A 72,089-nucleotide genomic window follows, 5' to 3' on the forward strand; every position below is an offset into this window, starting at 1 on the left:
CATGAGATGTGATATCCAAATCCTTCCCCTTCCAAACCTTAGACCCTTCCTTTATCATGAGATGGGAATATCCAACTCCTTCCCATTCCAATCCTGAGACCATTCCGATAGCAGAGATGTGATATCTCAATGCTTATACCAAACCTGAGATCCTTCCTATAACATGAGATGTGATATCCAACTCCTTCCCATTCCAATCCTGAGACACTTCCTATAGCATGAGATGTGATATCTCACTGCTTATACCAAACCTGAGACCGTTCCTATAGCATGAGATGTGATATCCAACTCCTTCCCATTCTAATCCTGAGACCCTTCCTATAGCATGAGATGTGATATCTCAATGCTTCTCATATCAAACTTGAGACCCTCCCTATAGCATGAGATGTGATATCCAAGTCCTTCCCATTCCAATCCTGAGACACTTCCTATAGCATGAGATGTAATATCTCAATGCTTCTAATACCAAACCTGAGACTCTTCCTATAACATGAGATGGGATATCCAACTCCTTCCCATTCCAATCCTGAGACCCTTTCGATTGCAGAGATGTGATATCTCAATGCTTATACCAAACCTGAGACCCTTCCTACGGCATGAGATGTCATATACAACTCCTTCCCATTCCAATCCTGAGACCCTTCCTATAGCATGAGATGTGATATCTCAATGCTTATACCTAACCTGAGACCCTTCCTATAGCATGAGATGTGATATCCAACTCCTTCCCATTCCAATCCTGAGACCCTTCCTATAGCATGAGATGTGATGGCTCAATGCCTCTAATACCAAACCTGAGATCCTTCCTCTAACATGAAATGTGATATCCAACTCCTTCCCTTTCCAAACCTGGGAGCCTATCTATAGCATGAGATGTGATATCCAAGTCCTTCCCATTCCAATACTTAGACCCTTCCTACAGCATGCAATATGATATCTCAATGATTCTAATAACAAACCTGAGACCCGTCCTATAACATGAGATGGGATATCCAACTCCTTCCCATTCCAATCCTGAGACACTTCCGATAGCAGAGATATGATATCTCAATGCTTATACCAAACCTGAGACCCTTCCTATAACATGAGATGTGATATCCAACTCCTTCCCGTTCCAAACCTGAGACCCTTCCTTTAGCATGAGATGTGATATCCAGCTCCTTCCCATTCCAATCCTGAGACATTTCCGATAGCATGAGATGTGATATCTCAATGATTCTACCAAACCTGAGACCCTTCCTTTAGCATGAGATGTGATATCCAACTCCATCCCATTCCAATCCTGAGACCCTTCTTATAGCATGAGATGTGATATCTCAATACTTCTAATACCAAACCTGAGATCCTTCCGATAACATGAGATGTGATATCCAAATCCTTCCCCTTCCAAACCTGAGACCCTCCCTTTAGCATGAGATGTGATATCCAACTCCTTCCCATTCCAATCCTGAGACCCTTCTGATAGCATGAGATGTGATATCTCAATGCTTCTAATACCAAACCTGAGATCCTTCCGATAGCATGAGATGTGATATCTCAATGCTTCTAATACCAAACCTGAGATCCTTCCTATAACATGAGATGTGATATCCAAATCCTTCCCCTTCCAAACCTGAGACCCTCCCTTTAGCATGAGATGTGAAATCCAACTCCTTCCCATTCCAATCCTGAGACCCTTCTGATAGCATGAGATGTGATATCTCAATGCCTCTAAAACGAATCCTGAGACCCTTCCTATAACATGAGATGTGATATCCAACTCCTTCCCATTTCAACCTGAGACCCTTCCTATAGCATGAGATGGGATATCCAACTCCTTCCAAATCCAATTCTGATACCCTTCCGATAGCATGAGATGTGATATCCCAATGCTTCTACCAAACCTGAGACCCTTCCTTTAGCATGAGATGTGATATCCAACTCCATCCCATTCCAATCCTGAGACCCTTCTTATAGCATGAGATGTGATATCTCAATGCTTCTAATACCAAGCCTGAGATCCTTCCTATAACATGTGATGTGATATCCAAATCCTTCCCCTTCCAAACCTGAGACCCTCCCTTTAGCATGAGATGTGAAATCCAACTCCTTCCCATTCCAATCCTGAGACTCTTATGATAGCATGAGATGTGATATCTCAATGCCTCTAATACCAAACCTGAGATACTTCCGATAGCATGAGATGTGATATTTCAATGCTTCTAATACCAAACCTGAGATCCTTCCTATAACATGAGATGTGATATCCAAATCCTTCCCCTTCCAAACCTGAGACCCTCCCTTTAGCATGAGATGTGATATCCAACTCCTTCCCATTCCAATCCTGAGACCCTTCTGATAGCATGAGATGTGATATCTCAATGCCTCTAATACCAAACCTGAGATCCTACCTCTAACATGAAATGTGATATCCAACTCCTTCCCTTTCCAAACCTGAGACCCTGCCTATAGCATGAGATGTGATATCCAAGTCCTTCCCATTCCAATCCTGAGACCCTTCCTATAGCATGTGATGTGATATCTCAATGCTTATACCAAACCTGAGACCCTTCCTATGGCATGAGATTTCATATACAACTCCTTCCCATTCCAATCCTGAGAGCCTTCCTATAGCATGAGATGTGATATGTCAATGCTTATACCAAACCTGAGACCCTTCCTATAGCATGAGATGTGATATCCAACTTCTTCCCATTCCAATCCCGAGACCCTTCCTATAACATGAGATTTGATGTCTCAATGCTTCTAATACCAAACCTGAGATCTTTCCTATAACATGAGATGTGATATCCAACTCCTTCCCATTCCAATTCTGAGACCCTTCCTATAGCATGAGATGTGATATCTCAATGCTTATACCAAACCTGAGACCCTTCCTATAGCTTGAGATGTGATATCCAACTCCTTCCCATTCCAATCCTGAGACCCTTCCTATAGCATGAGATGTGATATCTCAATGCTTCTAATACCAAACCTGAGACCCTTCCTATAGCTTGAGATGTGATATCCAACTCCTTCCCCTTCCAAACCTGAGAGCCTTCCCATAGCATGAGATATGATATCCAAGTCCTTCCCATTCCAATCCTGAGACCCTTCCTATAACATGAGATGTGATATCCAACTCCTTCCCATTCCAACCTGAGACCCTTCCTATAGCATGATGGGATATCCAACTCCTTCCAAATCCAATACTGATACCCTTCCGATAGCATGAGATGTGATATCCCAATGCTTCTACCAAACCTGAGACCCATACTATGGCATGAGATGTGATATCAAACTTCTTCCCATTCCAATCCTGAGACCCTTCCTATAGCTTGAGATGTGTTATCCAACTCCTTCCCATTTCAATTCTGAGACCCTTCCTATACCATGAGACTTGATATCTCAATGCTTCTAATACCAAACCCGAGACCCGTCCTATAACATGAGATGTGATATCCAAATCCTTCCCCTTCCAAACCTTAGACCCTTCCTATATCATGAGATGTGATATCCAACTCCTTCCCATTCCAATGTGAGACTATTCCGATATCATGAGATTTGTTATCTCAATGCTTCTAATATCAAACTTGAGACCCTCCCTTATAGCATGAGATGTGACATCCAAGTCCTTCCCATTCCAATCCTGAGACCCTTCCGATAGCAGAGATGTGATATCTCAATGCTTATACCAAACCTGAGACCCTTCCTATGGCCTGAGATGTCATATACAACTCCTTCCCATTCCAATCCTGAGACCCTTCCTATAGCATGAGATGTGATATCTCAATGCTTATACCAAATCTGAGACCCTTCCTATAGCATGAGATGTGATATCCAACTCCTTCCCATTCCAAACCTGAGACCCTTCCTATAGCATGAGATGTGATATCTCAATGCCTCTTATACCAAACCTGAGATCCTTCCTCTAACATGAAATGTGATATCCAACTCCTTCCCCTTCCAAACCTGAGAGCCTTCCTATAGCATGAGATATGATATCCAAGTCCTTCCCATTCCAATCCTGAGAATCTTCATATAACATGAGATGTGATATCCAACTCCTTCCCATTCCAACCTGAGACCCTTCCTATAGCATGAGATGGGATATCCAACTCCTTCCAAATCCAATACTGATACCCTTCCGATAGCATGAGATGTGATATCCCAATGCTTCTACCAAACCTGAGACCCATACTATGGCATGAGATGTGATATCAAACTCCTTCCCATTCCAATCCTGAGACCCTTACTATAGCTTGAGATGTGATATCCAACTCCTTCCCATTCCAATTCTGAGACCCTTCCTATACCATGAGACTTGATATCTCAATGCTTCTAATACCAAACCTGAGACCCTTCCTATAACATGAGATGTGATATCCAAATCCTTCCCCTTCCAAACCTTAGACCCTTCCTTTATCATGAGATGTGATATCCAACTCCTTCCCATTCCAATCCTGAGACCCTTCCGATATCATGAGATGTCATATCTCAATGCTTCTAATATCAAACTTCAGACCCTCCCTATAGCATGAGATGTGATATCCAAGTCCTTCCCATTCCAATCCTGAGACCCTTCCTATAGCATGAGAAGTGATATCTCAATGCTTCTAATACCAAACCTGAGACCCGTCCTATAACATGAGATGTGATATCCAAATCCTTCCCCTTCCAAACCTTAGACCCTTCCTTTATCATGAGATGGGAATATCCAACTCCTTCCCATTCCAATCCTGAGACCATTCCGATAGCAGAGATGTGATATCTCAATGCTTATACCAAACCTGAGATCCTTCCTATAACATGAGATGTGATATCCAACTCCTTCCCATTCCAATCCTGAGACACTTCCTATAGCATGAGATGTGATATCTCACTGCTTATACCAAACCTGAGACCCTTCCGATAGCATGAGATGTGATATCCAACTCCTTCCCATTCTAATCCTGAGACCCTTCCTATAGCATGAGATGTGATATCTCAATGCTTCTAATATCAAACTTGAGACCCTCCCTATAGCATGAGATGTGATATCCAAGTCCTTCCCATTCCAATCCTGAGACACTTCCTATAGCATGAGATGTAATATCTCAATGCTTCTAATACCAAACCTGAGACTCTTCCTATAACATGAGATGGGATATCCAACTCCTTCCCATTCCAATCCTGAGACCCTTTCGATTGCAGAGATGTGATATCTCAATGCTTATACCAAACCTGAGACCCTTCCTACGGCATGAGATGTCATATACAACTCCTTCCCATTCCAATCCTGAGACCCTTCCTATAGCATGAGATGTGATATCTCAATGCTTATACCTAACCTGAGACCCTTCCTATAGCATGAGATGTGATATCCAACTCCTTCCCATTCCAATCCTGAGACCCTTCCTATAGCATGAGATGTGATGGCTCAATGCCTCTAATACCAAACCTGAGATCCTTCCTCTAACATGAAATGTGATATCCAACTCCTTCCCTTTCCAAACCTGGGAGCCTATCTATAGCATGAGATGTGATATCCAAGTCCTTCCCATTCCAATACTTAGACCCTTCCTACAGCATGCAATATGATATCTCAATGATTCTAATAACAAACCTGAGACCCGTCCTATAACATGAGATGGGATATCCAACTCCTTCCCATTCCAATCCTGAGACACTTCCGATAGCAGAGATATGATATCTCAATGCTTATACCAAACCTGAGACCCTTCCTATAACATGAGATGTGATATCCAACTCCTTCCCGTTCCAAACCTGAGACCCTTCCTTTAGCATGAGATGTGATATCCAGCTCCTTCCCATTCCAATCCTGAGACATTTCCGATAGCATGAGATGTGATATCTCAATGATTCTACAAAACCTGAGACCCTTCCTTTAGCATGAGATGTGATATCCAACTCCATCCCATTCCAATCCTGAGACCCTTCTTATAGCATGAGATGTGATATCTCAATACTTCTAATACCAAACCTGAGATCCTTCCGATAACATGAGATGTGATATCCAAATCCTTCCCCTTCCAAACCTGAGACCCTCCCTTTAGCATGAGATGTGATATCCAACTCCTTCCCATTCCAATCCTGAGACCCTTCTGATAGCATGAGATGTGATATCTCAATGCTTCTAATACCAAACCTGAGATCCTTCCGATAGCATGAGATGTGATATCTCAATGCTTCTAATACCAAACCTGAGATCCTTCCTATAACATGAGATGTGATATCCAAATCCTTCCCCTTCCAAACCTGAGACCCTCCCTTTAGCATGAGATGTGAAATCCAACTCCTTCCCATTCCAATCCTGAGACCCTTCTGATAGCATGAGATGTGATATCTCAATGCCTCTAAAACGAATCCTGAGACCATTCCTATAACATGAGATGTGATATCCAACTCCTTCCCATTTCAACCTGAGACCCTTCCTATAGCATGAGATGGGATATCCAACTCCTTCCAAATCCAATTCTGATACCCTTCCGATAGCATGAGATGTGATATCCCAATGCTTCTACCAAACCTGAGACCCTTCCTTTAGCATGAGATGTGATATCCAACTCCATCCCATTCCAATCCTGAGACCCTTCTTATAGCATGAGATGTGATATCTCAATGCTTCTAATACCAAGCCTGAGATCCTTCCTATAACATGTGATGTGATATCCAAATCCTTCCCCTTCCAAACCTGAGACCCTCCCTTTAGCATGAGATGTGAAATCCAACTCCTTCCCATTCCAATCCTGAGACTCTTATGATAGCATGAGATGTGATATCTCAATGCCTCTAATACCAAACCTGAGATACTTCCGATAGCATGAGATGTGATATCTCAATGCTTCTAATACCAAACCTGAGATCCTTCCTATAACATGAGATGTGATATCCAAATCCTTCCCCTTCCAAACCTGAGACCCTCCCTTTAGCATGAGATGTGATATCCAACTCCTTCCCATTCCAATCCTGAGACCCTTCTGATAGCATGAGATGTGATATCTCAATGCCTCTAATACCAAACCTGAGATCCTACCTCTAACATGAAATGTGATATCCAACTCCTTCCCTTTCCAAACCTGAGACCCTGCCTATAGCATGAGATGTGATATCCAAGTCCTTCCCATTCCAATCCTGAGACCCTTCCTATAGCATGTGATGTGATATCTCAATGCTTATACCAAACCTGAGACCCTTCCTATGGCATGAGATTTCATATACAACTCCTTCCCATTCCAATCCTGAGAGCCTTCCTATAGCATGAGATGTGATATGTCAATGCTTATACCAAACCTGAGACCCTTCCTATAGCATGAGATGTGATATCCAACTTCTTCCCATTCCAATCCCGAGACCCTTCCTATAACATGAGATTTGATGTCTCAATGCTTCTAATACCAAACCTGAGATCTTTCCTATAACATGAGATGTGATATCCAACTCCTTCCCATTCCAATTCTGAGACCCTTCCTATAGCATGAGATGTGATATCTCAATGCTTATACCAAACCTGAGACCCTTCCTATAGCTTGAGATGTGATATCCAACTCCTTCCCATTCCAATCCTGAGACCCTTCCTATAGCATGAGATGTGATATCTCAATGCTTCTAATACCAAACCTGAGACCCTTCCTATAGCTTGAGATGTGATATCCAACTCCTTCCCCTTCCAAACCTGAGAGCCTTCCCATAGCATGAGATATGATATCCAAGTCCTTCCCATTCCAATCCTGAGACCCTTCCTATAACATGAGATGTGATATCCAACTCCTTCCCATTCCAACCTGAGACCCTTCCTATAGCATGATGGGATATCCAACTCCTTCCAAATCCAATACTGATACCCTTCCGATAGCATGAGATGTGATATCCCAATGCTTCTACCAAACCTGAGACCCATACTATGGCATGAGATGTGATATCAAACTTCTTCCCATTCCAATCCTGAGACCCTTCCTATAGCTTGAGATGTGTTATCCAACTCCTTCCCATTTCAATTCTGAGACCCTTCCTATACCATGAGACTTGATATCTCAATGCTTCTAATACCAAACCCGAGACCCGTCCTATAACATGAGATGTGATATCCAAATCCTTCCCCTTCCAAACCTTAGACCCTTCCTATATCATGAGATGTGATATCCAACTCCTTCCCATTCCAATGTGAGACTATTCCGATATCATGAGATTTGTTATCTCAATGCTTCTAATATCAAACTTGAGACCCTCCCTTATAGCATGAGATGTGACATCCAAGTCCTTCCCATTCCAATCCTGAGACCCTTCCGATAGCAGAGATGTGATATCTCAATGCTTATACCAAACCTGAGACCCTTCCTATGGCCTGAGATGTCATATACAACTCCTTCCCATTCCAATCCTGAGACCCTTCCTATAGCATGAGATGTGATATCTCAATGCTTATACCAAATCTGAGACCCTTCCTATAGCATGAGATGTGATATCCAACTCCTTCCCATTCCAATCCTGAGACCCTTCCTATAGCATGAGAAGTGATATCTCCATGCGTATACCAAACCTGAGACCCTTCCTATAGCATGAGATGTGATATCCAAATCCGTCCCATTCCAATCCTGAGACCCTTCCTATAGCATGAGATGTGATATCTCAATGCTTATACCAAACCTGAAAGCCTACCTATAGCATGAGATGTGATGTCCAAGTCCATCCCATTCCAATCCTTAGACCCTTCCTACAGCATGCGATGTGATCTCTCAATGATTCTAATACCAAACCAGAGACCCGTCCTATAACATGAGATGGGATATCCAACTCCTTCCCATTCCAATCCTGAGCCACTTCCGATAGCAGAGATGTGATATCTCAATGCTTATACCAAACCTGAGACCCTTCCTATAACATGAGATGTGATATCCAAATCATTCCCATTCCAATCCTGAGACCCTTCCGATAGCATGAGATGTGATATCTCAATGCTTCTAATACCAAACCTGAGATCCTTCCTATAGCATATGTGATATCCAACTCCTTCCCATTCCAAACATGAGACCCTTCCTATAGCAAGAATGTAATATCCAACTCCTACTCATTCCAATCCTGAGACCATTCCTATAGCATGAGATGTGATATATCAATGCTTCTAATACCAAACCTGAGATCCTTCCTATGACATGAGATGTGATATCCAAATCCTTCCCATTCCAATCCTGAGACCCTTCCGATAGCATGAGATGTGATATCTCAATGCTTCTAATACCAAATCTGAGATCCTTCCTATAGCATGAGATGTGATATCCAACTTCTTCCCATTCCAATCCTGAGACCCTTCCTATAGCATGAGATGTGATAACTCAATGCTTATACCAAACCTGAGACCCTTCCTATAGCATGAGATGTGATATCCAACTTCTTCCCATTCCAATCCTGAGACCCTTCTTATAACATGAGATGTGATGTCTCAATGCTTCTAATACCAAACCTGAGATCTTTCCTATAACATGAGATGTGATATCCAACTCCTTCCCATTCCAATTCTGAGACCCTTCCTATAGCATGAGATATGATATCCAAGTCCTTCCCATTCCAATCCTGAGACCCTTCCTATAACATGAGATGTGATATCCAACTCCTTCCCATTCCAACCTGAGACCCTTCCTATAGCATGAGATGGGATATCCAACTCCTTCCAAATCCAATACTGATACCCTTCCGATAGCATGAGATGTGATATCCCAAAGCTTCTACCAAACCTGAGACCCATACTATGGCATGAGATGTGATATCAAACTCCTTCCCCTTCCAAACCTGAGACCCTCCCTTTAGCATGAGATGTGATATCCAACTCCTTCCCATTCCAATCCTGAGACCCTTCTGATAGCATGAGATGTGATATCTCAATGCCTCTAATACCAAACCTGAGATCCTACCTCTAACATGAAATGTGATATCCAACTCCTTCCCTTTACAAACCTGAGACCCTGCCTATAGCATGAGATGTGATATCCAAGTCCTTCCCATTCCAATCCTGAGACCCTTCCTATAGCATGTGATGTGATATCTCAATGCTTATACCAAACCTGAGACCCTTCCTATGGCATGAGATGTCATATACAACTCCTTCCCATTCCAATCCTGAGACCCTTCCTATAGTATGAGATGTGATATCTCAATGCTTATACCAAACCTGAGACCCTTCCTATAGCATGAGATGTGATATCCAACTTATTCCCATTCCAATCCTGAGACCCTTCCTATAACATGAGATTTGATGTCTCAATGCTTCTAATACCAAACCTGAGATCTTTCCTATAACATGAGATGTGATATCCAACTCCTTCCTATTCCAATTCTGAGACCCTTCCTATAGCATGAGATATGATATCCAAGTCCTTCCCATTCCAATCCTGAAACCCTTCCTATAACATGAGATGTGATATCCAACTCCTTCCCATTCCAACCTGAGACCCTTCCTATAGCATGAGATGGGATATCCAACTCCTTCCAAATCCAATACTGATACCCTTCCGATAGCATGAGATGTGATATCCCAATGCTTCTACCAAACCTGAGACCCATACTATGGCATGAGATGTGATATCAAACTCCTTCCCCTTCCAAACCTGAGACCCTCCCTTTAGCATGAGATGTGATATCCAACTCCTTCCCATTCCAATCCTGAGACCCTTCTGATAGCATGAGATGTGATATCTCAATGCCTCTAATACCAAAACTGAGATCCTACCTCTAACATGAAATGTGATATCCAACTCCTTCCCTTTCCAAACCTGAGACCCTGCCTATAGCATGAGATGTGATATCCAAATCCTTCCCATTCCAATCCTGAGACCCTTCCTATAGCATGTGATGTGATATCTCAATGCTTATACCAAACCTGAGACCCTTCCTATGGCATGAGACGTCATATACAACTCCTTCCCATTCCAATCCTGAGACCCTTCCTATAGCATGAGATGTGATATCCAACTTCTTCCCATTCCAATCCTGAGACCCTTCCTATAACATGAGATTTGATGTCTCAATGCTTCTAATACCAAACCTGAGATCTTTCCTATAACATGAGATGTGATATCCAACTCCTTCCCATTCCAATTCTGACACCCTTCCTATAGCATGAGATGTGATATCTCAATGCTTATACCAAACCTGAGACCCTTCCTATAGCTTGAGATGTGATATCCAACTCCTTCCCATTCCAATCCTGAGACCCTTCCTATAGCATGAGATGTGATATCTCAATGCTTCTAATACCAAACCTGAGACCCTTCCTATAGCTTGAGATGTGATATCCAACTCCTTCCCCTTCCAAACCTGAGAGCCTTCCCAGAGCATGAGATATGATATCCAAGTCCTTCCCATTCCAATCCTGAGACCCTTCCTATAACATGAGATGTGATATCCAACTCCTTCCCATTCCAACCTGAGACCCTTCCTATAGCATGATGGGATATCCAACTCCTTCCAAATCCAATACTGATACCCTTCCGATAGCATGAGATGTGATATCCCAATGCTTCTACCAAACATGAGACCCATACTATGGCATGAGATGTGATATCAAACTTCTTCCCATTCCAATCCTGAGACCCTTGCTATAGCTTGAGATGTGTTATCCAACTCCTTCCCATTCCAATTCTGAGACCCTTCCTATACCATGAGACTTGATATCTCAATGCTTCTAATACCAAACCTGAGACCCGTCCTATAACATGAGATGTGATATCCAAATCCTTCCCCTTCCAAACCTGAGACCCTTCATATATCATGAGATGTGATATCCAACTCCTTCCCATTCCAATCCTGAGACCCTTCCGATATCATGAGATTTGTTATCTCAATGCTTCTAATATCAAACTTGAGACCCTCCCTATAGCATGAGATTTGACATCCAAGTCCTTCCCATTCCAATCCTGAGACCCTTCCGATAGCAGAGATGTGATATCTCAATGCTTATACCAAACCTGAGACCCTTCCTATGGCCTGAGATGTCATATACAACTCCTTCCCATTCCAATCCTGAGACCCTTCCTATAGCATGAGATGTGATATCTCAATGCTTATACCAAATCTGAGACCCTTCCTATAGCATGAGATGTGTTATCCAACTCCTTCTCATTCCAATCCTGAGACCCTTCCTATAGCATGAGAAGTGATATCTCCATGCGTATACCAAACCTGAGACCCTTCCTATAGCATGAGATGTGATATCCAAATCCGTCCCATTCCAATCTTGAGACCCTTCCTATAGCATGAGATGTGATATCTCAATGCTTATACCAAACCTGAGAGCCTACCTATAGCATGAGATGTGATGTCCAAGTCCATCCCATTCCAATCCTTAGACCCTTCCTACAGCATGCGATGTGATATCTCAATGATTCTAATACCAAACCAGAGACCCGTCCTATAACATGAGATGGGCTATCCAACTCCTTCCCATTCCAATCCGGAGCCACTTCCGATAGCAGAGATGTGATATCTCAATGCTTATACCAAACCTGAGACCCTTCCTATAACATGAGATGTGATATCCAAATCATTCCCATTCCAATCCTGAGACCCTTCCGATAGCATGAGATGTGACATCTCAATGCTTCTAATACCAAACCTGAGATCCTTCCTATAGCATATGTGATATCCAACTCCTTCCCATTCCAAACATGAGACCCTTCCTATAGCAAGAATGTAATATCCAACTCCTACCCATTCCAATCCTGAGACCATTCCTATAGCATGAGATGTGATATCTCAATGCTTATACCAAACCTGAGACTCTTCCTATAGCATGAGATGTGATATCCAACTCCTTCCCCTTCCAAACCTGAGAGCCTTCCTATAGCATGAGATATGATATCCAAGTCCTTCCCATTCCAATCCTGAGACCCTTCCTATAACATGAGATGTGATATCCAACTCCTTTCCCTTCCAAACCTGAGAGCCTTCCTATAGCATGAGATATGATATCCAAGGCCTTCCCATTCCAATCCTGAGACCCTTCCTATAACATGAGATGGGATATCCAACTCCTTCCAAATCCAATACTGATACCCTTCCGATAGCATGAGATGTGATATCCCAATGCTTCTACCAAACCTGAGACCCATACTATGGCATGAGATGTGATATCCAACTCCTTCCCATTCCAATCCTGAGACACTTCCTATAGCATGAGATGTGATATCTCACTGCTTATACCAAACCTGAGACCCTTCCTATAGCATGAGATGTGATATCTCAATGCCTCTTATACCAAACCTGAGATCCTTCCTCTAACATGAAATGTGATATCCAACTCCTTCCCCTTCCAAACCTGAGAGCCTTCCTATAGCATGAGATATGATATCCAAGTCCTTCCCATTCCAATCCTGAGACCCTTCCTATAACATGAGATGTGATATCCAACTCCTTCCCATTCCAACCTGAGACCCTTCCTATAGCATGAGATGGGATATCCAACTCCTTCCAAATCCAATACTGATACCCTTCCGATAGCATGAGATGTGATATCCCAATGCTTCTACCAAACCTGAGACCCATACTATGGCATGAGATGTGATATCAAACTCCTTCCCATTCCAATCCTGAGACCCTTACTATAGCTTGAGTTGTGATATCCAACTCCTTCCCATTCCAATTCTGAGACCCTTCCTATACCATGAGACTTGATATCTCAATGCTTCTAATACCAAACCTGAGACCCGTCCTATAACATGAGATGTGATATCCAAATCCTTCCCCTTCCAAACCTTAGACCCTTCCTTTATCATGAGATGTGATATCCAACTCCTTCCCATTCCAATCCTGAGACCCTTCCGATATCATGAGATGTCATATCTCAATGCGTCTAATATCAAACTTCAGACCCTCCCTATAGCATGAGATGTGATATCCAAGTCCTTCCCATTCCAATCCTGAGACCCTTCCTATAGCATGAGAAGTGATATCTCAATGCTTCTAATACCAAACCTGAGACCCGTCCTATAACATGAGATGTGATATCCAACTCCTTCCCATTCCAACCTGAGACCCTTCCTATAGCATGATGGGATATCCAACTCCTTCCAAATCCAATACTGATACCCTTCCGATAGTATGAGATGTGATATCCCAATGCTTCTACCAAACATGAGACCCATACTATGGCATGAGATGTGATATCAAACTTCTTCCCATTCCAATCCTGAGACCCTTGCTATAGCTTGAGATGTGTTATCCAACTCCTTCCCATTCCAATTCTGAGACCCTTCCTATACCATGAGACTTGATATCTCAATGCTTCTAATACCAAACCTGAGACCCGTCCTATAACATGAGATGTGATATCCAAATCCTTCCCCTTCCAAACCTGAGACCCTTCATATATCATGAGATGTGATATCCAACTCCTTCCCATTTCAATCCTGAGACCCTTCCGATATCATGAGATTTGTTATCTCAATGCTTCTAATATCAAACTTGAGACCCTCCCTATCGCATGAGATTTGACATCCAAGTCCTTCCCATTCCAATCCTGAGACCCTTCCGATAGCAGAGATGTGATATCTCAATGCTTATACCAAACCTGAGACCCTTCCTATGGCCTGAGATGTCATATACAACTCCTTCCCATTCCAATCCTGAGACCCTTCCTATAGCATGAGATGTGATATCTCAATGCTTATACCAAATCTGAGACCCTTCCTATAGCATGAGATGTGATATCCAACTCCTTCTCATTCCAATCCTGAGACCCTTCCTATAGCATGAGAAGTGATATCTCCATGCGTATACCAAACCTGTGACCCTTCCTATAGCATGAGGTGTGATATCCAAATCCGTCCCATTCCAATCTTGAGACCCTTCCTATAGCATGAGATGTGATATCTCAATGCTTATACCAAACCTGAGAGCCTACCTATAGCATGAGATGTGATGTCCAAGTCCATCCCATTCCAATCCTTAGACCCTTCCTACAGCATGCGATGTGATATCTCAATGATTCTAATACCAAACCAGAGACCCGTCCTATAACATGAGATGGGATATCCAACTCCTTCCAATTCCAATCCTGAGCCACTTCCGATAGCAGAGATGTGATATCTCAATGCTTATACCAAACCTGAGACCCTTCCTATAACATGAGATGTGATAGCCAAATCATTCCCATTCCAATCCTGAGACCCTTCCGATAGCATGAGATGTGACATCTCAATGCTTCTAATACCAAACCTGAGATCCTTCCTATAGCATATGAGATATCCAACTCCTTCCCATTCCAAACATGAGACCCTTCCTATAGCAAGAATGTAATATCCAACTCCTACCCATTCCAATCCTGAGACCATTCCTATAGCATGAGATGTGATATCTCAATGCTTATACCAAACCTGAGACTCTTCCTATAGCATGAGATGTGATATCCAACTCCTTCCCCTTCCAAACCTGAGAGCCTTCCTATAGCATGAGATATGATATCCAAGTCCTTCCCATTCCAATCCTGAGACCCTTCCTATAACATGAGATGTGATATCCAACTCCTTTCCCTTCCAAACCTGAGACCCTTCCTATAGCATGAGATATGATATCCAAGGCCTTCCCATTCCAATCCTGAGACCCTTCCTATAACATGAGATGGGATATCCAACTCCTTCCAAATCCAATACTGATACCCTTCCGATAGCATGAGATGTGATATCCCAATGCTTCTACCAAACCTGAGACCCATACAAGGCATGAGATGTGATATCCAACTCCTTCCCATTCCAATCCTGAGACACTTCCTATAGCATGAGATGTGATATCTCACTGCTTATACCAAACCTGAGACCCTTCCTATAGCATGAGATGTGATATCTCAATGCCTCTTATACCAAACCTGAGATCCTTCCTCTACCATGAAATGTGATATCCAACTCCTTCCCCTTCCAAACCTGAGAGCCTTCCTATAGCATGAGATATGATATCCAAGTCCTTCCCATTCCAATCCTGAGACCCTTCCTATAACATGAGATGTGATATCCAACTCCTTCCCATTCCAACCTGAGACCCTTCCTATAGCATGAGATGGGATATCCAACTCCTTCCAAATCCAATACTGATACCCTTCCGATAGCATGAGATGTGATATCCCAATGCTTCTACCAAACCTGAGACCCATACTATGGCATGAGATGTGATATCAAACTCCTTCCCATTCCAATCCTGAGACCCTTACTATAGCTTGAGATGTGATATCCAACTCCTTCCCATTCCAATTCTGAGACCCTTCCTATACCATGAGACTTGATATCTCAATGCTTCTAATACCAAACCTGAGACCCGTCCTATAACATGAGATGTGATATCCAAATCCTTCCCCTTCCAAACCTTAGACCCTTCCTTTATCATGAGATGTGATATCCAACTCCTTCCCATTCCAATCCTGAGACCCTTCCGATATCATGAGATGTCATATCTCAATGCTTCTAATATCAAACTTCAGACCCTCCCTACAGCATGAGATGTGATATCCAAGTCCTTCCCATTCCAATCCTGAGACCCTTCCTATAGCATGAGAAGTGATATCTCAATGCTTCTAATACCAAACCTGAGACCCGTCCTATAACATGAGATGTGATATCCAAATCCTTCCCCTTCCAAACCTTAGACCCTTCCTTTATCATGAGATGGGAATATCCAACTCCTTCCCATTCCAATCCTGAGACCATTCCGATAGCAGAGATGTGATATCTCAATGCTTATACCAAACCTGAGATCCTTCCTATAACATGAGATGTGATATCCAACTCCTTCCCATTCCAATCCTGAGACACTTCCTATAGCATGAGATGTGATATCTCACTGCTTATACCAAACCTGAGACCCTTCCTATAGCATGAGATGTGATATCCAACTCCTTCCCATTCTAATCCTGAGACCCTTCCTATAGCATGAGATGTGATATCTCAAAGCTTCTAATATCAAACTTGAGACCCTCCCTATAGCATGAGATGTGATATCCAAGTCCCACCCATTCCAATCCTGAGACACTTCCTATAGCATGAGATGTAATATCTCAATGCTTCTAATACCAAACCTGAGACTCTTCCTATAACATGAGATGGGATATCCAACTCCTTCCCATTCCAATCCTGAGACCCTTTCGATTGCAGAGATGTGATATCTCAATGCTTATACCAAACCTGAGACCCTTCCTACGGCATGAGATGTCATATACAACTCCTTCCCATTCCAATCCTGAGACCCTTCCTATAGCATGAGATGTGATATCTCAATGCTTATACCTAACCTGAGACCCTTCCTATAGCATGAGATGTGATATCCAACTCCTTCCCATTCCAATCCTGAGACCCTTCCTATAGCATGAGATGTGATGTCTCAATGCCTCTAAAACCAAACCTGAGATCCTTCCTCTAACATGAAATGTGATATCCAACTCCTTCCCTTTCCAAACCTGGGAGCCTATCTATAGCATGAGATGTGATATCCAAGTCCTTCCCATTCCAATACTTAGACCCTTCCTACAGCATGCAATATGATATCTCAATGATTCTAATAACAAACCTGAGACCCGTCCTATAACATGAGATGGGATATCCAACTCCTTCCCATTCCAATCCTGAGACACTTCCGATAGCAGAGATATGATATCTCAATGCTTATACCAAACCTGAGACCCTTCCTATAACATGAGATGTGATATCCAACTCCTTCCCGTTCCAAACCTGAGACCCTTCCTTTAGCATGAGATGTGATATCCAGCTCCTTTCCATTCCAATCCTGAGACATTTCCGATAGCATGAGATGTGATATCTTAATGATTCTACCAAACCTGAGACCCTTCCTTTAGCATGAGATGTGATATCCAACTCCATCCCATTCCAATCCTGAGACCCTTCTTATAGCATGAGATGTGATATCTCAATACTTCTAATACCAAACCTGAGATCCTTCCGATAACATGAGATGTGATATCCAAATCCTTCCCCTTCCAAACCTGAGACCCTCCCTTTAGCATGAGATGTGATATCTCAATGATTCTACCAAACCTGAGACCCTTCCTTTAGCATGAGATGTGATATCCAACTCCATCCCATTCCAATCCTGAGACCCTTCTTATAGCATGAGATGTGATATCTCAATACTTCTAATACCAAACCTGAGATCCTTCCGATAACATGAGATGTGATATCCAAATCCTTCCCATTCCAATCCTGAGACCCTTCTGATAGCAAGAGATGTGATATCTCAATGCTTCTAATACCAAACCTGAGATCCTTCCGATAGCATGAGATGTGATATCTCAATGCTTCTAATACCAAACCTGAGATCCTTCCTATAACATGAGATGTGATATCCAAATCCTTCCCCTTCCAAACCTGAGACCCTCCCTTTAGCATGAGATGTGAAATCCAACTCCTTCCCATTCCAATCCTGAGACCCTTCTGATAGCATGAGATGTGATATCTCAATGCCTCTAAAACGAATCCTGAGACCCTTCCTATAACATGAGATGTGATATCCAACTCCTTCCCATTTCAACCTGAGACCCTTCCTATAGCATGAGATGGGATATCCAACTCCTTCCAAATCCAATTCTGATACCCTTCCGATAGCATGAGATGTGATATCCCAATGCTTCTAACAAACCTGAGACCCTTCCTTTAGCATGAGATGTGATATCCAACTCCATCCCATTCCAATCCTGAGACCCTTCCTATAGCATGAGATGTGATATCTCAATGCTTCTAATACCAAACCTGAGACCCTTCCTATAGCTTGAGATGTGATATCCAACTCCTTCCCCTTCCAAACCTGAGAGCCTTCCCATAGCATGAGATATGATATCCGAGTCCTTCCCATTCCAATCCTGAGACCCTTCCTATAACATGAGATGTGATATCCAACTCCTTCCCATTCCAACCTGAGACCCTTCCTATAGCATGATGGGATATCCAACTCCTTCCAAATCCAATACTGATACCCTTCCGATAGCATGAGATGTGATATCCCAATGCTTCTACCAAACCTGAGACCCATACTATGGCATGAGATGTGATATCAAACTTCTTCCCATTCCAATCCTGAGACCCTTCCTATAGCTTGAGATGTGTTATCAAACTCCTTCCCATTTCAATTCTGAGACCCTTCCTATACCATGAGACTTGATATCTCAATGCTTCTAATACCAAACCCGAGACCCGTCCTATAACATGAGATGTGATATCCAAATCCTTCCCCTTCCAAACCTTAGACCCTTCCTATATCATGAGATGTGATATCCAACTCCTTCCCATTCCAATCCTGAGACACTTCCTATAGCATGAGATGTGATATCTCACTGCTTATACCAAACCTGAGACCCTTCCTATAGCATGAGATGTGATATCCAACTCCTTCCCATTCTAATCCTGAGACCCTTCCTATAGCATGAGATGTGATATCTCAAAGCTTCTAATATCAAACTTGAGACCCTCCCTATAGCATGAGATGTGATATCCAAGTCCTTCCCATTCCAATCCTGAGACACTTCCTATAGCATGAGATGTAATATCTCAATGCTTCTAATACCAAACCTGAGACTCTTCCTATAACATGAGATGGGATATCCAACTCCTTCCCATTCCAATCCTGAGACCCTTTCGATTGCAGAGATGTGATATCTCAATGCTTATACCAAACCTGAGACCCTTCCTACGGCATGAGATGTCATATACAACTCCTTCCCATTCCAATCCTGAGACCCTTCCTATAGCATGAGATGTGATATCTCAATGCTTATACCTAACCTGAGACCCTTCCTATAGCATGAGATGTGATATCCAACTCCTTCCCATTCCAATCCTGAGACCCTTCCTATAGCATGAGATGTGATGTCTCATTGCCTCTAATACCAAACCTGAGATCCTTCCTCTAACATGAAATGTGATATCCAACTCCTTCCCTTTCCAAACCTGGGAGCCTATCTATAGCATGAGATGTGATATCCAAGTCCTTCCCATTCCAATACTTAGACCCTTCCTACAGCATGCAATATGATATCTCAATGATTCTAATAACAAACCTGAGACCCGTCCTATAACATGAGATGGGATATCCAACTCCTTCCCATTCCAATCCTGAGACACTTCCGATAGCAGAGATATGATATCTCAATGCTTATACCAAACCTGAGACCCTTCCTATAACATGAGATGTGATATCCAACTCCTTCCCGTTCCAAACCTGAGACCCTTCCTTTAGCATGAGATGTGATATCCAGCTCCTTCCCATTCCAATCCTGAGACATTTCCGATAGCATATGATGTGATATCTCAATGATTCTACCAAACCTGAGACCCTTCCTTTAGCATGAGATGTGATATCCAACTCCATCCCATTCCAATCCTGAGACCCTTCTTATAGCATGAGATGTGATATCTCAATACTTCTAATACCAAACCTGAGATCCTTCCGATAACATGAGATGTGATATCCAAATCCTTCCCCTTCCAAACCTGAGACCCTCCCTTTAGCATGAGATGTGATAGCCAACTCCTTCCCATTCCAATCCTGAGACCCTTCTGATAGCAAGAGATGTGATATCTCAATGCTTCTAATACCAAACCTGAGATCCTTCCGATAGCATGAGATGTGATATCTCAATGCTTCTAATACCAAACCTGAGATCCTTCCTATAACATGAGATGTGATATCCAAATCCTTCCCCTTCCAAACCTGAGACCCTCCCTTTAGCATGAGATGTGAAATCCAACTCCTTCCCATTCCAATCCTGAGACCCTTCTGATAGCATGAGATGTGATATCTCAATGCCTCTAAAACGAATCCTGAGACCCTTCCTATAACATGAGATGTGATATCCAACTCCTTCCCATTTCAACCTGAGACCCTTCCTATAGCATGAGATGGGATATCCAACTCCTTCCAAATCCAATTCTGATACCCTTCCGATAGCATGAGATGTGATATCCCAATGCTTCTAACAAACCTGAGACCCTTCCTTTAGCATGAGATGTGATATCCAACTCCATCCCATTCCAATCCTGAGACCCTTCCTATAGCATGAGATGTGATATCTCAATGCTTCTAATACCAAACCTGAGACCCTTCCTATAGCTTGAGATGTGATATCCAACTCCTTCCCCTTCCAAACCTGAGAGCCTTCCCATAGCATGAGATATGATATCCAAGTCCTTCCCATTCCAATCCTGAGACCCTTCCTATAACATGAGATGTGATATCCAACTCCTTCCCATTCCAACCTGAGACCCTTCCTATAGCATGATGGGATATCCAACTCCTTCCAAATCCAATACTGATACCCTTCCGATAGCATGAGATGTGATATCCCAATGCTTCTACCAAACCTGAGACCCATACTATGGCATGAGATGTGATATCAAACTTCTTCCCATTCCAATCCTGAGATCCTTCCTTTAGCTTGAGATGTGTTATCAAACTCCTTCCCATTTCAATTCTGAGACCCTTCCTATACCATGAGACTTGATATCTCAATGCTTCTAATACCAAACCCGAGACCCGTCCTATAACATGAGATGTGATATCCAAATCCTTCCCCTTCCAAACCTTAGACCCTTCCTATATCATGAGATGTGATATCCAACTCCTTCCCATTCCAATGTGAGACTATTCCGATATCATGAGATTTGTTATCTCAATGCTTCTAATATCAAACTTGAGACCCTCCCTTATAGCATGAGATGTGACATCCAAGTCCTTCCCATTCCAATCCTGAGACCCTTCCGATAGCAGAGATGTGATATCTCAATGCTTATACCAAACCTGAGACCCTTCCTATGGCCTGAGATGTCATATACAACTCCTTCCCATTCCAATCCTGAGACCCTTCCTATAGCATGAGATGTGATATCTCAATGCTTATACCAAATCTGAGACCCTTCCTATAGCATGAGATGTGATATCCAACTCCTTCCCATTCCAATCCTGAGACCCTTCCTATAGCATGAGAAGTGATATCTCCATGCGTATACCAAACCTGAGACCCTTCCTATAGCATGAGATGTGATATCCAAATCCGTCCCATTCCAATCCTGAGACCCTTCCTATAGCATGAGATGTGATATCTCAATGCTTATACCAAACCTGAAAGCCTACCTATAGCATGAGATGTGATGTCCAAGTCCATCCCATTCCAATCCTTAGACCCTTCCTACAGCATGCGATGTGATCTCTCAATGATTCTAATACCAAACCAGAGACCCGTCCTATAACATGAGATGGGATATCCAACTCCTTCCCATTCCAATCCTGAGCCACTTCCGATAGCAGAGATGTGATATCTCAATGCTTATACCAAACCTGAGACCCTTCCCATAACATGAGATGTGATATCCAAATCATTCCCATTCCAATCCTGAGACCCTTCCGATAGCATGAGATGTGATATCTCAATGCTTCTAATACCAAACCTGAGATCCTTCCTATAGCATATGTGATATCCAACTCCTTCCCATTCCAAACATGAGACCCTTCCTATAGCAAGAATGTAATATCCAACTCCTACTCATTCCAATCCTGAGACCATTCCTATAGCATGAGATGTGATATATCAATGCTTCTAATACCAAACCTGAGATCCTTCCTATGACATGAGATGTGATATCCAAATCCTTCCCATTCCAATCCTGAGACCCTTCCGATAGCATGAGATGTGATATCTCAATGCTTCTAATACCAAATCTGAGATCCTTCCTATAGCATGAGATGGAATATCCAACTTCTTCCCATTCCAATCCTGAGACCCTTCCTATAGCATCAGATGTGATATCTCAATGCTTATACCAAACCTGAGACCCTTCCTATAGCATGAGATGTGATATCCAACTTCTTCCCATTCCAATCCTGAGACCCTTCCTATAACATGAGATGTGATGTCTCAATGCTTCTAATACCAAACCTGAGATCTTTCCTATAACATGAGATGTGATATCCAACTCCTTCCCATTCCAATTCTGAGACCCTTCCTATAGCATGAGATATGATATCCAAGTCCTTCCCATTCCAATCCTGAGACCCTTCCTATAACATGAGATGTGATATCCAACTCCTTCCCATTCCAACCTGAGACCCTTCCTATAGCATGAGATGGGATATCCAACTCCTTCCAAATCCAATACTGATACCCTTCCGATAGCATGAGATGTGATATCCCAAAGCTTCTACCAAACCTGAGACCCATACTATGGCATGAGATGTGATATCAAACTCCTTCCCCTTCCAAACCTGAGACCCTCCCTTTAGCATGAGATGTGATATCCAACTCCTTCCCATTCCAATCCTGAGACCCTTCTGATAGCATGAGATGTGATATCTCAATGCCTCTAATACCAAACCTGAGATCCTACCTCTAACATGAAATGTGATATCCAACTCCTTCCCTTTACAAACCTGAGACCCTGCCTATAGCATGAGATGTGATATCCAAGTCCTTCCCATTCCAATCCTGAGACCCTTCCTATAGCATGTGATGTGATATCTCAATGCTTATACCAAACCTGAGACCCTTCCTATGGCATGAGATGTCATATACAACTCCTTCCCATTCCAATCCTGAGACCCTTCCTATAGTATGAGATGTGATATCTCAATGCTTATACCAAACCTGAGACCCTTCCTATAGCATGAGATGTGATATCCAACTTATTCCCATTCCAATCCTGAGACCCTTCCTATAACATGAGATTTGATGTCTCAATGCTTCTAATACCAAACCTGAGATCTTTCCTATAACATGAGATGTGATATCCAACTCCTTCCTATTCCAATTCTGAGACCCTTCCTATAGCATGAGATATGATATCCAAGTCCTTCCCATTCCAATCCTGAAACCCTTCCTATAACATGAGATGTGATATCCAACTCCTTCCCATTCCAACCTGAGACCCTTCCTATAGCATGAGATGGGATATCCAACTCCTTCCAAATCCAATACTGATACCCTTCCGATAGCATGAGATGTGATATCCCAATGCTTCTACCAAACCTGAGACCCATACTATGGCATGAGATGTGATATCAAACTTCTTCCCCTTCCAAACCTGAGACCCTCCCTTTAGCATGAGATGTGATATCCAACTCCTTCCCATTCCAATCCTGAGACCCTTCTGATAGCATGAGATGCGATATCTCAATGCCTCTAATACCAAAACAGAGATCCTACCTCTAACATGAAATGTGATATCCAACTCCTTCCCTTTCCAAACCTGAGACCCTGCCTATAGCATGAGATGTGATATCCAAGTCCTTCCCATTCCAATCCTGAGACCCTTCCTATAGCATGTGATGTGATATCTCAATGCTTATACCAAACCTGAGACCCTTCCTATGGCATGAGACGTCATATACAACTCCTTCCCATTCCAATCCTGAGACCCTTCCTATAGCATGAGATGTGATATCCAACTTCTTCCCATTCCAATCCTGAGACCCTTCCTATAACATGAGATTTGATGTCTCAATGCTTCTAATACCAAACCTGAGATCTTTCCTATAACATGAGATGTGATATCCAACTCCTTCCCATTCCAATTCTGACACCCTTCCTATAGCATGAGATGTGATATCTCAATGCTTATACCAAACCTGAGACCCTTCCTATAGCTTGAGATGTGATATCCAACTCCTTCCCATTCCAATCCTGAGACCCTTCCTATAGCATGAGATGTGATATCTCAATGCTTCTAATACCAAACCTGAGACCCTTCCTATAGCTTGAGATGTGATATCCAACTCCTTCCCCTTCCAAACCTGAGAGCCTTCCCATAGCATGAGATATGATATCCAAGTCCTTCCCATTCCAATCCTGAGACCCTTCCTATAGCATGATGGGATATCCAACTCCTTCCAAATCCAATACTGATACCCTTCCGATAGCATGAGATGTGATATCCCAATGCTTCTACCAAACATGAGACCCATACTATGGCATGAGATGTGATATCAAACTTCTTCCCATTCCAATCCTGAGACCCTTGCTATAGCTTGAGATGTGTTATCCAACTCCTTCCCATTCCAATTCTGAGACCCTTCCTATACCATGAGACTTGATATCTCAATGCTTCTAATACCAAACCTGAGACCCGTCCTATAACATGAGATGTGATATCCAAATCCTTCCCCTTCCAAACCTGAGACCCTTCATATATCATGAGATGTGATATCCAACTCCTTCCCATTCCAATCCTGAGACCCTTCCGATATCATGAGATTTGTTATCTCAATGCTTCTAATATCAAACTTGAGACCCTCCCTATAGCATGAGATTTGACATCCAAGTCCTTCCCATTCCAATCCTGAGACCCTTCCGATAGCAGAGATGTGATATCTCAATGCCTATACCAAACCTGAGACCCTTCCTATGGCCTGAGATGTCATATACAACTCCTTCCCATTCCAATCCTGAGACCCTTCCTATAGCATGAGATGTGATATCTCAATGCTTATACCAAATCTGAGACCCTTCCTATAGCATGAGATGTGATATCCAACTCCTTCTCATTCCAATCCTGAGACCCTTCCTATAGCATGAGAAGTGATATCTCCATGCGTATACCAAACCTGAGACCCTTCCTATAGCATGAGATGTGATATCCAAATCCGTCCCATTCCAATCTTGAGACCCTTCCTATAGCATGAGATGTGATATCTCAATGCTTATACCAAACCTGAGAGCCTACCTATAGCATGAGATGTGATGTCCAAGTCCATCCCATTCCAATCCTTAGACCCTTCCTACAGCATGCGATGTGATATCTCAATGATTCTAATACCAAACCAGAGACCCGTCCTATAACATGAGATGGGATATCCAACTCCTTCCCATTCCAATCCTGAGCCACTTCCGATAGCAGAGATGTGATATCTCAATGCTTATACCAAACCTGAGACCCTTCCTATAACATGAGATGTGATATCCAAATCATTCCCATTCCAATCCTGAGACCCTTCCGATAGCATGAGATGTGACATCTCAATGCTTCTAATACCAAACCTGAGATCCTTCCTATAGCATATGTGATATCCAACTCCTTCCCATTCCAAACATGAGACCCTTCCTATAGCAAGAATGTAATATCCAACTCCTACCCATTCCAATCCTGAGACCATTCCTATAGCATGAGATGTGATATCTCAATGCTTATACCAAACCTGAGACTCTTCCTATAGCATGAGATGTGATATCCAACTCCTTCCCCTTCCAAACCTGAGAGCCTTCCTATAGCATGAGATATGATATCCAAGTCCTTCCCATTCCAATCCTGAGACCCTTCCTATAACATGAGATGTGATATCCAACTCCTTTCCCTTCCAAACCTGAGAGCCTTCCTATAGCATGAGATATGATATCCAAGGCCTTCCCATTCCAAACCTGAGACCCTTCCTATAACATGAGATGGGATATCCAACTCCTTCCAAATCCAATACTGATACCCTTCCGATAGCATGAGATGTGATATCCCAATGCTTCTACCAAACCTGAGACCCACACTATGGCATGAGATGTGATATCCAACTCCTTCCCATTCCAATCCTGAGACACTTCCTATAGCATGAGATGTGATATCTCACTGCTTATACCAAACCTGAGACCCTTCCTATAGCATGAGATGTGATATCTCAATGCCTCTTATACCAAACCTGAGATCCTTCCTCTAACATGAAATGTGATATCCAACTCCTTCCCCTTCCAAACCTGAGAGCCTTCCTATAGCATGAGATATGATATCCAAGTCCTTCCCATTCCAATCCTGAGACCCTTCCTATAACATGAGATGTGATATCCAACTCCTTCCCATTCCAACCTGAGACCCTTCCTATAGCATGAGATGGGATATCCAACTCCTTCCAAATCCAATACTGATACCCTTCCGATAGCATGAGATGTGATATCCCAATGCTTCTACCAAACCTGAGACCCATACTATGGCAGGAGATGTGATATCAAACTCCTTCCCATTCCAATCCTGAGACCCTTACTATAGCTTGAGTTGTGATATCCAACTCCTTCCCATTCCAATTCTGAGACCCTTCCTATACCATGAGACTTGATATCTCAATGCTTCTAATACCAAACCTGAGACCCGTCCTATAACATGAGATGTGATATCCAAATCCTTCCCCTTCCAAACCTTAGACCCTTCCTTTATCATGAGATGTGATATCCAACTCCTTCCCATTCCAATCCTGAGACCCTTCCGATATCATGAGATGTCATATCTCAATGCTTCTAATATCAAACTTCAGACCCTCCCTATAGCATGAGATGTGATATCCAAGTCCTTCCCATTCCAATCCTGAGACCCTTCCTATAGCATGAGAAGTGATATCTCAATGCTTCTAATACCAAACCTGAGACCCGTCCTATAACATGAGATGTGATATCCAAATCCTTCCCCTTCCAAACCTTAGACCCTTCCTTTATCATGAGATTGGAATATCCAACTCCTTCCCATTCCAATCCTGAGACCATTCCGATAGCAGAGATGTGATATCTCAATGCTTATACCAAACCTGAGATCCTTCCTATAACATGAGATGTGATATCCAACTCCTTCCCATTCCAATCCTGAGACACTTCCTATAGCATGAGATGTGATATCTCACTGCTTATACCAAACCTGAGACCCTTCCTATAGCATGAGATGTGATATCCAACTCCTTCCCATTCTAATCCTGAGACCCTTCCTATAGCATGAGATGTGATATCTCAATGCTTCTAATATCAAACTTGAGACCCTCCCTATAGCATGAGATGTGATATCCAAGTCCTTCCCATTCCAATCCTGAGACACTTCCTATAGCATGAGATGTAATATCTCAATGCTTCTAATACCAAACCTGAGACTCTTCCTATAACATGAGATGGGATATCCAACTCCTTCCGATTCCAATCCTGAGACCCTTTCGATTGCAGAGATGTGATATCTCAATGCTTATACCAAACCTGAGACCCTTCCTACGGCATGAGATGTCATATACAACTCCTTCCCATTCCAATCCTGAGACCCTTCCTATAGCATGAGATGTGATATCTCAATGCTTATACCTAACCTGAGACCCTTCCTATAGCATGAGATGTGATATCCAACTCCTTCCCATTCCAATCCTGAGACCCTTCCTATAGCATGAGATGTGATGTCTCAATGCCTCTAATACCAAACCTGAGATCCTTCCTCTAACATGAAATGTGATATCCAACTCCTTCCCTTTCCTCCAAACCTGAGAGCCTATCTATAGCATGAGATGTGATATCCAAGTCCTTCCCATTCCAATACTTAGACCCTTCCTACAGCATGCAATATGATATCTCAATGATTCTAATAACAAACCTGAGACCCATCCTATAACATGAGATGGGATATCCAACTCCTTCCCATTCCAATCCTGAGACACTTCCGATAGCAGAGATATGATATCTCAATGCTTATACCAAACATGAGACCCTTCCTATAACATGAGATGTGATATCCAACTCCTTCCCGTTCCAAACCTGAGACCCTTCCTTTAGCATGAGATGTGATATCCAACTCCTTCCCATTCCAATCCTGAGACCCTTCCTATAGCATGAGATGTGATATCTCAATGCTTCTAATACCAAACCTGAGACCCTTCCTATAGCTTGAGATGTGATATCCAACTCCTTCCCCTTCCAAACCTGAGAGCCTTCCCATAGCATGAGATATGATATCCAAGTCCTTCCCATTCCAATCCTGAGACCCTTCCTATAACATGAGAAGTGATATCCAACTCCTTCCCATTCCAACCTGAGACCCTTCCTATAGCATGATGGGATATCCAACTCCTTCCAAATCCAATACTGATACCCTTCCGATAGCATGAGATGTGATATCCCAATGCTTCTACCAAACATGAGACCCATACTTTGGCATGAGATGTGATATCAAACTTCTTCCCATTCCAATCCTGAGACCCTTGCTATAGCTTGAGATGTGTTATCCAACTCCTTCCCATTCCAATTCTGAGACCCTTCCTATACCATGAGACTTGATATCTCAATGCTTCTAATACCAAACCTGATACCCGTCCTATAACATGAGATGTGATATCCAAATCCTTCCCCTTCCAAACCTGAGACCCTTCATATATCATGAGATGTGATATCCAACTCCTTCCCATTCCAATCCTGAGACCCTTCCGATATCATGAGATTTGTTATCTCAATGCTTCTAATATCAAACTTGAGACCCTCCCTATAGCATGAGATTTGACATCCAAGTCCTTCCCATTCCAATCCTGAGACCCTTCCGATAGCAGAGATGTAATATCTCAATGCTTATACCAAACCTGAGACCCTTCCTATGGCCTGAGATGTCATATACAACTCCTTCCCATTCCAATCCTGAGACCCTTCCTATAGCATGAGATGTGATATCTCAATGCTTATACCAAATCTGAGACCCTTCCTATAGCATGAGATGTGATATCCAACTCCTTCTCATTCCAATCCTGAGACCCTTCCTATAGCATGAGAAGTGATATCTCCATGCGTATACCAAACCTGAGACCCTTCCTATAGCATGATATGTGATATCCAAATCCGTCCCATTCCAATCTTGAGACCCTTCCTATAGCATGAGATGTGATATCTCAATGCTTATACCAAACCTGAGAGCCTACCTATAGCATGAGATGTGAAGTCCAAGTCCATCCCATTCCAATCCTTAGACCCTTCCTACAGCATGCGATGTGATATCTCAATGATTCTAATACCAAACCAGAGACCCGTCCTATAACATGAGATGGGATATCCAACTCCTTCCCATTCCAATCCTGAGCCACTTCCGATAGCAGAGATGTGATATCTCAATGCTTATACCAAACCTGAGACCCTTCCTATAACATGAGATGTGATATCCAAATCATTCCCATTCCAATCCTGAGACCCTTCCGATAGCATGAGATGTGACATCTCAATGCTTCTAATACCAAACCTGAGATCCTTCCTATAGCATATGAGATATCCAACTCCTTCCCATTCCAAACATGAGACCCTTCCTATAGCAAGAATGTAATATCCAACTCCTACCCATTCCAATCCTGAGACCATTCCTATAGCATGAGATGTGATATCTCAATGCTTATACCAAACCTGAGACTCTTCCTATAGCATGAGATGTGATATCCAACTCCTTCCCCTTCCAAACCTGAGAGCCTTCCTATAGCATGAGATATGATATCCAAGTCCTTCCCATTCCAATCCTGAGACCCTTCCTATAACATGAGATGTGATATCCAACTCCTTTCCCTTCCAAACCTGAGAGCCTTCCTATAGCATGAGATATGATATCCAAGGCCTTCCCATTCCAATCCTGAGACCCTTCCTATAGCATGAGAAGTGATATCTCAATGCTTCTAATACCAAACCTGAGACCCTTCCTATAACATGAGATGGGAATATCCAACTCCTTTCCATTCCAATCCTGAGACCATTCCGATAGCAGAGATGTGATATCTCAATGCTTATACCACACCTGAGATCCTTCCTATAACATGAGATGTGATATCCAACTCCTTCCCATTCCAATCCTGAGACACTTCCTATAGCATGAGATGTGATATCTCACTGCTTATACCAAACCTGAGACCCTTCCTATAGCATGAGATGTGATATCCAACTCCTTCCCATTCTAATCCTGAGACCCTTCCTATAGCATGAGATGTGATATCTCAATGCTTCTAATAACAAACTTGAGACCCTCGCTATAGCATGAGAAGTGATATCCAAGTCCTTCCCATTCCAATCCTGAGACACTTCCTATAGCATGAGATGTAATATCTCAATGCTTCTAATACCAAACCTGAGACTCTTCCTATAACATGAGATGGGATATCCAACTCCTTCCCATTCCAATCCTGAGACCCTTTCAATTGCAGAGATGTGATATCTCAATGCTTATACCAAACCTGAGACCCTTCCTACGGCATGAGATGTCATATACAACTCCTTCCCATTCCAATCCTGAGACCCTTCCTATAGCATGAGATGTGATATCTCAATGCTTATACCTAACCTGAGACCCTTCCTATAGCATGAGATGTGATATCCAACTCCTTCCCATTCCAATCCTAAAACCCTTCCTATAGCATGAGATGTGATGTCTCAATGCCTCTAATACCAAACCTGAGATCCTTCCTCTAACATGAAATGTGATATCCAACTCCTTCCCTTTCCAAACCTGAGAGCCTATCTATAGCATGAGATGTGATATCCAAGTCCTTCCCATTCCAATACTTAGACCCTTCCTACAGCATGCAATATGATATCTCAATGATTCTAATAACAAACCTGAGACCCGTCCTATAACATGAGATGGGATATCCAACTCCTTCCCATTCCAATCCTGAGACACTTCCGATAGCAGAGATATGATATTTCAATGCTTATACCAAACCTGAGACCCTTCCTATAACATGAGATGTGATATCCAACTCCTTCCCGTTCCAAACCTGAGACCCTTCCTTTAGCATGAGATGTGATATCCAGCTCCTTCCCATTCCAATCCTGAGACATTTCCGATAGCATGAGATGTGATATCTCAATGATTCTACCAAACCTGAGACTTTTCCTTTAGCATGAGATGTGATATCTCAATGCTTCTAATATCAAACTTGAGACCCTCCCTATAGCATGAGATGTGACATCCAAGTCCTTCCCATTAAAATCCTGAGATCCTTCCGATAGCAGAGATGTGATATCTCAATGCTTATACCAAACCTGAGACCCTTCCTATGGCCTGAGATGTCATATACAACTCCTTCCCATTCCAATCCTGAGACCCTTCCTATAGCATGAGATGTGATATCTCAATACTTCTAATACCAAACCTGAGATCCTTCCGATAACATGAGATGTGATATCCAAATCCTTCCCCTTCCAAACCTGAGACCCTCCCTTTAGCATGAGATGTGATATCCAACTCCTTCCCATTCCAATCCTGAGACCCTTCTGATAGCATGAGATGTGATATCTCAATGCTTCTAATACCAAACCTGAGATCCTTCCGATAGCATGAGATGTGATATCTCAATGCTTCTAATATCAAACTTGAGACCCTCCCTATAGCATGAGATGTGACATCCAAGTCCTTCCCATTAAAATCCTGAGACCCTTCCGATAGCAGAGATGTGATATCTCAATGCTTATACCAAACCTGAGACCCTTCCTATGGCCTGAGATGTCATATACAACTCCTTCCCATTCCAATCCTGAGACCCTTCCTATAGCATGAGATGTGATATCTCAATGCTTATACCAAATCTGAGACCCTTCCTATAGCATGAGATGTGATATCCAACTCCTTCCCATTCCAATCCTGAGACCCTTCCTATAGCATGAGATGTGACGTCTCAATGCTTCTAATACCAAACCTGAGATCCTTCCTATAACATGAGATGTGATATCCAACTCCTTCCCATTCCAATCCTGAGACCCTTCCTGTAGCATGAGAAGTGCTATCTCCATGGTTATACCAAACCTGAGACCCTTCCTGTAGCATGAGATGTGATATCCAAATCCTTCCCATTCCAATCCTGAGACCCTTCCTATAGCATGAGATGTGATATCTCAATGCTTATACCAAACCTGAGAGCCTACCTATAGCATGAGATGTGATATCCAAGTCCATCCCATTCCAATCCTTAGACCCTTCCTACAGCATGCGATGTGATATCTCAATGATTCTAATACCAAACCAGAGACCCGTCCTATAACATGAGATGGGATATCCAACTCCTTCCCATTCCAATCCTGAGCCACTTCCGATAGCAGAGATGTGATATCTCAATGCTTATACCAAACCTGAGACCCTTCCTATAACATAAGATGTGATATCCAACTCCTTCCCGTTCCAAACCTGAGACACTTCCTATAGCATATGTGATATCCAACTCCTTCCCATTCCAAACATGAGACCCTTCGTATAGCAAGAATTTAATATCCAACTCCTACCCATTCCAATCCTGAGACCATTCCTATAGCATGAGATGTGATATATCAATGCTTCTAATACCAAACCTGAGATCCTTCCTATGACATGAGATGTGATGTCTCAATGCTTCTAATACCAAACCTGAGATCTTTCCTATAACATGAGATGTGATATCCAACTCCTTCCCATTCCAATTCTGAGACCCTTCCAATAGCATGAGATGTGATATCTCAATGCTTATACCAAACCTGAGACCCTTCCTATAGCTTGAGATGTGATATCCAACTCCTTCCCATTCCAATCCTGAGACCCTTCCTATAGCGTGAGATGTGATATCTCAATGCCTCTAATACCAAACCTGAGATCCTTCCTCTAACATGAAATGTGATATCCAACTCCTTCCCCTTCCAAACCTGAGAGCCTTCCCATAGCATGAGATATGATATCCAAGTCCTTCCCATTCCAATCCTGAGACCCTTCCTATAAAATGAGATGTGATATCCAACTCCTTCCCATTCCAACATGAGACCCTTCCTATAGCATGAGATGGGATATCCAACTCCTTCCAAATCCAATCCTGATACCCTTCCGATAGCATGAGATGTGATATCCCAATGCTTCTACCAAACCTGAGACCCATACTATGGCATGAGATGTGATATCAAACTCCTTCCCATTCCAATACTGAGACCCTTCCTATAGCTTGAAATGTGATATCCAACTCCTTCCCATTCCAATTCTGAGACCCTTCCTATACCATGAGACTTGATATCTCAATGCTTCTAATACCAAACCTGAGACCCATCCTATAACGTGGGATGTGATATCCAAATCCTTCCCATTCCAAACCTTACACCCTTCCTTTATCATGAGATGTGATATCCAACTCCTTCCCTTTCCAATCCTGAGACCCTTACGATATCATGAGATTTGTTATCTCAATGCTTCTAATATCAAACTTGAGAGCCTTCCTATGGCCTGAGATGTCATATACAACTCCTTCCCATTAAAATCCTGAGACCCTTCCTATAGCATGAGATGTGATATCTCAATGCTTATACCAAATCTGAGACCCTTCCTATAGCATGAGATGTGATATCCAACTCCTTCCCATTCCAATCCTGAGACCCTTCCTATAGCATGAGATCTGATGTCTGAATGCTTCTAATACCAAACCTGAGATCCTTCCTATAACATGAGATGTGATATCCAACTCCTTCCCATTCCAATCCTGAGACCCTTCCTATAGCATGAGAAGTGATATCTCCATGCTTATACCAAACCTGAGACCCTTCCTATGGCCTGAGATTTCATATACAACTCCTTCCCATTCCAATCCTGAGACCCTTCCTATAGCATGAGATGTGATATACAACTCCTTCCCATTCCAACCTGAGACCCTTCCTATAGCATGAGATGGGATATCCAACTCCTTCCCATTCCAATCCTGAGACCCTTCCTATAGCATGAGATGTGATGTCTGAATGCTTCTAATACCAAACCCGAGATCCTTCCTATAACATGAAATGTGATATCCAACTCCTTCCCCTTCCAAACCTGAGAGCCTTCCCATAGCATGAGATATGATATCCAAGTCCTTCCCATTCCAATCCTGAGACCCTTCCTATAACATGAGATGTGATATCCAACTCCTTCCCATTCCAATCCTGAGACCCTTCCTATAACATGAGATGTGATATCCAAATCCTTCCCCTTCCAAACCTTAGACCCTTCCTTTATCATGAGATGTGATATCCAACTCCTTCCCATTCCAATCCTGAGACCCTTCCGATATCATGAGATTTGTTATCTCAATGCTTCTAATATCAAACTTGAGACCCTCCCTATAGCATGAGATGTGACATCTAAGTCCTTCCCATTCCAATCCTGAGACCCATCCTATAGCATGAGATGTGATATCTCAGTGCTTCTAATACCAAACCTGAGACCCTTCCTATAACATGAGATGGGATATCCAACTCCTTCCCATTCCAATCCTGAGACCCTTCCGATAGCAGAGATGTGATATCTCAATGCTTATAGCAAACCTGAGACCCTTCCTATGGCCTGAGATGTCATATACAACTCCTTCCCATTCCAATCCTGAGACCCTTCCTATAGCATGGGATGTGATATCTCAATGCTTATACCAAATCTGAGACCCTTCCTATAGCATGAGATGTGATATCTCAATGATTCTAATACCAAACCAGAGACCCGTCCTATAACATGAGATGGGATATCCAACTCCTTCCCATTCCAATCCTGAGCCACTTTCAATAGTAGAGATGTGATATCTCAATGCTTATACCAAACCTGAGACCCTTCCTATAACATGAGATGTGATATGCAACTCCTTCCCGTTCCAAACCTGAGACACTTCCTATAGCATATGTGATATCCAACTCCTTCCCATTCCAAACATTAGACCCTTCCTATAGCAAGAATGTAATATCCAACTCCTACCCATTCCAATCCTGAGACCATTCCTATAGCATGAGATGTGATATATCAATGCTTCTAATACCAAACCTGAGATCCTTCCTATGACATGAGATGTGATATCCAAATCCTTCCCATTCCAATCCTGAGACCCTTCCTATAGCAAGAGATGTGATATCCAAATCCTTCCCATTCCAATCCTGAGACCCTTCCTATAACATGAGTTGTGATATCCAATTTCTTCCCATTCCAACCTGAGACCCTTCCTATAGCATGAGAAGGGATATCCAACTCCTTCCCAATCCAATCCTGAGACCCTTCCGATAGCAGAGATGTGATATCACAATGCTTATACCAAACCTGAGACCCTTCCTATGGCATGAGATGTGATATCCAACTCCTTGCCATTCAAATCCTGAGACCCCTACTAAAGCATGAGATGTGACATCTCAATGCTTCTACCAAACCTGAGACCCTTCCTTTAGCATGAGATGTGATATCCAAATCCTTCATATTCCAATCCTGAGGCCCTTCCTATAGCATGAGATGTGATATCTCAATGCTTCTAATACCAAACCTGAGATCCTTCCTATAACATGAGATGTGATAGCCAATTCCTTCCCATTCCAAACCTGAGACCCTTCCTATTGGATGAGATGTGATCTCCAACTCCTTCCCATTCCAACCCTGAGACCCTTCCTATACCATGAGATGTGATATCTCAATGCTTCTAATACCAAACCTGGGACCCGTCCTATAACATGAGATATGATATCCAAATCCTTCCCCTTCCAAACCTGAGACCCTTCCTTTAGCATGAGATGTGATATCCAAATCCTTCCCATTCCAATCCTAAAACCCTTCCTATAGCATGAGATGTGATATCTCAATGTTTCTAATAAAAAACCTTAGACCCTTCCTATAGCAACAGATGTGATATCCAATTCCTTCCCATTCCAATCCTGAGACCCTTCCTATAACATGAGATGTGATATCCAACTCCTTCCCATTCCAACCTGAGACCCTATAGTATGAGAAGGGATATCCAACTCCTTCCCAATCCAATCCTGAGACCCTTCCCATAGCAGAGATGTGATATCTCAATGCTTATACCAAACCTGAGACCCTTCCTATGGCATGAGATGTGATATCCAACTCCTTGCCATTCAAATCCTGAGACCCTCCCTATAACAAGAGATGTCATATCCAACTCCTTCCCATTCCAAACCTGAGACCCTTCCTTTAGCATGAGATGTGATATCCAAATCCTTCACATTCCAATCCTGAGACCCTTCCTATAGCATGAGATGTGATATCTCAATGCTTCTAATACCAAACCTGAGATCCTTCCTATAACATGAGATGTGATATCCAACTACTTCCCATTCCAAACCTGAGACCCTTCCGATAGCATGAGATGTGATATCTCAATGCTTCAAAAACCAAACATGAGAACCATCCTATAACATGAGATGTGAAATCCAAATCCCTTCCTTCCCAAACCTGAGACTCTTCCTATAGCATGAGATGTGATATCTCAATGCTTCTACCAAACCTGAAACCCTTCCTATAGCATGAGATGTGATATCCAACTCCTTCCCATTCCAATCCTGAGACCCTTCCTATAGCATGAGATGTGATATCTCAATGCTTCTAATACCAAACCTGAGACCCGTCCTATATCATGAGATGTGATATCCAAATCCTTCCCCTTCCAAACCTGAGACCCTTCCTTTAGCATGAGATGTGATATCCAGCTCCTCCCATTCCAATCCTGAGACCCTTCCGATAGCATGAGATGTGATATCTCAATGCTTCTAATATCAAAATTGAGACCCTCCTTATAGCATGAGATGTGATATCTAAGTCCTTCCCATTCCAATCCTGAGACCCTTCCGATAGCAGAGATGTGATATCTCAATGCTTATACCAAACCTGAGACCCTTCCTATAGCATGAGATGTGATATCCAACTCCTTCCCATTCCAATCCTGAGACCCTTCCTATAGCATGAGATGTGATATCTCAATGCTTCTACCAAAACTGAGACCCTTCCTTTAGCATGAGATGTGATATCCAACTCCTTCCGATTCCAATCCTGAGACCCTTCCTATAGCATGAGATGTGATATCTCAATGCTTCTAATACCAAACCTGAGACCCTTCCTATAACATGAGATGTGATATCCAACTCCTTCCCATTCCAATCCTGAGACCCTTCCTATAGCATGAGATGTGATATCTCAATGCTTCTAATACCAAACCTGAGATCCTTCCGATAGCATGAGTTGTGATATCTCAATGCTTCTAATACAAAACCTGAGATCCTTCCTATAACATGAGATGTGATATCCAAATCCTTCCCCTTCCAAACCTGAGACCCTCCCTTTAGCATGAGATGTGATATCCAACTCCTTCCCATTCCAATCCTGATACCCTTCTGATAGCATGAGATGTGATATCTCAATGCCTCTAATACCAAACCTGAGATCCTACCTCTAACATGAAATGTGATAGCCCACTCCTTCCCTTTCCAAACCTGAGAGCTTTCCTACAGCATGAGATGTGATATCCAACTCCTTCCCATTCCAATCCTGAGACCCTTCCGATAGCATGAGATGTGATATCTCAATGCTTCTAATATCAAAACTGAGACCCTCCCTATAGCATGAGATGTGATATCTAAGTCCTTCCCATTCCAATCCTGAGACCCTTCCGATAGCAGAGATGTGATATCTCAATGCTTATACCAAACCTGAGACCCTTCCTATAGCATGAGATGTGATATCCAACTCCTTCCCATTCCAATCCTGAGACCCTTCCTATAGCATGAGATGTGATATCTCAATGCTTCTACCAAAACTGAGACCCTTCCTTTAGCATGAGATGTGATATCCAACTCCTTCCCATTCCAATCCTGAGACCCTTCCTATAGCATGAGATTTGATATCTCAATGCTTCTAATACCAAACCTGAGATCCTTCCTATAACATGAGATGTGATATCCAACTCCTTCCCATTCCAATCCTGAGACCCTTCCTATAGCATGAGATGTGATATCTCAATGCTTCTAATACCAAACCTGAGATCCTTCCAATAGCATGAGTTGTGATATCTCAATGCTTCTAATACCAAACCTGAGATCCTTCCTATAACATGAGATGTGATATCCAAATCCTTCCCCTTCCAAACCTGAGACCCTCCCTTTAGCATGAGATGTGATATCCAACTCCTTCCCATTCCAATCCTGATACCCTTCTGATAGCATGAGATGTGATATCTCAATGCCTCTAATACCAAACCTGAGATCCTACCTCTAACATGAAATGTGATAGCCCACTCCTTCCCTTTCCAAACCTGAGAGCCTTCCTACAGCATGAGATGTGATATCCAAGTCCTTCCCATTCCAATCCTGAGACCCTTCCTATAACATGAGATGTGATATCCAACTCCTTCCCATTCCAACCTTAGACCCTTCCTATAGCATGAGATGGGATATCCAACTCCTTCCAAATCCAATCCTGATACCCTTCCGATAGCATGAGATGTGTTATCCCAATGCTTCTACAAAACCTGAGACCCATACCATGGCATGAGATGTGATATCAAACTCCTTCCCATTCCAATCCTGAGACTCATCCTATAGCTTGAGATGTGATATCCAACTCCTTCACATTCCAATCCTGAGACCCTTCCTATAGCTTGAGATGTGATATCCAACTCCTTCCCATTCCAATTCTGAGACCCGTCCTATACCATGAGACTTGATATCTCAATGCTTCTAATACCAAACCTGAGACCCTTCCTATAACATGTCGATGTGATATCCAAGTCCTTCCCATTACAATCCTGAGACCCTTCCTATAGCTTGAGATGTGATATCCAACTCCTTCCCATTCCAATTCTGAGACCCGTCCTATACCATGAGACTTGATATCTCAATGCTTCTAATGCCAAACCTGAGACCGGTCCTACACCATGAGATGTGATATACAAATCCTTCCCCTTCCAAACCTTAGACCCTTCCTATAGCATGAGATGTGATATCGCAATGCTTCTAATACCAAACCTGAGACCCTTCTTATAACGAGATGGGATATCCAACTCCTTCCCATTCCAATCCTGAGACCCTTCCGATAGCAGAGATGTGATAACTCAATGCCTATACCAAACCTGAGACCCTTCCTATGGCATGAGATGTCATATACAACTCCTTTCGATTCCAATCCTGAGACCCTTCCTAGAGCATGAGATGTGATATCCAACTCCTTCCCATTCAAATCCTGAGACCCTTCCTATAGCATGAGATGTGATATCTCAATGCTTCTAATACCAAACCTGAGATCCTTCCTATAACATGAGATGCGATATCAAACTCCTTCCCCTTCCAAACCTGAGACCCTCCCTTTAGCATGAGATGTGATATCCAAATCCTTCCCCTTCCAAACCTGAGACCCTCCCTTTAGCATGAGATGTGATATCCAACTCCTTCCCATTCCAATCCTGAGACCCTTCTGATAGCATGAGATGTGATATCTCAATGCCTCTAATACCAATCCTGAGACCCTTCCTATAACATGAGATGTGATATCCAACTCCTTCCCATTCCAACCTGAGACCCTTCCTATAGCATGAGATGGGATATCCAACTCCTTCCAAATCCAATACTGATACCCTTCCGATAGCATGAGATGTGATATCCCAATGCTTCTACCAAACCTGAGACCCATACTATGGCATGAGATGTGATATCAAACTCATTCCCATTCCAATCCTGAGACCCTTCCTATAGCTTGAGATGTGATATCCAACTCCTTCCCATTCCAATTCTGAGATCCTTCCTATACCATGAGACTTGATATCTCAATGCTTCTAATACCAAACCTGAGACCCGTCCTATAACATGAGATGTGATATCCAAATCCTTCCCCTTCCAAACCTAAGACCCTTCCTTTATCATGAGATGTGATATCCAACTCCTTCCTATTCCAATCCTGAGACCCTTCCGATATCATGAGATGTGATATCTCAATGCTTCTAATATCAAACTTGAGACCCTCCCTATAGCATGAGATGTGATATCCAAGTCCTTCCCATTCCAATCCTGAGACCCTTCCTATAGCATGAGATGTGATATCTCAATGCTTCTAATACCAAACCTGAGACCCTTCCTATAACATGAGATGGGAATATCCAACTCCTTCCCATTCCAATCATGAGACCCTTCCGATAGCAGAGATGTGATATCTGAATGCTTATACCAAACCTGAGATCCTTCCTATAACATGAGATGCGATATCCAACTCCTTCCCATTCCAATCCTGAGACACTTCCTATAGCATGAGATGTGATATCTCACTGCTTATACCAAACCTGAGACCCTTCCTATAGCATGAGTTGTGATATCCAACTCCTTCCCATTCCAATCCTGAGACCCTTCCTATAGCATGAGATGTGATATCTCAATGCTTCTAATATCAAACTTGAGACCCTCACTATAGCATGAGATGTGATATCCAAGTTCTTCCCATTCCAATCCTGAGACACTTCCTATAGCATGAGATGTGATATCTCAATGCTTCTAATACCAAACCTGAGACTCTTCCTATAACATGAGATGGGATATCCAACTCCTTCCCATTCCAATCCTGAGACCCTTCCGATAGCAGAGATGTGATATCTCAATGCTTATACCAAACCTGAGACCCTTCCTATGGCATGAGATGTCATATACAACTCCTTCCCATTATAATCCTGAGACCCTTCCTATAGCATGAGATGTGATGTCTCAATGCTTCTAATACCAAACCTGAGATCCTTCCTATAACATGAGATGTGATATCCAACTCCTTCCCATTCCAATCCAGAGACCCTTCCTATAGTATGAGATGTGATATCTCAATGCTTATACCAAACCCGAGACCCTTCCTATAGCATGAGATGTGATATCCAACTCCTTCCCATTCCAATCCTGAGACCCTTCCTATTGCATGAGATGTGATATCTCAATGCCTCTAATACCAAACCTGAGATCCTTCCTCTAACATGAAATGTGATATCCAACTCCTTTCCTTTCCAATCCTGAGAGCCTACCTATAGCATGAGATGTGATATCCAAGTCCTTCCCATTCCAATCCTTAGACCCTTCCTACAGCATGCAATATGATATCTCAATGATTCTAATAACAAACCTGAGACCCGTCCTATAACATGAGATGGGATATCCAACTCCTTCCCATTCCAATCCTGAGACACTTCCGATAGCAGAGATGTGATATCTCAATGCTTATACCAAACCTGAGACCCTTCCTATAACATGAGATGTGATATCCAACTCCTTCCCGTTCCAAACATGTGACCCTTCCTATAGCATATGTGATATCCAACTCCTTCCCATTCCAAACATGAGACCCTTCCTATAGCAAGAATGTAATATCCAACTCCTTCCCATTCCAATCCTGAGACCATTCCTATAGCATGAGATGTGATATCTCAATGCTTCTAATACCAAACCTGAGATCCTTCCTATGACATGAGATGTGATATCCAATTCCTTCCCATTCCAAACCTGAGACCCTTCCTATAGCATGAGATGTGATATCCAACTCCTTCCCGTTCCAATCCTGAGACCCTTCTGATAGCATGAGATGTGATATCTCAATGCCTCTAATACCAAACCTGAGATCCTACCTCTAACATGAAATGTTATATCCAACTGCTTCCCTTTCCAAACCTGAGACCCTGCCTATAGCATGAGATGTGATATCCAAGTCCTTCCCATTCCAATCCTGAGACCCTTCCTATAGCATGTGATGTGATATCTCAATGCTTATACCAAACCTGATACCCTTCCTATGGCATGAGATGTCATATACAACTCCTTCCCATTCCAATCCTGAGACCCTTCCTATAGCATGGGATGTGATATCTCAATGCTTATACCAAACCTGAGACCCTTCCTATAGCATGAGATGTGATATCCAACTTCTTCCCATTCCAATCCTGAGACCCTTCCTATAACATGAGATGTGATGTCTCAATGCTTCTAATACCAAACCTGAGATCTTTCCTATAACATGAGATGTGATATCCAACTCCTTCCCATTCCAATTCTGAGACCCTTCCTATAGCATGAGATGTGATATATCAATGCTTATACCAAACCTGAGACCCTTCCTATAGCTTGAGATGTGATATCCAACTCCTTCCCATTCCAATCCTGAGACCCTTCCTATAGCATGAGATGTGATATCTCAATGCCTCTTATACCAAACCTGAGATCCTTCCTCTAACATGAAATGTGATATCCAACTCCTTCCCCTTCCAAACCTGAGAGCCTTCCTATAGCATGAGATATGTTATCCAAGTCCTCCCATTCCAATCCTGAGACCCTTCCTATAACATGAGATGTGATATCCAACTCCTTTCCCTTCCAAACCTGAGAGCCTTCCTATAGCATGAGATATGATATCCAAGGCCTTCCCATTCCAATCCTGAGACCCTTCCTATAACATGAGATGGGATATCCAACTCCTTCCAAATCCAATACTGATACCCTTCCGATAGCATGAGATGTGATATCCCAATGCTTCTACCAAACCTGAGACCCATACTATGGCATGAGATGTGATATCCAACTCCCTCCCATTCCAATCCTGAGACACTTCCTATAGCATGAGATGTGATATCTCACTGCTTATACCAAACCTGAGACCCTTCCTATAGCATGAGATGTGATATCTCAATGCCTCTTATACCAAACCTGAGATCCTTCCTCTAACATGAAATGTGATATCCAACTCCTTCCCCTTCCAAACCTGAGAGCCTTCCTATAGCATGAGATATGATATCCAAGTCCTTCCCATTCCAATCCTGAGAATCTTCATATGACATGAGATGTGATATCCAACTCCTTCCCATTCCAACCTGAGACCCTTCCTATAGCATGAGATGGGATATCCAACTCCTTCCAAATCCAATACTGATACCCTTCCGATAGCATGAGATGTGATATCCCAATGCTTCTACCAAACCTGAGACCCATACTATGGCATGAGATGTGATATCAAACTCCTTCCCATTCCAATCCTGAGACCCTTACTATAGCTTGAGATGTGATATCCAACTCCTTCCCATTCCAATTCTGAGACCCTTCCTATACCATGAGACTTGATATCTCAATGCTTCTAATACCAAACCTGAGACCCTTCCTATAACATGAGATGTGATATCCAAATCCTTCCCCTTCCAAACCTTAGACCCTTCCTTTATCATGAGATGTGATATCCAACTCCTTCCCATTCCAATCCTGAGACCCTTCCGATATCATGAGATGTCATATCTCAATGCTTCTAATATCAAACTTCAGACCCTCCCTATAGCATGAGATGTGATATCCAAGTCCTTCCCATTCCAATCCTGAGACCCTTCCTATAGCATGAGAAGTGATATCGCAATGCTTCTAATACCAAACCTGAGACCCGTCCTATAACATGAGATGTGATATCCAAATCCTTCCCCTTCCAAACCTTAGACCCTTCCTTTATCATGAGATGGGAATATCCAACTCCTTCCCATTCCAATCCTGAGACCATTCCGATAGCAGAGATGTGATATCTCAATGCTTATACCAAACCTGAGATCCTTCCTATAACATGAGATGTGATATCCAACTCCTTCCCATTCCAATCCTGAGACACTTCCTATAGCATGAGATGTGATATCTCACTGCTTATACCAAACCTGAGACCCTTCCTATAGCATGAGATGTGATATCCAACTCCTTCCCATTCTAATCCTGAGACCCTTCCTATAGCATGAGATGTGATATCTCAATGCTTCTAATATCAAACTTGAGACCCTCCCTATAGCATGAGATGTGATATCCAAGTCCTTCCCATTCCAATCCTGAGACACTTCCTATAGCATGAGATGTAATATCTCAATGCTTCTAATACCAAACCTGAGACTCTTCCTATAACATGAGATGGGATATCCAACTCCTTCCCATTCCAATCCTGAGACCCTTTCGATTGCAGAGATGTGATATCTCAATGCTTATACCAAACCTGAGACCCTTCCTACGGCATGAGATGTCATATACAACTCCTTCCCATTCCAATCCTGAGACCCTTCCTATAGCATGAGATGTGATATCTCAATGCTTATACCTAACCTGAGACCCTTCCTATAGCATGAGATGTGATATCCAACTCCTTCCCATTCCAATCCTGAGACCCTTCCTATAGCATGAGATGTGATGGCTCAATGCCTCTAATACCAAACCTGAGATCCTTCCTCTAACATGAAATGTGATATCCAACTCCTTCCCTTTCCAAACCTGGGAGCCTATCTATAGCATGAGATGTGATATCCAAGTCCTTCCCATTCCAATACTTAGACCCTTCCTACAGCATGCAATATGATATCTCAATGATTCTAATAACAAACCTGAGACCCGTCCTATAACATGAGATGGGATATCCAACTCCTTCCCATTCCAATCCTGAGACACTTCCGATAGCAGAGATATGATATCTCAATGCTTATACCAAACCTGAGACCCTTCCTATAACATGAGATGTGATATCCAACTCCTTCCCGTTCCAAACCTGAGACCCTTCCTTTAGCATGAGATGTGATATCCAGCTCCTTCCCATTCCAATCCTGAGACATTTCCGATAGCATGAGATGTGATATCTCAATGATTCTACCAAACCTGAGACCCTTCCTTTAGCATGAGATGTGATATCCAACTCCATCCCATTCCAATCCTGAGACCCTTCTTATAGCATGAGATGTGATATCTCAATACTTCTAATACCAAACCTGAGATCCTTCCGATAACATGAGATGTGATATCCAAATCCTTCCCCTTCCAAACCTGAGACCCTCCCTTTAGCATGAGATGTGATATCCAACTCCTTCCCATTCCAATCCTGAGACCCTTCTGATAGCATGAGATGTGATATCTCAATGCCTCTAAAACGAATCCTGAGACCCTTCCTATAACATGAGATGTGATATCCAACTCCTTCCCATTTCAACCTGAGACCCTTCCTATAGCATGAGATGGGATATCCAACTCCTTCCAAATCCAATTCTGATACCCTTCCGATAGCATGAGATGTGATATCCCAATGCTTCTACCAAACCTGAGACCCTTCCTTTAGCATGAGATGTGATATCCAACTCCATCCCATTCCAATCCTGAGACCCTTCTTATAGCATGAGATGTGATATCTCAATGCTTCTAATACCAAGCCTGAGATCCTTCCTATAACATGTGATGTGATATCCAAATCCTTCCCCTTCCAAACCTGAGACCCTCCCTTTAGCATGAGATGTGAAATCCAACTCCTTCCCATTCCAATCCTGAGACTCTTATGATAGCATGAGATGTGATATCTCAATGCCTCTAATACCAAACCTGAGATACTTCCGATAGCATGAGATGTGATATCTCAATGCTTCTAATACCAAACCTGAGATCCTTCCTATAACATGAGATGTGATATCCAAATCCTTCCCCTTCCAAACCTGAGACCCTCCCTTTAGCATGAGATGTGATATCCAACTCCTTCCCATTCCAATCCTGAGACCCTTCTGATAGCATGAGATGTGATATCTCAATGCCTCTAATACCAAACCTGAGATCCTACCTCTAACATGAAATGTGATATCCAACTCCTTCCCTTTCCAAACCTGAGACCCTGCCTATAGCATGAGATGTGATATCCAAGTCCTTCCCATTCCAATCCTGAGACCCTTCCTATAGCATGTGATGTGATATCTCAATGGTTATACCAAACCTGAGACCCTTCCTATGGCATGAGATTTCATATACAACTCCTTCCCATTCCAATCCTGAGAGCCTTCCTATAGCATGAGATGTGATATGTCAATGCTTATACCAAACCTGAGACCCTTCCTATAGCATGAGATGTGATATCCAACTTCTTCCCATTCCAATCCCGAGACCCTTCCTATAACATGAGATTTGATGTCTCAATGCTTCTAATACCAAACCTGAGATCTTTCCTATAACATGAGATGTGATATCCAACTCCTTCCCATTCCAATTCTGAGACCCTTCCTATAGCATGAGATGTGATATTTCAATGCTTATACCAAACCTGAGACCCTTCCTATAGCTTGAGATGTGATATCCAACTCCTTCCCATTCCAATCCTGAGACCCTTCCTATAGCATGAGATGTGATATCTCAATGCTTCTAATACCAAACCTGAGACCCTTCCTATAGCTTGAGATGTGATATCCAACTCCTTCCCCTTCCAAACCTGAGAGCCTTCCCATAGCATGAGATATGATATCCAAGTCCTTCCCATTCCAATCCTGAGACCCTTCCTATAACATGAGATGTGATATCCAACTCCTTCCCATTCCAACCTGAGACCCTTCCTATAGCATGATGGGATATCCAACTCCTTCCAAATCCAATACTGATACCCTTCCGATAGCATGAGATGTGATATCCCAATGCTTCTACCAAACCTGAGACCCATACTATGGCATGAGATGTGATATCAAACTTCTTCCCATTCCAATCCTGAGACCCTTCCTATAGCTTGAGATGTGTTATCCAACTCCTTCCCATTTCAATTCTGAGACCCTTCCTATACCATGAGACTTGATATCTCAATGCTTCTAATACCAAACCCGAGACCCTCCCTTATAGCATGAGATGTGACATCCAAGTCCTTCCCATTCCAATCCTGAGACCCTTCCGATAGCAGAGATGTGATATCTCAATGCTTATACCAAACCTGAGACCCTTCCTATGGCCTGAGATGTCATATACAACTCCTTCCCATTCCAATCCTGAGACCCTTCCTATAGCATGAGATGTGATATCTCAATGCTTATACCAAATCTGAGACCCTTCCTATAGCATGAGATGTGATATCCAACTCCTTCCCATTCCAATCTTGAGACCCTTCCTATAGCATGAGAAGTGATATCTCCATGTGTATACCAAACCTGAGACCCTTCCTATAGCATGAGATGTGATATCCAAATCCGTCCCATTCCAATCCTGAGACCCTTCCTATAGCATGAGATGTGATATCTCAATGCTTATACCAAACCTGAAAGCCTACCTATAGCATGAGATGTGATGTCCAAGTCCATCCCATTCCAATCCTTAGACCCTTCCTACAGCATGCGATGTGATCTCTCAATGATTCTAAAACCAAACCAGAGACCCGTCCTATAACATGAGATGGGATATCCAACTCCTTCCCATTCCAATCCTGAGCCACTTCCGATAGCAGAGATGTGATATCTCAATGCTTATACCAAACCTGAGACCCTTCCTATAACATGAGATGTGATATCCAAATCATTCCCATTCCAATCCTGAGACCCTTCCGATAGCATGAGATGTGATATCTCAATGCTTCTAATACCAAACCTGAGATCCTTCCTATAGCATATGTGATATCCAACTCCTTCCCATTCCAAACATGAGACCCTTCCTATAGCAAGAATGTAATATCCAACTCCTACTCATTCCAATCCTGAGACCATTCCTATAGCATGAGATGTGATATATCAATGCTTCTAATACCAAACCTGAGATCCTTCCTATGACATGAGATGTGATATCCAAATCCTTCCCATTCCAATCCTGAGACCCTTCCGATAGCATGAGATGTGATATCTCAATGCTTCTAATACCAAATCTGAGATCCTTCCTATAGCATGAGATGTGATATCCAACTTCTTCCCATTCCAATCCTGAGACCCTTCCTATAGCATGAGATGTGATAACTCAATGCTTATACCAAACCTGAGACCCTTCCTATAGCATGAGATGTGATATCCAACTTCTTCCCATTCCAATCCTGAGACCCTTCTTATAACATGAGATGTGATGTCTCAATGCTTCTAATACCAAACCTGAGATCTTTCCTATAACATGAGATGTGATATCCAACTCCTTCCCATTCCAATTCTGAGACCCTTACTATAGCATGAGATATGATATCCAAGTCCTTCCCATTCCAATCCTGAGACCCTTCCTATAACATGAGATGTGATATCCAACTCCTTCCCATTCCAACCTGAGACCCTTCCTATAGCATGAGATGGGATATCCAACTCCTTCCAAATCCAATACTGATACCCTTCCGATAGCATGAGATGTGATATCCCAAAGCGTCTACCAAACCTGAGACCCATACTATGGCATGAGATGTGATATCAAACTCCTTCCCCTTCCAAACCTGAGACCCTCCCTTTAGCATGAGATGTGATATCCAACTCCTTCCCATTCCAATCCTGAGACCCTTCTGATAGCATGAGATGTGATATCTCAATGCCTCTAATACCAAACCTGAGATCCTACCTCTAACATGAAATGTGATATCCAACTCCTTCCCTTTACAAACCTGAGACCCTGCCTATAGCATGAGATGTGATATCCAAGTCCTTCCCATTCCAATCCTGAGACCCTTCCTATAGCATGTGATGTGATATCTCAATGCTTATACCAAACCTGAGACCCTTCCTATGGCATGAGATGTCATATACAACTCCTTCCCATTCCAATCCTGAGACCCTTCCTATAGTATGAGATGTGATATCTCAATGCTTATACCAAACCTGAGACCCTTCCTATAGCATGAGATGTGATATCCAACTTATTCCCATTCCAATCCTGAGACCCTTCCTATAACATGAGATTTGATGTCTCAATGCTTCTAATACCAAACCTGAGATCTTTCCTATAACATGAGATGTGATATCCAACTCCTTCCTATTCCAATTCTGAGACCCTTCCTATAGCATGAGATATGATATCCAAGTCCTTCCCATTCCAATCCTGAAACCCTTCCTATAACATGAGATGTGATATCCAACTCCTTCCCATTCCAACCTGAGACCCTTCCTATAGCATGAGATGGGATATCCAACTCCTTCCAAATCCAATACTGATACCCTTCCGATAGCATGAGATGTGATATCCCAATGCTTCTACCAAACCTGAGACCCATACTATGGCATGAGATGTGATATCAAACTCCTTCCCCTTCCAAACCTGAGACCCTCCCTTTAGCATGAGATGTGATATCCAACTCCTTCCCATTCCAATCCTGAGACCCTTCTGATAGCATGAGATGTGATATCTCAATGCCTCTAATACCAAAACTGAGATCCTACCTCTAACATGAAATGTGATATCCAACTCCTTCCCTTTCCAAACCTGAGACCCTGCCTATAGCATGAGATGTGATATCCAAATCCTTCCCATTCCAATCCTGAGACCCTTCCTATAGCATGTGATGTGATATCTCAATGCTTATACCAAACCTGAGACCCTTCCTATGGCATGAGACGTCATATACAACTCCTTCCCATTCCAATCCTGAGACCCTTCCTATAGCATGAGATGTGATATCCAACTTCTTCCCATTCCAATCCTGAGACCCTTCCTATAACATGAGATTTGATGTCTCAATGCTTCTAATACCAAACCTGAGATCTTTCCTATAACATGAGATGTGATATCCAACTCCTTCCCATTCCAATTCTGACACCCTTCCTATAGCATGAGATGTGATATCTCAATGCTTATACCAAACCTGAGACCCTTCCTATAGCTTGAGATGTGATATCCAACTCCTTCCCATTCCAATCCTGAGACCCTTCCTATAGCATGAGATGTGATATCTCAATGCTTCTAATACCAAACCTGAGACCCTTCCTATAGCTTGAGATGTGATATCCAACTCCTTCCCCTTCCAAACCTGAGAGCCTTCCCATAGCATGAGATATGATATCCAAGTCCTTCCCATTCCAATCCTGAGACCCTTCCTATAACATGAGATGTGATATCCAACTCCTTCCCATTCCAATCCTGAGACCCTTCCGATATCATGAGATTTGTTATCTCAATGCTTCTAATATCAAACTTGAGACCCTCCCTATAGCATGAGATTTGACATCCAAGTCCTTCCCATTCCAATCCTGAGACCCTTCCGATAGCAGAGATGTGATATCTCAATGCTTATACCAAACCTGAGACCCTTCCTATGGCCTGAGATGTCATATACAACTCCTTCCCATTCCAATCCTGAGACCCTTCCTATAGCATGAGATGTGATATCTCAATGCTTATACCAAATCTGAGACCCTTCCTATAGCATGAGATGTGTTATCCAACTCCTTCTCATTCCAATCCTGAGACCCTTCCTATAGCATGAGAAGTGATATCTCCATGCGTATACCAAACCTGAGACCCTTCCTATAGCATGAGATGTGATATCCAAATCCGTCCCATTCCAATCTTGAGACCCTTCCTATAGCATGAGATGTGATATCTCAATGCTTATACCAAACCTGAGAGCCTACCTATAGCATGAGATGTGATGTCCAAGTCCATCCCATTCCAATCCTTAGACCCTTCCTACAGCATGCGATGTGATATCTCAATGATTCTAATACCAAACCAGAGACCCGTCCTATAACATGAGATGGGATATCCAACTCCTTCCCATTCCAATCCTGAGCCACTTCCGATAGCAGAGATGTGATATCTCAATGCTTATACCAAACCTGAGACCCTTCCTATAACATGAGATGTGATATCCAAATCATTCCCATTCCAATCCTGAGACCCTTCCGATAGCATGAGATGTGACATCTCAATGCTTCTAATACCAAACCTGAGATCCTTCCTATAGCATATGTGATATCCAACTCCTTCCCATTCCAAACATGAGACCCTTCCTATAGCAAGAATGTAATATCCAACTCCTACCCATTCCAATCCTGAGACCATTCCTATAGCATGAGATGTGATATCTCAATGCTTATACCAAACCTGAGACTCTTCCTATAGCATGAGATGTGATATCCAACTCCTTCCCCTTCCAAACCTGAGAGCCTTCCTATAGCATGAGATATGATATCCAAGTCCTTCCCATTCCAATCCTGAGACCCTTCCTATAACATGAGATGTGATATCCAACTCCTTTCCCTTCCAAACCTGAGAGCCTTCCTATAGCATGAGATATGATATCCAAGGCCTTCCCATTCCAATCCTGAGACCCTTCCTATAACATGAGATGGGATATCCAACTCCTTCCAAATCCAATACTGATACCCTTCCGATAGCATGAGATGTGATATCCCAATGCTTCTACCAAACCTGAGACCCATACTATGGCATGAGATGTGATATCCAACTCCTTCCCATTCCAATCCTGAGACACTTCCTATAGCATGAGATGTGATATCTCACTGCTTATACCAAACCTGAGACCCTTCCTATAGCATGAGATGTGATATCTCAATGCCTCTTATACCAAACCTGAGATCCTTCCTCTAACATGAAATGTGATATCCAACTCCTTCCCCTTCCAAACCTGAGAGCCTTCCTATAGCATGAGATATGATATCCAAGTCCTTCCCATTCCAATCCTGAGACCCTTCCTATAACATGAGATGTGATATCCAACTCCTTCCCATTCCAACCTGAGACCCTTCCTATAGCATGCGATGGGATATCCAACTCCTTCCAAATCCAATACTGATACCCTTCCGATAGCATGAGATGTGATATCCCAATGCTTCTACCAAACCTGAGACCCATACTATGGCATGAGATGTGATATCAAACTCCTTCCCATTCCAATCCTGAGACCCTTACTATAGCTTGAGTTGTGATATCCAACTCCTTCCCATTCCAATTCTGAGACCCTTCCTATACCATGAGACTTGATATCTCAATGCTTCTAATACCAAACCTGAGACCCGTCCTATAACATGAGATGTGATATCCAAATCCTTCCCCTTCCAAACCTTAGACCCTTCCTTTATCATGAGATGTGATATCCAACTCCTTCCCATTCCAATCCTGAGACCCTTCCGATATCATGAGATGTCATATCTCAATGCGTCTAATATCAAACTTCAGACCCTCCCTATAGCATGAGATGTGATATCCAAGTCCTTCCCATTCCAATCCTGAGACCCTTCCTATAGCATGAGAAGTGATATCTCAATGCTTCTAATACCAAACCTGAGACCCGTCCTATAACATGAGATGTGATATCCAACTCCTTCCCATTCCAACCTGAGACCCTTCCTATAGCATGATGGGATATCCAACTCCTTCCAAATCCAATACTGATACCCTTCCGATAGTATGAGATGTGATATCCCAATGCTTCTACCAAACATGAGACCCATACTATGGCATGAGATGTGATATCAAACTTCTTCCCATTCCAATCCTGAGACCCTTGCTATAGCTTGAGATGTGTTATCCAACTCCTTCCCATTCCAATTCTGAGACCCTTCCTATACCATGAGACTTGATATCTCAATGCTTCTAATACCAAACCTGAGACCCGTCCTATAACATGAGATGTGATATCCAAATCCTTCCCATTCCAAACCTGAGACCCTTCATATATCATGAGATGTGATATCCAACTCCTTCCCATTCCAATCCTGAGACCCTTCCGATATCATGAGATTTGTTATCTCAATGCTTCTAATATCAAACTTGAGACCCTCCCTATAGCATGAGATTTGACATCCAAGTCCTTCCCATTCCAATCCTGAGACCCTTCCGATAGCAGAGATGTGATATCTCAATGCTTATACCAAACCTGAGACCCTTCCTATGGCCTGAGATGTCATATACAACTCCTTCCCATTCCAATCCTGAGACCCTTCCTATAGCATGAGATGTGATATCTCAATGCTTATACCAAATCTGAGACCCTTCCTATAGCATGAGATGTGATATCCAACTCCTTCTCATTCCAATCCTGAGACCCTTCCTATAGCATGAGAAGTGATATCTCCATGCGTATACCAAACCTGAGACCCTTCCTATAGCATGAGATGTGATATCCAAATCCGTCCCATTCCAATCTTGAGACCCTTCCTATAGCATGAGATGTGATATCTCAATGCTTATACCAAACCTGAGAGCCTACCTATAGCATGAGATGTGATGTCCAAGTCCATCCCATTCCAATCCTTAGACCCTTCCTACAGCATGCGATGTGATATCTCAATGATTCTAATACCAAACCAGAGACCCGTCCTATAACATGAGATGGGATATCCAACTCCTTCCCATTCCAATCCTGAGCCACTTCCGATAGCAGAGATGTGATATCTCAATGCTTATACCAAACCTGAGACCCTTCCTATAACATGAGATGTGATAGCCAAATCATTCCCATTCCAATCCTGAGACCCTTCCGATAGCATGAGATGTGACATCTCAATGCTTCTAATACCAAACCTGAGATCCTTCCTATAGCATATGAGATATCCAACTCCTTCCCATTCCAAACATGAGACCCTTCCTATAGCAAGAATGTAATATCCAACTCCTACCCATTCCAATCCTGAGACCATTCCTATAGCATGAGATGTGATATCCCAATGCTTATACCAAACCTGAGACTCTTCCTATAGCATGAGATGTGATATCCAACTCCTTCCCCTTCCAAACCTGAGAGCCTTCCTATAGCATGAGATATGATATCCAAGTCCTTCCCATTCCAATCCTGAGACCCTTCCTATAACATGAGATGTGATATCCAACTCCTTTCCCTTCCAAACCTGAGACCCTTCCTATAGCATGAGATATGATATCCAAGGCCTTCCCATTCCAATCCTGAGACCCTTCCTATAACATGAGATGGGATATCCAACTCCTTCCAAATCCAATACTGATACCCTTCCGATAGCATGAGATGTGATATCCCAATGCTTCTACCAAACCTGAGACCCATACTATGGCATGAGATGTGATATCCAACTCCTTCCCATTCCAATCCTGAGACACTTCCTATAGCATGAGATGTGATATCTCACTGCTTATACCAAACCTGAGACCCTTCCTATAGCATGAGATGTGATATCTCAATGCCTCTTATACCAAACCTGAGATCCTTCCTCTACCATGAAATGTGATATCCAACTCCTTCCCTTTCCAAACCTGAGAGCCTTCCTATAGCATGAGATATGATATCCAAGTCCTTCCCATTCCAATCCTGAGACCCTTCCTATAACATGAGATGTGATATCCAACTCCTTCCCATTCCAACCTGAGACCCTTCCTATAGCATGAGATGGGATATCCAACTCCTTCCAAATCCAATACTGATACCCTTCCGATAGCATGAGATGTGATATCCCAATGCTTCTACCAAACCTGAGACCCATACTATGGCATGAGATGTGATATCAAACTCCTTCCCATTCCAATCCTGAGACCCTTACTATAGCTTGAGATGTGATATCAAACTCCTTCCCATTCCAATTCTGAGACCCTTCCTATACCATGAGACTTGATATCTCAATGCTTCTAATACCAAACCTGAGACCCGTCCTATAACATGAGATGTGATATCCAAATCCTTCCCCTTCCAAACCTTAGACCCTTCCTTTATCATGAGATGTGATATCCAACTCCTTCCCATTCCAATCCTGAGACCCTTCCGATATCATGAGATGTCATATCTCAATGCTTCTAATATCAAACTTCAGACCCTCCCTATAGCATGAGATGTGATATCCAAGCACTTCCCATTCCAATCCTGAGACCCTTCCTATAGCATGAGAAGTGATATCTCAATGCTTCTAATACCAAACCTGAGACCCGTCCTATAACATGAGATGTGATATCCAAATCCTTCCCCTTCCAAACCTTAGACCCTTCCTTTATCATGAGATGGGAATATCCAACTCCTTCCCATTCCAATCCTGAGACCATTCCGATAGCAGAGATGTGATATCTCAATGCTTATACCAAACCTGAGATCCTTCCTATAACATGAGATGTGATATCCAACTCCTTCCCATTCCAATCCTGAGACACTTCCTATAGCATGAGATGTGATATCTCACTGCTTATACCAAACCTGAGACCCTTCCTATAGCATGAGATGTGATATCCAACTCCTTCCCATTCTAATCCTGAGACCCTTCCTATAGCATGAGATGTGATATCTCAAAGCTTCTAATATCAAACTTGAGACCCTCCCTATAGCATGAGATGTGATATCCAAGTCCTTCCCATTCCAATCCTGAGACACTTCCTATAGCATGAGATGTAATATCTCAATGCTTCTAATACCAAACCTGAGACTCTTCCTATAACATGAGATGGGATATCCAACTCCTTCCCATTCCAATCCTGAGACCCTTTCGATTGCAGAGATGTGATATCTCAATGCTTATACCAAACCTGAGACCCTTCCTACGGCATGAGATGTCATATACAACTCCTTCCCATTCCAATCCTGAGACCCTTCCTATAGCATGAGATGTGATATCTCAATGCTTATACCTAACCTGAGACCCTTCCTATAGCATGAGATGTGATATCCAACTCCTTCCCATTCCAATCCTGAGACCCTTCCTATAGCATGAGATGTGATGTCTCAATGCCTCTAATACCAAACCTGAGATCCTTCCTCTAACATGAAATGTGATATCCAACTCCTTCCCTTTCCAAACCTGGGAGCCTATCTATAGCATGAGATGTGATATCCAAGTCCTTCCCATTCCAATACTTGGACCCTTCCTACAGCATGCAATATGATATCTCAATGATTCTAATAACAAACCTGAGACCCGTCCTATAACATGAGATGGGATATCCAACTCCTTCCCATTCCAATCCTGAGACACTTCCGATAGCAGAGATATGATATCTCAATGCTTATACCAAACCTGAGACCCTTCCTATAACATGAGATGTGATATCCAACTCCTTCCCGTTCCAAACCTGAGACCCTTCCTTTAGCATGAGATGTGATATCCAGCTCCTTCCCATTCCAATCCTGAGACATTTCCTATAGCATGAGATGTGATATCTCAATGATTCTACCAAACCTGAGACCCTTCCTTTAGCATGAGATGTGATATCCAACTCCATCCCATTCCAATCCTGAGACCCTTCTTATAGCATGAGATGTGATATCTCAATACTTCTAATACCAAACCTGAGATCCTTCCGATAACATGAGATGTGATATCCAAATCCTTCCCCTTCCAAACCTGAGACCCTCCCTTTAGCATGAGATGTGATATCCAACTCCTTCCCATTCCAATCCTGAGACCCTTCTGATAGCAAGAGATGTGATATCTCAATGCTTCTAATACCAAACCTGAGATCCTTCCGATAGCATGAGATGTGATATCTCAATGCTTCTAATACCAAACCTGAGATCCTTCCTATAACATGAGATGTGATATCCAAATCCTTCCCCTTCCAAACCTGAGACCCTCCCTTTAGCATGAGATGTGAAATCCAACTCCTTCCCATTCCAATCCTGAGACCCTTCTGATAGCATGAGATGTGATATCTCAATGCCTCTAAAACGAATCCTGAGACCCTTCCTATAACATGAGATGTGATATCCAACTCCTTCCCATTTCAACCTGAGACCCTTCCTATAGCATGAGATGGGATATCCAACTCCTTCCAAATCCAATTCTGATACCCTTCCGATAGCATGAGATGTGATATCCCAATGCTTCTAACAAACCTGAGACCCTTCCTTTAGCATGAGATGTGATATCCAACTCCATCCCATTCCAATCCTGAGACCCTTCCTATAGCATGAGATGTGATATCTCAATGCTTCTAATACCAAACCTGAGACCCTTCCTATAGCTTGAGATGTGATATCCAACTCCTTCCCCTTCCAAACCTGAGAGCCTTCCCATAGCATGAGATATGATATCCAAGTCCTTCCCATTCCAATCCTGAGACCCTTCCTATAACATGAGATGTGATATCCAACTCCTTCCCATTCCAACCTGAGACCCTTCCTATAGCATGATGGGATATCCAACTCCTTCCAAATCCAATACTGATACCCTTCCGATAGCATGAGATGTGATATCCCAATGCTTCTACCAAACCTGAGACCCATACTATGGCATGAGATGTGATATCAAACTTCTTCCCATTCCAATCCTGAGACCCTTCCTATAGCTTGAGATGTGTTATCAAACTCCTTCCCATTTCAATTCTGAGACCCTTGCTATACCATGAGACTTGATATCTCAATGCTTCTAATACCAAACCCGAGACCCGTCCTATAACATGAGATGTGATATCCAAATCCTTCCCCTTCCAAACCTTAGACCCTTCCTATATCATGAGATGTGATATCCAACTCCTTCCCATTCCAATGTGAGACTATTCCGATATCATGAGATTTGTTATCTCAATGCTTCTAATATCAAACTTGAGACCCTCCCTTATAGCATGAGATGTGACATCCAAGTCCTTCCCATTCCAATCCTGAGACCCTTCCGATAGCAGAGATGTGATATCTCAATGCTTATACCAAACCTGAGACCCTTCCTATGGCCTGAGATGTCATATACAACTCCTTCCCATTCCAATCCTGAGACCCTTCCTATAGCATGAGATGTGATATCTCAATGCTTATACCAAATCTGAGACCCTTCCTATAGCATGAGATGTGATATCCAACTCCTTCCCATTCCAATCCTGAGACCCTTCCTATAGCATGAGAAGTGATATCTCCATGCGTATACCAAACCTGAGACCCTTCCTATAGCATGAGATGTGATATCCAAATCCGTCCCATTCCAATCCTGAGACCCTTCCTATAGCATGAGATGTGATATCTCAATGCTTATACCAAACCTGAAAGCCTACCTATAGCATGAGATGTGATGTCCAAGTCCATCCCATTCCAATCCTTAGACCCTTCCTACAGCATGCGATGTGATCTCTCAATGATTCTAATACCAAACCAGAGACCCGTCCTATAACATGAGATGGGATATCCAACTCCTTCCCATTCCAATCCTGAGCCACTTCCGATAGCAGAGATGTGATATCTCAATGCTTATACCAAACCTGAGACCCTTCCTATAACATGAGATGTGATATCCAAATCATTCCCATTCCAATCCTGAGACCCTTCCGATAGCATGAGATGTGATATCTCAATGCTTCTAATACCAAACCTGAGATCCTTCCTATAGCATATGTGATATCCAACTCCTTCCCATTCCAAACATGAGACCCTTCCTATAGCAAGAATGTAATATCCAACTCCTACTCATTCCAATCCTGAGACCATTCCTATAGCATGAGATGTGATATATCAATGCTTCTAATACCAAACCTGAGATCCTTCCTATGACATGAGATGTGATATCCAAATCCTTCCCATTCCAATCCTGAGACCCTTCCGATAGCATGAGATGTGATATCTCAATGCTTCTAATACCAAATCTGAGATCCTTCCTATAGCATGAGATGTGATATCCAACTTCTTCCCATTCCAATCCTGAGACCCTTCCTATAGCATGAGATGTGATATCTCAATGCTTATACCAAACCTGAGACCCTTCCTATAGCATGAGATGTGATATCCAACTTCTTCCCATTCCAATCCTGAGACCCTTCCTATAACATGAGATGTGATGTCTCAATGCTTCTAATACCAAACCTGAGATCTTTCCTATAACATGAGATGTGATATCCAACTCCTTCCCATTCCAATTCTGAGACCCTTCCTATAGCATGAGATATGATATCCAAGTCCTTCCCATTCCAATCCTGAGACCCTTCCTATAACATGAGATGTGATATCCAACTCCTTCCCATTCCAACCTGAGACCCTTCCTATAGCATGAGATGGGATATCCAACTCCTTCCAAATCCAATACTGATACCCTTCCGATAGCATGAGATGTGATATCCCAAAGCTTCTACCAAACCTGAGACCCATACTATGGCATGAGATGTGATATCAAACTCCTTCCCCTTCCAAACCTGAGACCCTCCCTTTAGCATGAGATGTGATATCCAACTCCTTCCCATTCCAATCCTGAGACCCTTCTGATAGCATGAGATGTGATATCTCAATGCCTCTAATACCAAACCTGAGATCCTACCTCTAACATGAAATGTGATATCCAACTCCTTCCCTTTACAAACCTGAGACCCTGCCTATAGCATGAGATGTGATATCCAAGTCCTTCCCATTCCAATCCTGAGACCCTTCCTATAGCATGTGATGTGATATCTCAATGCTTATACCAAACCTGAGACCCTTCCTATGGCATGAGATGTCATATACAACTCCTTCCCATTCCAATCCTGAGACCCTTCCTATAGTATGAGATGTGATATCTCAATGCTTATACCAAACCTGAGACCCTTCCTATAGCATGAGATGTGATATCCAACTTATTCCCATTCCAATCCTGAGACCCTTCCTATAACATGAGATTTGATGTCTCAATGCTTCTAATACCAAACCTGAGATCTTTCCTATAACATGAGATGTGATATCCAACTCCTTCCTATTCCAATTCTGAGACCCTTCCTATAGCATGAGATATGATATCCAAGTCCTTCCCATTCCAATCCTGAAACCCTTCCTATAACATGAGATGTGATATCCAACTCCTTCCCATTCCAACCTGAGACCCTTCCTATAGCATGAGATGGGATATCCAACTCCTTCCAAATCCAATACTGATACCCTTCCGATAGCATGAGATGTGATATCCCAATGCTTCTACCAAACCTGAGACCCATACTATGGCATGAGATGTGATATCAAACTCCTTCCCCTTCCAAACCTGAGACCCTCCCTTTAGCATGAGATGTGATATCCAACTCCTTCCCATTCCAATCCTGAGACCCTTCTGATAGCATGAGATGTGATATCTCAATGCCTCTAATACCAAAACAGAGATCCTACCTCTAACATGAAATGTGATATCCAACTCCTTCCCTTTCCAAACCTGAGACCCTGCCTATAGCATGAGATGTGATATCCAAGTCCTTCCCATTCCAATCCTGAGACCCTTCCTATAGCATGTGATGTGATATCTCAATGCTTATACCAAACCTGAGACCCTTCCTATGGCATGAGACGTCATATACAACTCCTTCCCATTCCAATCCTGAGACCCTTCCTATAGCATGAGATGTGATATCCAACTTCTTCCCATTCCAATCCTGAGACCCTTCCTATAACATGAGATTTGATGTCTCAATGCTTCTAATACCAAACCTGAGATCTTTCCTATAACATGAGATGTGATATCCAACTCCTTCCCATTCCAATTCTGACACCCTTCCTATAGCATGAGATGTGATATCTCAATGCTTATACCAAACCTGAGACCCTTCCTATAGCTTGAGATGTGATATCCAACTCCTTCCCATTCCAATCCTGAGACCCTTCCTATAGCATGAGATGTGATATCTCAATGCTTCTAATACCAAACCTGAGACCCTTCCTATAGCTTGAGATGTGATATCCAACTCCTTCCCCTTCCAAACCTGAGAGCCTTCCCATAGCATGAGATATGATATCCAAGTCCTTCCCATTCCAATCCTGAGACCCTTCCTATAGCATGATGGGATATCCAACTCCTTCCAAATCCAATACTGATACCCTTCCGATAGCATGAGATGTGATATCCCAATGCTTCTACCAAACATGAGACCCATACTATGGCATGAGATGTGATATCAAACTTCTTCCCATTCCAATCCTGAGACCCTTGCTATAGCTTGAGATGTGTTATCCAACTCCTTCCCATTCCAATTCTGAGACCCTTCCTATACCATGAGACTTGATATCTCAATGCTTCTAATACCAAACCTGAGACCCGTCCTATAACATGAGATGTGATATCCAAATCCTTCCCCTTCCAAACCTGAGACCCTTCATATATCATGAGATGTGATATCCAACTCCTTCCCATTCCAATCCTGAGACCCTTCCGATATCATGAGATTTGTTATCTCAATGCTTCTAATATCAAACTTGAGACCCTCCCTATAGCATGAGATTTGACATCCAAGTCCTTCCCATTCCAATCCTGAGACCCTTCCGATAGCAGAGATGTGATATCTCAATGCTTATACCAAACCTGAGACCCTTCCTATGGCCTGAGATGTCATATACAACTCCTTCCCATTCCAATCCTGAGACCCTTCCTATAGCATGAGATGTGATATCTCAATGCTTATACCAAATCTGAGACCCTTCCTATAGCATGAGATGTGATATCCAACTCCTTCTCATTCCAATCCTGAGACCCTTCCTATAGCATGAGAAGTGATATCTCCATGCGTATACCAAACCTGAGACCCTTCCTATAGCATGAGATGTGATATCCAAATCCATCCCATTCCAATCTTGAGACCCTTCCTATAGCATGAGATGTGATATCTCAATGCTTATACCAAACCTGAGAGCCTACCTATAGCATGAGATGTGATGTCCAAGTCCATCCCATTCCAATCCTTAGACCCTTCCTACAGCATGCGATGTGATATCTCAATGATTCTAATACCAAACCAGAGACCCGTCCTATAACATGAGATGGGATATCCAACTCCTTCCCATTCCAATCCTGAGCCACTTCCGATAGCAGAGATGTGATATCTCAATGCTTATACCAAACCTGAGACCCTTCCTATAACATGAGATGTGATATCCAAATCATTCCCATTCCAATCCTGAGACCCTTCCGATAGCATGAGATGTGACATCTCAATGCTTCTAATACCAAACCTGAGATCCTTCCTATAGCATATGTGATATCCAACTCCTTCCCATTCCAAACATGAGACCCTTCCTATAGCAAGAATGTAATATCCAACTCCTACCCATTCCAATCCTGAGACCATTCCTATAGCATGAGATGTGATATCTCAATGCTTATACCAAACCTGAGACTCTTCCTATAGCATGAGATGTGATATCCAACTCCTTCCCCTTCCAAACCTGAGAGCCTTCCTATAGCATGAGATATGATATCCAAGTCCTTCCCATTCCAATCCTGAGACCCTTCCTATAACATGAGATGTGATATCCAACTCCTTTCCCTTCCAAACCTGAGAGCCTTCCTATAGCATGAGATATGATATCCAAGGCCTTCCCATTCCAATCCTGAGACCCTTCCTATAACATGAGATGGGATATCCAACTCCTTCCAAATCCAATACTGATACCCTTCCGATAGCATGAGATGTGATATCTCAATGCTTCTACCAAACCTGAGACCCATACTATGGCATGAGATGTGATATCCAACTCCTTCCCATTCCAATCCTGAGACACTTCCTATAGCATGAGATGTGATATCTCACTGCTTATACCAAACCTGAGACCCTTCCTATAGCATGAGATGTGATATCTCAATGCCTCTTATACCAAACCTGAGATCCTTCCTCTAACATGAAATGTGATATCCAACTCCTTCCCCTTCCAAACCTGAGAGCCTTCCTATAGCATGAGATATGATATCCAAGTCCTTCCCATTCCAATCCTGAGACCCTTCCTATAACATGAGATGTGATATCCAACTCCTTCCCATTCCAACCTGAGACCCTTCCTATAGCATGAGATGGGATATCCAACTCCTTCCAAATCCAATACTGATACCCTTCCGATAGCATGAGATGTGATATCCCAATGCTTCTACCAAACCTGAGACCCATACTATGGCAGGAGATGTGATATCAAACTCCTTCCCATTCCAATCCTGAGACCCTTACTATAGCTTGAGTTGTGATATCCAACTCCTTCCCATTCCAATTCTGAGACCCTTCCTATACCATGAGACTTGATATCTCAATGCTTCTAATACCAAACCTGAGACCCGTCCTATAACATGAGATGTGATATCCAAATCCTTCCCCTTCCAAACCTTAGACCCTTCCTTTATCATGAGATGTGATATCCAACTCCTTCCCATTCCAATCCTGAGACCCTTCCGATATCATGAGATGTCATATCTCAATGCTTCTAATATCAAACTTCAGACCCTCCCTATAGCATGAGATGTGATATCCAAGTCCTTCCCATTCCAATCCTGAGACCCTTCCTATAGCATGAGAAGTGATATCTCAATGCTTCTAATACCAAACCTGAGACCCGTCCTATAACATGAGATGTGATATCCAAATCCTTCCCCTTCCAAACCTTAGACCCTTCCTTTATCATGAGATGGGAATATCCAACTCCTTCCCATTCCAATCCTGAGACCATTCCGATAGCAGAGATGTGATATCTCAATGCTTATACCAAACCTGAGATCCTTCCTATAACATGAGATGTGATATCCAACTCCTTCCCATTCCAATCCTGAGACACTTCCTATAGCATGAGATGTGATATCTCACTGCTTATACCAAACCTGAGACCCTTCCTATAGCATGAGATGTGATATCCAACTCCTTCCCATTCTAATCCTGAGACCCTTCCTATAGCATGAGATGTGATATCTCAATGCTTCTAATATCAAACTTGAGACCCTCCCTATAGCATGAGATGTGATATCCAAGTCCTTCCCATTCCAATCCTGAGACACTTCCTATAGCATGAGATGTAATATCTCAATGCTTCTAATACCAAACCTGAGACTCTTCCTATAACATGAGATGGGATATCCAACTCCTTCCGATTCCAATCCTGAGACCCTTTCGATTGCAGAGATGTGATATCTCAATGCTTATACCAAACCTGAGACCCTTCCTACGGCATGAGATGTCATATACAACTCCTTCCCATTCCAATCCTGAGACCCTTCCTATAGCATGAGATGTGATATCTCAATGCTTATACCTAACCTGAGACCCTTCCTATAGCATGAGATGTGATATCCAACTCCTTCCCATTCCAATCCTGAGACCCTTCCTATAGCATGAGATGTGATGTCTCAATGCCTCTAATACCAAACCTGAGATCCTTCCTCTAACATGAAATGTGATATCCAACTCCTTCCCTTTCCTCCAAACCTGAGAGCCTATCTATAGCATGAGATGTGATATCCAAGTCCTTCCCATTCCAATACTTAGACCCTTCCTACAGCATGCAATATGATATCTCAATGATTCTAATAACAAACCTGAGACCCATCCTATAACATGAGATGGGATATCCAACTCCTTCCCATTCCAATCCTGAGACACTTCCGATAGCAGAGATATGATATCTCAATGCTTATACCAAACATGAGACCCTTCCTATAACATGAGATGTGATATCCAACTCCTTCCCGTTCCAAACCTGAGACCCTTCCTTTAGCATGAGATGTGATATCCAACTCCTTCCCATTCCAATCCTGAGACCCTTCCTATAGCATGAGATGTGATATCTCAATGCTTCTAATACCAAACCTGAGACCCTTCCTATAGCTTGAGATGTGATATCCAACTCCTTCCCCTTCCAAACCTGAGAGCCTTCCCATAGCATGAGATATGATATCCAAGTCCTTCCCATTCCAATCCTGAGACCCTTCCTATAACATGAGATGTGATATCCAACTCCTTCCCATTCCAACCTGAGACCCTTCCTATAGCATGATGGGATATCCAACTCCTTCCAAATCCAATACTGATACCCTTCCGATAGCATGAGATGTGATATCCCAATGCTTCTACCAAACATGAGACCCATACTATGGCATGAGATGTGATATCAAACTTCTTCCCATTCCAATCCTGAGACCCTTGCTATAGCTTGAGATGTGTTATCCAACTCCTTCCCATTCCAATTCTGAGACCCTTCCTATACCATGAGACTTGATATCTCAATGCTTCTAATACCAAACCTGATACCCGTCCTATAACATGAGATGTGATATCCAAATCCTTCCCCTTCCAAACCTGAGACCCTTCATATATCATGAGATGTGATATCCAACTCCTTCCCATTCCAATCCTGAGACCCTTCCGATATCATGAGATTTGTTATCTCAATGCTTCTAATATCAAACTTGAGACCCTCCCTATAGCATGAGATTTGACATCCAAGTCCTTCCCATTCCAATCCTGAGACCCTTCCGATAGCAGAGATGTGATATCTCAATGCTTATACCAAACCTGAGACCCTTCCTATGGCCTGAGATGTCATATACAACTCCTTCCCATTCCAATCCTGAGACCCTTCCTATAGCATGAGATGTGATATCTCAATGCTTATACCAAATCTGAGACCCTTCCTATAGCATGAGATGTGATATCCAACTCCTTCTCATTCCAATCCTGAGACCCTTCCTATAGCATGAGAAGTGATATCTCCATGCGTATACCAAACCTGAGACCCTTCCTATAGCATGAGATGTGATATCCAAATCCGTCCCATTCCAATCTTGAGACCCTTCCTATAGCATGAGATGTGATATCTCAATGCTTATACCAAACCTGAGAGCCTACCTATAGCATGAGATGTGATGTCCAAGTCCATCCCATTCCAATCCTTAGACCCTTCCTACAGCATGCGATGTGATATCTCAATGATTCTAATACCAAACCAGAGACCCGTCCTATAACATGAGATGGGATATCCAACTCCTTCCCATTCCAATCCTGAGCCACTTCCGATAGCAGAGATGTGATATCTCAATGCTTATACCAAACCTGAGACCCTTCCTATAACATGAGATGTGATATCCAAATCATTCCCATTCCAATCCTGAGACCCTTCCGATAGCATGAGAGTGACATCTCAATGCTTCTAATACCAAACCTGAGATCCTTCCTATAGCATACGAGATATCCAACTCCTTCCCATTCCAAACATGAGACCCTTCCTATAGCAAGAATGTAATATCCAACTCCTACCCATTCCAATCCTGAGACCATTCCTATAGCATGAGATGTGATATCTCAATGCTTATACCAAACCTGAGACTCTTCCTATAGCATGGGATGTGATATCCAACTCCTTCCCCTTCCAAACCTGAGAGCCTTCCTATAGCATGAGATATGATATCCAAGTCCTTCCCATTCCAATCCTGAGACCCTTCCTATAACATGAGATGTGATATCCAACTCCTTTCCCTTCCAAACCTGAGAGCCTTCCTATAGCATGAGATATGATATCCAAGGCCTTCCCATTCCAATCCTGAGACCCTTCCTATAACATGAGATGGGATATCCAACTCCTTCCAAATCCAATACTGATACCCTTCCGATAGCATGAGATGTGATATCCCAATGCTTCTACCAAACCTGAGACCCATACTATGGCATGAGATGTGATCTCCAACTCCTTCCCATTCCAATCCTGAGACACTTCCTATAGCATGAGATGTGATATCTCACTGCTTATACCAAACCTGAGACCCTTCCTATAGCATGAGATGTGATATCTCAATGCCTCTTATACCAAACCTGAGATCCTTCCTCTACCATGAAATGTGATATCCAACTCCTTCCCCTTCCAAACCTGAGAGCCTTCCTATAGCATGAGATATGATATCCAAGTCCTTCCCATTCCAATCCTGAGACCCTTCCTATAACATGAGATGTGATATCCAACTCCTTCCCATTCCAACCTGAGACCCTTCCTATAGCATGAGATGAGATATCCAACTCCTTCCAAATCCAATACTGATACCCTTCCGATAGCATGAGATGTGATATCCCAATGCTTCTACCAAACCTGAGACCCATACTATGGCATGAGATGTGATATCAAACTCCTTCCCATTCCAATCCTGAGACCCTTACTATACCATGAGACTTGATATCTCAATGCTTCTAATACCAAACCTGAGACCCGTCCTATAACATGAGATGTGATATCCAAATCCTTCCCCTTCCAAACCTTAGACCCTTCCTTTATCATGAGATGTGATATCCAACTCCTTCCCATTCCAATCCTGAGACCCTTCCGATATCATGAGATGTCATATCTCAATGCTTCTAATATCAAACTTCAGACCCTCCCTATAGCATGAGATGTGATATCCAAGTCCTTCCCATTCCAATACTGAGACCCTTCCTATCTCATGAGAAGTGATATCTCAATGCTTCTAATACCAAACCTGAGACCCGTCCTATAACATGAGATGTGATATCCAAATCCTTCCCCTTCCAAACCTTAGACCCTTCCTTTATCATGAGATGGGAATATCCAACTCCTTCCCATTCCAATCCTGAGACCATTCCGATAGCAGAGATGTGATATCTCAATGCTTATACCAAACCTGAGATCCTTCCTATAACATGAGATGTGATATCCAACTCCTTCCCATTCCAATCCTGAGACACTTCCTATAGCATGAGATGTGATATCTCACTGCTTATACCAAACCTGAGACCCTTCCTATAGCATGAGATGTGATATCCAACTCCTTCCCATTCTAATCCTGAGACCCTTCCTATAGCATGAGATGTGATATCTCAATGCTTCTAATATCAAACTTGAGACCCTCCCTATAGCATGAGATGTGATATCCAAGTCCTTCCCATTCCAATCCTGAGACACTTCCTATAGCATGAGATGTAATATCTCAATGCTTCTAATACCAAACCTGAGACTCTTCCTATAACATGAGATGGGATATCCAACTCCTTCCGATTCCAATCCTGAGACCCTTTCGATTGCAGAGATGTGATATCTCAATGCTTATATCAAACCTGAGACCCTTCCTACGGCTTGAGATGTCATATACAACTCCTTCCCATTCCAATCCTGAGACCCTTCCTATAGCATGAGATGTGATATCTCAATGCTTATACCTAACCTGAGACCCTTCCTATAGCATGAGATGTGATATCCAACTCCTTCCCATTCCAATCCTGAGACCCTTCCTATAGCATGAGATGTGATGTCTCAATGCTTCTAATACCAAACCTGAGATCTTTCCTATAACATGAGATGTGATATCCAACTCCTTCCCATTCCAATTCTGAGACCCTTCCTATAGCATGAGATATGATATCCAAGTCCTTCCCATTCCAATCCTGAGACCCTTCCTATAACATGAGATGTGATATCCAACTCCTTCCCATTCCAACCTGAGACCCTTCCTATAGCATGAGATGGGATATCCAACTCCTTCCAAATCCAATACTGATACCCTTCCGATAGCATGAGATGTGATATCCCAAAGCTTCTACCAAACCTGAGACCCATACTATGGCATGAGATGTGATATCAAACTCCTTCCCCTTCCAAACCTGAGACCCTCCCTTTAGCATGAGATGTGATATCCAACTCCTTCCCATTCCAATCCTGAGACCCTTCTGATAGCATGAGATGTGATATCTCAATGCCTCTAATACCAAACCTGAGATCCTACCTCTAACATGAAATGTGATATCCAACTCCTTCCCTTTACAAACCTGAGACCCTGCCTATAGCATGAGATGTGATATCCAAGTCCTTCCCATTCCAATCCTGAGACCCTTCCTATAGCATGTGATGTGATATCTCAATGCTTATACCAAACCTGAGACCCTTCCTATGGCATGAGATGTCATATACAACTCCTTCCCATTCCAATCCTGAGACCCTTCCTATAGTATGAGATGTGATATCTCAATGCTTATACCAAACCTGAGACCCTTCCTATAGCATGAGATGTGATATCCAACTTATTCCCATTCCAATCCTGAGACCCTTCCTATAACATGAGATTTGATGTCTCAATGCTTCTAATACCAAACCTGAGATCTTTCCTATAACATGAGATGTGATATCCAACTCCTTCCTATTCCAATTCTGAGACCCTTCCTATAGCATGAGATATGATATCCAAGTCCTTCCCATTCCAATCCTGAAACCCTTCCTATAACATGAGATGTGATATCCAACTCCTTCCCATTCCAACCTGAGACCCTTCCTATAGCATGAGATGGGATATCCAACTCCTTCCAAATCCAATACTGATACCCTTCCGATAGCATGAGATGTGATATCCCAATGCTTCTACCAAACCTGAGACCCATACTATGGCATGAGATGTGATATCAAACTCCTTCCCTTTCCAAACCTGAGACCCTGCCTATAGCATGAGATGTGATATCCAAGTCCTTCCCATTCCAATCCTGAGACCCTTCCTATAGCATGTGATGTGATATCTCAATGCTTATACCAAACCTGAGACCCTTCCTATGGCATGAGACGTCATATACAACTCCTTCCCATTCCAATCCTGAGACCCTTCCTATAGCATGAGATGTGATATCCAACTTCTTCCCATTCCAATCCTGAGACCCTTCCTATAACATGAGATTTGATGTCTCAATGCTTCTAATACCAAACCTGAGATCTTTCCTATAACATGAGATGTGATATCCAACTCCTTCCCATTCCAATTCTGACACCCTTCCTATAGCATGAGATGTGATATCTCAATGCTTATACCAAACCTGAGACCCTTCCTATAGCTTGAGATGTGATATCCAACTCCTTCCCATTCCAATCCTGAGATCCTTCCTATAGCATGAGATGTGATATCTCAATGCTTCTAATACCAAACCTGAGACCCTTCCTATAGCTTGAGATGTGATATCCAACTCCTTCCCCTTCCAAACCTGAGAGCCTTCCCATAGCATGAGATATTATATCCAAGTCCTTCCCATTCCAATCCTGAGACCCTTCCTATAACATGAGATGTGATATCCAACTCCTTCCCATTCCAACCTGAGACCCTTCCTATAGCATGATGGGATATCCAACTCCTTCCAAATCCAATACTGATACCCTTCCGATAGCATGAGATGTGATATCCCAATGCTTCTACCAAACATGAGACCCATACTATGGCATGAGATGTGATATCAAACTTCTTCCCATTCCAATCCTGAGACCCTTGCTATAGCTTGAGATGTGTTATCCAACTCCTTCCCATTCCAATTCTGAGACCCTTCCTATACCATGAGACTTGATATCTCAATGCTTCTAATACCAAACCTGAGACCCGTCCTATAACATGAGATGTGATATCCAAATCCTTCCCCTTCCAAACCTGAGACCCTTCATATATCATGAGATGTGATATCCAACTCCTTCCCATTCCAATCCTGAGACCCTTCCGATATCATGAGATTTGTTATCTCAATGCTTCTAATATCAAACTTGAGACCCTCCCTATAGCATGAGATTTGACATCCAAGTCCTTCCCATTCCAATCCTGAGACCCTTCCGATAGCAGAGATGTGATATCTCAATGCTTATACCAAACCTGAGACCCTTCCTATGGCCTGAGATGTCATATACAACTCCTTCCCATTCCAATCCTGAGACCCTTCCTATAGCATGAGATGTGATATCTCAATGCTTATACCAAATCTGAGACCCTTCCTATAGCATGAGATGAGATATCCAACTCCTTCTCATTCCAATCCTGAGACCCTTCCTATAGCATGAGAAGTGATATCTCCATGCGTATACCAAACCTGAGACCCTTCCTATAGCATGAGATGTGATATCCAAATCCGTCCCATTCCAATCTTGAGACCCTTCCTATAGCATGAGATGTGATATCTCAATGCTTATACCAAACCTGAGAGCCTACCTATAGCATGAGATGTGATGTCCAAGTCCATCCCATTCCAATCCTTAGACCCTTCCTACAGCATGCGATGTGATATCTCAATGATTCTAATACCAAACCAGAGACCCGTCCTATAACATGAGATGGGATATCCAACTCCTTCCCATTCCAATCCTGAGCCACTTCCGATAGCAGAGATGTGATATCTCAATGCTTATACCAAACCTGAGACCCTTCCTATAACATGAGATGTGATATCCAAATCATTCCCATTCCAATCCTGAGACCCTTCCGATAGCATGAGATGTGACATCTCAATGCTTCTAATACCAAACCTGAGATCCTTCCTATAGCATATGTGATATCCAACTCCTTCCCATTCCAAACATGAGACCTTTCCTATAGCAAGAATGTAATATCCAACTCCTACCCATTCCAATCCTGAGACCATTCCTATAGCATGAGATGTGATATCTCAATGCTTATACCAAACCTGAGACTCTTCCTATAGCATGAGATGTGATATCCAACTCCTTCCCCTTCCAAACCTGAGAGCCTTCCTATAGCATGAGATATGATATCCAAGTCCTTCCCATTCCAATCCTGAGACCCTTCCTATAACATGAGATGTGATATCCAACTCCTTTCCCTTCCAAACCTGAGAGCCTTCCTATAGCATGAGATATGATATCCAAGGCCTTCCCATTCCAATCCTGAGACCCTTCCTATAACATGAGATGGGATATCCAACTCCTTCCAAATCCAATACTGATACCCTTCCGATAGCATGAGATGTGATATCCCAATGCTTCTACCAAACCTGAGACCCATACTATGGCATGAGATGTGATATCCAACTCCTTCCCATTCCAATCCTGAGACACTTCCTATAGCATGAGATGTGATATCTCACTGCTTATACCAAACCTGAGACCCTTCCTATAGCATGAGATGTGATATCTCAATGCCTCTTATACCAAACCTGAGATCCTTCCTCTAACATGAAATGTGATATCCAACTCCTTCCCCTTCCAAACCTGAGAGCCTTCCTATAGCATGAGATATGATATCCAAGTCCTTCCCATTCCAATCCTGAGACCCTTCCTATAACATGAGATGTGATATCCAACTCCTTCCCATTCCAACCTGAGACCCTTCCTATAGCATGAGATGGGATATCCAACTCCTTCCAAATCCAATACTGATACCCTTCCGATAGCATGAGATGTGATATCCCAATGCTTCTACCAAACCTGAGACCCATACTATGGCAGGAGATGTGATATCAAACTCCTTCCCATTCCAATCCTGAGACCCTTACTATAGCTTGAGTTGTGATATCCAACTCCTTCCCATTCCAATTCTGAGACCCTTCCTATACCATGAGACTT

The sequence above is a fragment of the Ambystoma mexicanum genome, chromosome 13 (genome assembly GCF_040938575.1).
Source record: "Ambystoma mexicanum isolate Mex_15411 chromosome 13, UKY_AmexF1_1, whole genome shotgun sequence".
Lineage (NCBI taxonomy): Eukaryota > Metazoa > Chordata > Amphibia > Caudata > Ambystomatidae > Ambystoma > Ambystoma mexicanum.